Source organism: Lissotriton helveticus, assembly GCF_964261635.1.
Source record: "Lissotriton helveticus chromosome 1_1 unlocalized genomic scaffold, aLisHel1.1 SUPER_1_unloc_31, whole genome shotgun sequence".
NCBI classification, from domain to species: Eukaryota; Metazoa; Chordata; class Amphibia; order Caudata; family Salamandridae; genus Lissotriton; species Lissotriton helveticus.
The window spans coordinates 193,078-265,166 of NW_027611672.1; the positions used below are offsets into that span (position 1 = coordinate 193,078).

General features: G+C 45.6%; 2 protein-coding genes across 2 annotated transcripts in view; both read left to right on the forward strand.

Moving 5' to 3' along the window:
• LOC144805877 (uncharacterized) overlaps positions 1-5,168 on the forward strand; it is a 7,456-nt gene extending 2,288 nt beyond the window's left edge. The window contains exon 1 of the mRNA XM_078672363.1: positions 1-5,168. This exon is cut by the window's left edge and continues 2,288 nt beyond it. Within this exon, the coding sequence (XP_078528489.1) occupies positions 1-17 (17 nt within the window). The 3' untranslated portion in view covers positions 18-5,168.
• A 27,594-nt stretch (positions 5,169-32,762) lies between these two features.
• On the forward strand, positions 32,763-45,161 carry LOC144805886 (uncharacterized). Its single transcript, XM_078672369.1, has 4 exons — positions 32,763-32,854; positions 36,014-36,085; positions 36,741-36,794; positions 42,033-45,161. Exon 4 carries the CDS (start codon positions 43,696-43,698, stop codon positions 44,527-44,529), a length of 834 nt encoding a protein of 277 aa, XP_078528495.1. The 5' UTR covers positions 32,763-32,854; positions 36,014-36,085; positions 36,741-36,794; positions 42,033-43,695; the 3' UTR covers positions 44,530-45,161.
• Positions 45,162-72,089: the final 26,928 nt, after the last annotated feature.

Consider the following 72,089-nt stretch of genomic DNA (forward strand, 5'->3'; position numbering starts at 1 on the left):
AAAAAAATTATCAGTGATCTAAATGTCAGAAAAGATTCAGGGGTAGAGATGGTTACAAGCGCCAAACACACCATCAAAATAATCAGTTCTCCGAATGCCAGAAAAGCATACATTTTAAACTCAATCTCACTCTACATGAGCAGACGCACACAGGGGTAAAACATTACCAATGCTGTGAATGCCAGAAATTCCTATTTGATAGGCACAGCCTCACTAACCATAAGCGACTCCATACTGATGGAAAACCTTGAGGCCGATTCCGATCCTGGAAAAACGCTGTACAAATCGTGGTATGGAGCGTTTTCCCCATACAACTCGTACTTGTAAGGAGGCCCCTACAACCTAGGAAGTACGATCCGTACAAATAGACGCACTCCATACAAATTGTAAAAAAAACATACAACTCGTATATACAAGCGATTCCGATTCGGATTGCTCTGTACGCGGCGTTCCCATGTATTCCCGGCAGCAGTTTACAACCCGGCAAGTACGATTCGTACAAACGGCACTCCGTACGGCTAATTTTTTTACAAGAGCCAAAAAGTGCCGGAAAAACCTTGTACGCCCCGAAAACAGTACGCGACAGACCCCCTCATGTACGCGTCATACACCCCATGAATACAGGGGTACGGTGTGTATGTACGGTACGTACGGATGACACGGAAAGTGGGGTACGGTGCGTACATACGCGATGGAGGGGTACTGGTCGTGTACGCACCGTACAAGCACCGTAACCCAAAATCGCGTATGTACGCACCGTACCCCAAAATCGTGCATGTACGCACCGTACCCCAAAATCACGTATGTACCCCCAAATCGCGTATGTACCCACCGTACCCCAAAATCCCGTTAGTACGCACCGTACCCCAAAATTGCGTATGTACGTACCGTACCCCAAAATCGCGTATGTACCCCAAAATCGTATATGTTCGCACTGTACCCCAAAATCACGTATGTACGCACCGTACCCCAAAATCGCGTGTACCCCAAAATCGCATCTGTATGCACCATACCCCAAAATCGAGTATGTACGCACCGTACCCCAAAATCGTGTATGTACCCTAAAATCGTGTATGTACGCACCGTACCCCAAAATCACGTATGTACGCACCGTACCCCAAAATCGCATATGTACGCACCATACCCCAAAATCGCATACGTACGGTGCGTACATGCGCGATGTTCGGGTACGCACCATACACACGCCTCTTATGTGGGGGGACCGCTGTACGCCTCATACCCCTATACGACCCGTACCCCGGTATGAGTCATACCCCCAGATTGAGTCATACCAGGGTACGAGGCGTATATGGGTTGGCTTCGTTGCCCGGTACGAGTCATTCCCCGTATACAGGCCATTATCCATACAAATCGTATGCTGACAACCCGGTACGAATCGTACTTGACGGGTTGGACAGCCTTTTTACAAATTGTATGGTCTTTTTTACAAGTCCGTGTAGTACAACTGTTCCCTATCCGATTTGTAAGGATCGGGCCGATCTGTATGTATTTTTCCCGGACAAATGGTACTACACGGGTTGGAAGGGACTTTTACAATTTGTATGGAAAAAAATACAAATCCTATTTGTATGGAAAATAAAAATCCAGGATCAGAATCGGCCCCCTTATGAGTGCTCTGAATGCCAGAAAAGCTGCAGAGAAAAACGCTATCTCACCATGAGAAAATTGACACTGGAGAAAATCCTTATGCCATAAAAGCTTGAATCTGAAATACAGAGTTATGCTTCATGAGAGATCCCACTCTGGGGTAAAACCTTATGAGTGCTCGAAATGCAAGCAAAGTATTGGTTACAAATTACTTCTCACTTGACATGAGCGAACTCACACGGGGGAATAAAAGCCTTATGTGTTTTCTGAATGTCAGATAAGGTTTAGTCTTGAATACAATGTCACTTCACATGAGAGAATTCACACTGGACTAAAGCCTTATACAGGAGGGGAAAGCCAGAAACGTTTTACTCAGAAAGGAGATCTCACTAAACATGAGAAATACATCCACATGAGGTAAAAAGTAAGGCGTATCTTGAGTTGCAGAAAAGCTTCTAACAATCTGACTTTACATGAGAGAGCACATATTGTAGTTGCAATAGGATTCATCAAGAAACTCTTGCAGGATAATTTAGGCTGCCCGCATGCAACCTCCAAAGAAATTTCAGGCCTGGAAATATTTTTAATTGCAACAGAATTCACAATTTGAGTATCTGAAAGTTACAAAACTCTCAAGGTCTTTACTTTAGACAAAGTAGTGTTAGTGGTTGCAAAAATCAACTGATTGCCAAACAAATCACAATAATAATGTCTTAAATTTTACTCCACCCAAAAGGTTTCTACTCACCCTTGTTTCTTAACATATGACTGATATCTATATTTTCACGATAAGATTAAGCCTATGCAGAGTTCCTCAATGAGGAACTCTGCAAAGTGATAAAAAAACTCTGCCGGTGTACGCGGAGTTCAGCGAGCAGCGGAGTGGGTAAGAGTCATGCAGTTTGTGGTGATTTTGATCTCCTGGTGTTTGTCCCGCCCTGTAAAAATAATCGCGAATGGCACCATGTGCAGCGCAAGAGGTAGCAGCTGCTTCTACTCGAGCAGCAGCTTTGTCAATGTGAAGGAAGGTTTCTCAACGCGAGTGGTTGTGACCTGCCACGACCACTCGCATTGAAAAATCCAACCACCCGCTTTGAGAAATAGCCCCAGGAGGTTGATTTTGCTCGCCAACTAGACCATGGCGGGCGCGAGCAAGTTAAAATCTCATCAGGATGTGGATTTTCCCCGATCCGGCACATGACGTTGAAGAGCTCGAGCGTAGTAAAAACCTCGTTAGGCTCCATGGACCGGAGTTTTTAGGAACTATGCGAGCTCCGCGGAAAACTCCGCGAGCAGAGTTCACCACCCAGAATGAGATAATATACGACACCATGAAAACATAACAAACCATTTACTTGCCTTCGGTAACGCTCTTTCTGGTGGATACTCCTTTACCTGCAGATTCCTCACCTTGTGAATATCCCCCACACGCCAGACTGGGTCCTCCAACTTTAAAGCAAAGTAGGAGACAACATCCAACTCAGTGTCGACATCATTCTGCTCCAGAAGTGACAAGCAGAGACTCCTATAAGCACTTTCCATTCGCTCTGTGAACAACTACAGAGGTCTATGATTTCATTATCTCACAGGTCTGTATCACATATGCAGGCCCTGGGCAGATATTAATTCACCATTTTTATCATGATTAGAATTCAGATGAAGTCTTTTCATTTCCAAAATTCTAATTGTATTCTCAGCAGCAAGGGTATATATAAATCGTTGAGTGATGACTGCACAGTGCTCAAGATGAAAGTGATATGATGATAAAACAGTCCGATCCACATTTTGTACACAAAAACAGGGCTGTAAATACTTTTGTACAATACAAGTTAAGCAAAGGCGATTCTTAGAAGACATAATATATATGAAATAGTCCCTGTATAGTCAATGTTTCGACCCTTCCAGTTAATTACCGTAGTCTCATCAGGACGGTAGATCGGCGCCTCTCCAATTTGCCCATACAATGGTAGGGTAGGGGTCAGTTTGGGTGGGGGTGGCAGGATCTGTCTTTTTTCCAGATCCTTGGAAAAAGGCATCGATTTTGCCGCTTCTAAAGACTCCCCCCCCCCCCTTGATCCCTCAGATGTAAAGTACTACAGATCCAAATTGGTCTTTTCTCTTCCCGATGAAATATTAGAAAAGGCCATGAATCAGGAGATCACCGCCTTCTTCAAAAATACGGACTGTATGGATCCTGTTCAACATGGTTTTAGACCCTACTACTGTACAGAGTCAACCATATCGGCAGTGACTGAAGAGATCAGATCCATTATGGATAGAGGAGATTAAACGGCCTTGATCCTATTGGATCTTTCAGCCACATTTGATACAGTTAACCATTTCTATTTGGTAAGCCGTTTAGTAAGTATAAGCATCAAAGAAACTGCTCTCAAACTGACCAGGTTGTTTTTGTCAAACAGAGAGCAATTGGTACCTTTGGAAGATTTTACCTCTGCCCCATTTTCACTTCCTTGTGGGGTCTCGGGGATCTTCAATAAGTCTGACTTAGTCTAACGCCTACAGCACTCCATTAATTGAACTAGTTCGATCCTGTTGGTTCTCTGCATTCTTTTATGCCAATGATACCCAAATAGTGGTATTGGTTACTGCAGAACCTGAAAAAGTGGCAAAAGATTTTAGAACAAGTATGACTAGCATTGCTAATTGGATGCAGAAGACTTTCTTAAAATTGGATACAGAAAAAACAGAGTTAGTGCTATTTGGTAAGTATTCCTCCATCTGGAGCTCCTTTTGGTGGCCACACATTCTCGAGCCCCTTCCACTCCCAGTCCAGAAGGCTAGAAATTTGGGTAGTCGTCTTTGACTCAATCCTCACTTTTATTGACCACTCCAATCAGGTAACCTCTTCCTGTTTCCTTATGTTAAAACATTCAAAGAAAATCTTGCCCTTCCTTCCCATGGAGCTTAGGAAAAGTGTTATCCTGGCTGTTGTCGTATCTAAAAGGGAAAATTTTATTGAACTTTATATGGACTCCCAGTTGTCTTCTTAATAAGTTGCAAACCGTCCAAAATGTGGCAGCAAGAGTGCTAAAGAACCTCCCCAGATTCTGCTCAGCCTTTGAAGCCATTTAAGACCTCCATCGGCTGCCCATTACTAGGCAGATATGTGTACCCAGAATAAAAAGTGTCCATTGGGGAGGAAGACGTTTCTCCTACTCCACCTCCAGATGGTGGAACTCTATCCAATCACTTGAGGTCAGCCTCAACTATTGGAGTTCAGGAAGGAACTTAAGACTTTTCTTTTCAGCCCATAGGTTAATGCTCTCATCTAACTGCTAGGCAAATGTTTAGGTATTTTATATTCCGTACTGTCAGGTTTTCAAATGACAATAGAGCCAGGATGCCTTTTTGGTAATCGTGCGCTTGATTTAAAATTTATTTAAAATTGTTGATCTCCAAAAAGGCCTAAATCAATAAATTGAATTGAAATTCAAGTTTATCATTGTAATCCTATTTTTGGAAAAGATGTGATTTTTAACTCCATGAGGCGGTTCCTTTCCAGAAATCATTCAGGATGTAATCATGAGTCAAATAATGCTGAGGAGTAGGGCTCCCCCGATTGAGGTATGGAAAAGGGGCTTGGACCAATATATGGGACTGGAACGTCCAGTGTTTGAGGCCCGCGGCTGCCCCAGAAAGCACTATAAAATTTTGAAGCGGTGGGCGGAATACAGGGGGCTGTGGCTGCAGCCGCCGCCGCGGCAAGATGCAACTAAAGACCAATTGTTCTGAGAGGATGAGAGTGTAATACCGATATTGTATAGACTGATTAGCTTAGTTCCAGGTGACCATCGTGACCAGGGCTAGGGTGGGTTGGGGGGGTGGGGATAGTTCAAAGTTAATGCCTTATCCTGCTTATTGTACTGGTTGCTATATTTTGCTTTTTGATTACATGCTCACAGCTCCTCCGGTGTTCGGAGTACTGTGGATGTCTCGGAATCGTATTTCAAATGTCAATAAAAATTTGGTTCTGAAAAAAAAAATAATGCTGAGGAGGTTAAAATATTCAAATTGAATTCTAATTACACATGAAATGTTCATTGTTCAATATATTTCTCTTAGTATTTTAATGTGAGGACTTTATTGCTTAAGGAAAATAATTAGTATTTGTTTTTCTATATGTAGGAAGCATTACATTAATGAAACCACTGTATCCCACCTTCTTTCTTTCCTTTCCTGCTCTTTATGAACGTTTCTATTGTTGAGCTTTAAAGATTGCCCGAAATTAAGAATTGTGCTCTACATAACTTTGCTGTGTTACAGTATGTTTATTTTTTATGTACAACTTTTGTCTCTTATGTGTATGGCAACTGATGTTTTGTTTTGCTTTAATAATCAGCTTATGTTTATTAGGTTTTATTATTCAATAAAATGTTTCAAACACAACAAATGGTAGTTGATATGTATTTACAACTGCAGCATTTTTATTGTATGGGCAGTTTCAAAGGGGCCAAAAATATGGTCTGCGGGTTGACAGAGGACCACATTGGCATCAGCAGGGAGAGGTTTGGGCAGGTGATTGGGGGTAAATGTAAAGTTGGAATTAGGGGTAACAACGCATGTACATTGTGTGGACTCTGACTCCTGGAGCTATTGTGAGGGATATCATGCTACCCTGTAAATGATTTCCCTAGTGATTATTATCACGGTGAAGATCCCTCAGAAATAAAATGATGTTACTGTCAATGCCAATGGAGGACATCAACTGCCACAGCTTGGACCTATTGACCCAGTCGAATGCTGAGGACAGGTCCATGAAGGCGAGGTATATGGGGCTGGAACGAGCCACAGTGTATTTGTTCAGAACCATGTACAGGTTTAAACGCTGTTCCACAGTGGAACGACCTGGGCGAAAGCCGTATTGGATATCGGATAAAACGTTGTTTTCCTCAACCCATGATACAATGGGCTTATAACAATAGGTACTGTCCCGTTATCCCTTTTTTAATACCGGGACTATAATCGATAAAGCCCAAGAATCTGTGCGGCCAACCTGGACTGCAGTATTGATAACAGCTGTGAGGACAAGCACCCAGGTTTTTAAGTGGGCGATGTAGAGATCTGGTGGGATCCCATCTGGAGCGGGGGCCTTGTTTTTAGACAGACCCAGAATACCGGCACTCACCTCTTGCGTGGTGAAAATAAGTTCCGACTTGCCTTCCACCCTTTCCTGCCCCTCAGTTGGCGGGGTTTCCGACTGGAAGATACCCTTGAAATGATGTACCCAATCGTCCTCTGTGATTTGGGCATCCAGTAAATTAGCATTATTTGCAGATAGAAATGGGCTGTTAATAATGCCCCAGAACTTTGAACTATTATGCAGTTTATAAGCATTCACTAAATCGTTCTAGGCCTCCTCCTTCAGGGCTGACTTGCGAGTTTCTAGAGCAGCCTTATATGCTCTTCGTAGGCCTTTGACCGCCACCCAGTCTCAGGGCTTAACACCCAAGGCCTGTCTCAGGTTCCTGGAAGCCTGGGAGCACGCCGAATCAAACCATTGTGGACCTGGTTGCTAACAGCCACTACCCAGGTCCCGTAGTAACTTCCTTATGACAGTAGACATGGATCCAAATGCACCCATGATGTCCGGAACACTTGCCTCATTGTCGAGACAGGTGGCAAACTCGCTGCAACACTGAGTTAAAAAATGACTCGTGGAGTAGCTCTGGGACAATACACTCCCACGTTACGCTTCTTCCCGCTCCCACTGCTTTAAGGGGAACACCAGCCCCCCCACCCACCTTGGTATGTCCGAGTGTTCGGGTCCCACCTGTTAAGACACAAATGGGGTTGTGGTTACTACATTCACTCGCCTGCACAGAAAAATCAGTAACCAGAGAGTAAAAGGGGGTAAATGAAGTGTGGCTCACTGGTTAGAGGAGTCAGACCCTGATACAGAGGTCAGACCCGGTACCAGGGTTCAATTCCTGACGCGGCAGGGTCTTGAGCTCAAAATGTCCACGGACTCGATAATTCTCGCCTCGGTCCGTACTCGAATCATGGGTTCACACTCTGCAACTCTTGGCAATAGCTTGCTTAATCTCCACTACGGCCTCACCGCGATGGGATGCCTGGTCTCTCCTTGGGGATGCCCAGTAGGGGTTATCTCGCAGGGAAAACCAGGACGGGTTCCCAAAGCAAGCGCTAAGAGACCTGTCGGTGATTTGGCGCTATATAAATCAAAATTAACATAACATAACATAACATAACAGATACAAAGGTGAGATCAATAAAGGTCTCACCCTCTCCCAATAAAGGTGGGAGTAATGTCTGTTTTCACCGGAGGCAGCTTATTTATTACAGATGTTAGATCAAATTCAAGCAAGATGAAGTTAAGCTCAACACCCTTGGGAGTATGTTCCATGTGTAAGCCTGCTTGTCGTGCACAGCCCATAGCTTCCACTCCTCCTTGCATGAGGTCCCTACACATGAGTGTTAAAATCCCCTGTTAAAAAAATTTAGTGATAACTCTGACCTTTCAAGATGCTATGCTGAAGTACAGACCCCAGCAGAGTTATATAGCCCTCATCCGGGTGTGTCTCTCCAGCGTTGAAGAAGTTACCAGAGCAGCTTGCTCCATCCACTGGGCAACATCACATGTAAATTGAGAGAGACATACAATGAGGTATTGTAAGAAACTGGATCGGTATACTGCACAAAGTGAGGTACAGTGTGTAAAGAGTCCAAGGGTCTCCAGAGGTCGGCAGAGGTTAAAGTTAGATAGAACCTTACTCTCTAAAGTGGTAGCTTGGTCGAGCAGTAAGGTAGTATCAGAGGACAGTGTTAAGCATTTGATATACACACTCAGTCAGCAAATGTATTCACACACTCAAGAACTGAACTCTAGGCCAATTGTTTTTGTATAAAAACATATACTGTTGTTTTATTTCTAGAACTAAGCAAGCCTGGCACAGGTAAGCATAAAAATACTTAGCAGTAATAATTTACTTGTATGAACACAGTTCAAGTAGGCAGTAGAAATTTTACTTTGTTTGATTTACAGGGGCGCAGTGGTATGCAACACTTAGCAAATACAGTACATTGAAATTAATAGGCTTTTTCAGTAAATTGCAGGTAAGTTACTTTTTACGTTACTTTTCTAACTCAGTGCTGTATACCTTGATTCAGCACTGGTACATTTCCTAGAAACAGGTAAGTAATTACGTTTTGGTTATTCGCATGATTTCTAAAGAATATTTTCGGTTTTCAAAAGTCCACACTTGGAAACTTTTTGGAGCAGGTAAGGTAAGGTAAAGAAAAGTTTATTATTTGTACATGGTTAATTAAAACCTTTACAAAATTGTAAAAACACCAATATATACATTTTAAAAGATGTGTGTACTTAGGCATATCAAGTTAAATTAGATTAAAAAAGAAGAATTAATTGAGATCAGTTTGTGCTTATCCTCGGAGGTGTGTAATTTTGTCAAGCACTGTTTAGTCTTTTCTTTGTCGAATCAAAGAACCTCACGACCTGGCAATTCAATTTAGTGTTATTGGTGTTAAAACACAGTTTGACTGTCTGCCTGCAGGACCGAACGGCATGTAGTTTAAAGAATGGTTGTAAAAAGTTATACCTCAGGTCCTTTAGTCTAGGACAGATGCAGATTACATGGACAATGTCCTCCTTGGCGGTTTTACACAGGCGACACTGCTGTGAAGAGTTATTTCTTTCCCATGGTGGGAGGTGGGGGAGTATGGGGATCACCCCTAGGCAAAGCTTGTCTTCGATCACAGAGACAATACGCGCCGATTTTTTGGGCGATTTTCTTTAAGGACAAAAGGTCTATTGATGTTTCCCAGATGTCGGTCAGGCCAAGAACTTGAAGTGATTCAAATAGGTAGTCTCTGGGCGAGGATTTGCGGTGCCGAAGTAGCTCTTCCCATACGTTGGAGCTTAAGGAGCCCGTCTCTGCTATGCGGATCTTGTGCCAGCTGGCTATGCTCACACTCCGCCTTTCTAGGGTTTGTTTGAGGATGCCAAACTCTAGTCGAATTTGGGCTGGAGAGACGTATTTTGGAATATTGAAAAAAGCCCTGTATGTGTTGGCTATGACTGTGTCCAGTAATGCGGCATCCTTCCCGTGGAGTGATTCACTGCTGTATGTGAGAGTAGGCTGTGGTTTTGCACGCAAGATTTCAAGGAGAGGTTTAAAGGTGAGATTAGGTAGTTTGGCCTTTAATGGTTTTAATGGCAGGTAGATCGCCGTTGCCTTGCCTCGTTAGATGTCAAGTTGTGCCCTAGACGTGTTTTTGGAGTCCAGGATAACTCCCAGATATTTATAAGAGGTCACCCGATCAAGCTGCTCTCCATTCAGATGCCAACAGAGATTCTTTTTTTCCTGTAATTCACGGCCATGACCTTTGATTTACTGAAGTTAATTTGGAGGGAGTTTTTTACTGAAAAAGTGTGTGTTACGTTCAGGAGGTGCTGGAGGCCCATTGGTGTCCGACTTATCAGCACCAGGTCGTCCGCAAACAGGAGGTCAGAGAGGACGATTTTCCCCAATTTGGGTGCGTGGTTAGGGCATTTGTCGAGGACCCCAGGTAGGTCAGCTAGAAAAAGATAAAAAAGTAGTGGTGCTAATACGCACCCCTGTTTTAGCCCTTTTGTTGTCCTGATGGCGTTAGAAAGGTGCGTGCCTGCCCCAAGTTTTATTTTGATCCAGGTTTTTGAATGGAGCATTATTAGCGCATCTAGGAGGCGTTTCGGTATTCCCCAGTGGTCCGGTTTCTGCCATAGTTTGTTGCGGTCCACATGGTCGAATGCAGCGGTATAGTCGATAAACGAGAGGTATAAAGATGACTTGATCTCTTTTGCTGCTCCCATCAGCAAGGACAATGCCATGATGTTGGTTGTGATCCCTTGGCCTTTGGAGAAACCCGTTTGATTAATTGGGATAATTGAGTTTTCGGATACCCATAATGACTCCAGCGAAGTATTTAGCCTCCAAGTCTAGTAGGGCAATGAGCCGGTAGCTGCTGGGATGCTTCTTGCTACCGCGTTTGTAAATCGGGCTGATGACTGAACCCGTGCCAAGACTCTGGGAGAGTCTGAGTGTGTTCAATATTATTAAATATTGGCGCCAACGATTCACTCCAGAACTCCACGTCTGTTTTATACAATATCGGTGGTATGCCATTCGGCCCTGGTGCCCCAGAGGGTCGCCCTCTCGATATTTTTCGTTTGATGTCTACTGGCAGGATTTTGTACGATGGACCAAGCTCGATAGCCTTTGCAGGGCCTTCATCCGTATTGGATTTAGAAAATATTATTGAGCTAGTGGCTCCGTGGGCACACTTTCCCTTGATTTCTATGCCCGTGCGGTTCGAATTTCCTTTCGCTTTTGACCCTATTGCTTTTGGACAAGAATTGTATATAGCGATGTCCTCCATGGTGTCGTCATTATTAAAATGTGTCGATAGGTAATTTGTCCATACCTCCTCTGAGATATTTGAGTTTTGACCTAAGTGATCAGGGTTCTGTAGTCTTTGATCATTAGCCAAAACTTGGAGCTGTTTTTCTGTTTACCTTCATAGAGGGGTTTTACCCACAGGTCTTCATTTCTTAGTTTCTGCCTTTCCCATTTCAACCGTTTGAGTTGGCTTTTTGCTGCCCGTAGATCACTTTGTAGGCACTGTTTTGTCAGATCCTTCCGCAATTGCCTCAGTTTTTGATTTATTAGTCGTTTTTGTATTTTCATTGTTGAAGTTAGTTTATTCGAATTTCCCTTCCCTCGACGTGGGCTTTTAGGCATAATTTCTTCCATTTTCTCTCTGATGGCATGAATAAAGTTTTGCCAAACATTTGACACCTTGATTGAGGAGCTAGCAATTTCATTGAAGAGGGTTTTCGCTTTGCAGCTTACGGAGTCAATATTGCCGGCGTTGCACCGTAGCCGCTTTAAGTTGGAGCTGACTTCTGTGTCAGGGCCTATAAATGGTGCTGTTACCAGTTGACAGTTGGATCTTAATTTGGCTTCTAGAGGTAGGTGGTCACTGAGGTCGCTCGTCCCTATTCTAAAGGTTGTTACCCAGAAAAACATGTTTAAAGATATAAACATGTAATCAAAATGAGTAGATTGTTTGTTGGAGTGGAAGGTAGCTACTGGTGGATCATCCTCAGCGTATCGACCATTTAAGGCCCTTAAATTAAGTTGTTCCAAAGATTGTAGTAAGTTTTTTGAGTGCTTTGTTGATTTCTGGTTTTTTGTTGGGCCTTATGTTGGTACGCCGCATGCTGCATTCAAATCTTGGATGAGGTCATTGTCTTCGTTAATGAGGTGCATATTAAAGTCACCGGCCAAGATGAATGAGTCGAACTCCCTTGCTTCCATTATTTTTTCCAGCGTTTTTGCCAAGTCTTCCACCGCTTTTTGTTTCTGCTTGGGGTGGATGTATGTGTTAATTACGATTACTCCCTTGACCTGCTTTTTTAACCGGAACAGGATATATACCACCTTTATAGCACTTGGGGGAGTTATGTGGAAATCTATTATCTCAAATTCGCCTATTGTAGGTATTGAGGCGAAGAACAGTAAGCCTCCGGACCATCGCCCAAAGATGGCATTTTTGTTTGCCGGAATGCAGCACGAAGTAAACCCTTGGAGCTCGAATGCTTTCTCTTCCCAAGTTTCTTGGAGCAATAGAAGGTCGAATGCACTCAGGTATTGAAGAAACTCAGGGTCGTTGCTTTTACTAGCTAAGCCATTGATGTTCCAGGAGCAGATTCTGAGTTCCCTGGGCTTGCCTGGATGGGTGGTGAATTCTTACCTTTTTTATCAATTGTCGACAGTCGTTGTAATGAATGTACGTTGTATTGATTTCCAGTCATGGATGGTTTTTGGTGAAAAATAGCTACCTTGAGTTTGTTTTTGCCCAGGCCGAGGACTTTTTGTGTCTAGAGGTAGCAACTTCGGCGAACTGCTCCTTGCTCCCATGAGTATGGAGTTAGTGATTTTTTTAACCGAGGGTCTTGCCAATGGTAAGAGAGGTGTCGGATAGCGTGGTCGCTGTTCGAAGCTCAGTTCAATCCCCCATTGCTGGAATGTTGCTCCTTCTTCCATAATTTTGTGTGCTATTTCTTGTGAGTGCCATGTTGCTTTTGTTATGTCTGGGCGATAGGGCTCAGTATTTGGCTGAAACGTTATTAGCCTAAGGTCGTTTGAGCTGATGGTTGCTAGGTTGGTCACTGAACGTAGGAGTCTTAGTATATTACTCCTATTTAGTATGTCATCCCTACCTCGAGATGTATATTCAGGGATTAATAAAATTGATGTTGGGCTATTCACATGCTCTGGTGTTGGTGAGTTGGTTTGAGGTCTCTCGTAGCCCTGTTGAGTTGGTTGAGGAGAGTGACTTGGGCGTGCCATATCCAGATAATTTGGTTGTTCATTTTGATCGCGGTCAATCCTTGATCCCCAGGTTTTGGTGTTTAACTTGCGTACAGATTGCTGACTTGGCTCCGCATTGTTAGCCATGGCGTTTTCATCTCTTTCTGTTGTTGGAACACTTTCGGTTGGAGTTGGTTCAGCATTAGAATTGTTATGTACTATTTGAGTTGGTTTGAATTGTAAGAGTTTCTGTTTGAGTTTTTTTGTTTTTTTGGTACGGGTTTCTTAGTGACGCTAGCTGTCAGTTTTACGCGATGTGGTGGGACTCTGGTGAAGTATTTTCAGCGACCTTGCACGTGGGAGGCAATTGTTCTTTGTAATTTGGTGACCTGCCATAGGTGGCTGGTAAAGGAGAAGATTTTGATTGTATTTCAATTGTGTTTAATCTTGCGTCCGTTAGTAATCGATTTCTGCCTTTCCTTTTTTTCTTTCTGCGGAGCCTATTAGAGGCCTGTTTCTCTGCTGGCGATAGTTCAAGTATAGTCTCAGAAGTGGTCATTAGCTCTGTTTCCGTAGGTCTGGATGATGGTGTTTGGACTGAGGGCAGGGCAGTTGCTGAGCTCTGGTCAGCCCGCTGCTCCGTCGCTAGGCCTGCTGACGCCACTGGGAGCTCTAGAAGTAGATCCGAGGTTTGCGGGATCCTTGTTTGTTGAACTGCCGATTTTAGGTCGGATATCAAATCGCCTAACATAGATGGTAAGAATGATAGTTTATCTAAGATTGGATCACAGGGTAGTAATTGTGATGGAGCTAGTTGAGCAGCAGAAACAGCGTCTTGACCCCTCCTTATCAGACCGTTCAGTTCCGAAATTTTTCAGTCGATTCCTGAGATGGAATCGGCCATTGTCTGCAGAACTGAAAGCTGCAGATCCATTTTATGAGACTGAAATTCCAAGGCTGTGGCCGAGTGTTGCAGGGTGTTCAAGATTGTTAGCCATATAGACTTGGAGGCAGGCTTCCCTGGGTTACTACTCCTCTTTAATGATGGAGATGCGTCGATGGATGGTTTCCCTCCCGATGGTTTGAGGGTATAAGTAGAAACTAGTTCCTCCCACTCCAGTGCTGCTATGTAAGACATGTCATTATTTATGGAGTTATTGATTGATTGAGAATCATTGTATGGTATTAATTTACGGCGTTGGGATGGATTTGGCGTTGCTAACTTGTTGCTTGAGGTTTAATTGAAGTGACTTGATTTCGGACAAGTATGTGTTTAAGAATGGAAGAGATTGAGTGCCACTTCCTTGCTCTTAAATTACTGTAAATGGTTTTGGTCGTGGGTCTCTAGTTCCCTTCGTTGAATTGAATGAACTGCTAAGTAGTTGAGAAGAAGATATGTCTTCTCTTCCCTCCTCGTTGTGGATCAGTACCGTGACTTTCACTGATGCGTCCTGATTTCCTATGGGGGGCGAGCTGAACTTCCCAGGATGAGCCTCGCCCTGATCCATTGAGTGTGCATCAGTTACTGTCTCTAAAGGCTCAGCTTTCTTTGATATACTCCATTCAGTGATGGAAATTTTTCTAGTGGACGCCATTTCTGAATTATTGTAATTAGTGGGGTCTAGGTCTGCTATGTGAGTGTCCGCTGCCGTTCTTCTAAAAGCAGGAGGAACTGCTGTTGGTGCGACAGTCTCAATTCTGGGTGAGTGGGGGACATCGGTTAGTCGGGAGTCGACTATTTGATCACTAGAAGTCCGGCTACAGTCGAATTTGCTTTGTAAGAAAGATGTGTGGAGTCCACTTATGTTTCCTATCTTGGAATAAATTGCTGTCCCAGGATCTCTTAGGAACGAGAACTTAGTGTAAATCTTTGGTTGGTAGGAACATGTCCTTTTCTTAGCTGGCATTCCATCAATGATTACTGGATTATCTGAAACCGTTGGTGCTGGCTTTGATGCTGAAGGTAATGAGGTTTGTGTAGATCTCTGCGATTGCTGAAGGGCTGTAACTAGACAAGGGGATGCAGCAGAGGTCTTGGTTTGAGCGTTTTTGTTTGTTAATTGAATTGAGGTTGAATTTTGGTTTACTGTTAGTATTGGCATTTCCACTAGTGCAAAGGTTGTAGCCTCTTTTATTTTGTTGCAGGCGGAATGGCTGTCTTCCTGCGAATTGTTAGGATGTAGTGTAGATGTTGTGTCCAATTTCCCCAGTTTCCTTTTCCGTGGTTTAGATTTAGGTTTGGGGTTGGATTTTGGTTTTGGTATCTGTCTAATTCTTCCTGATCTAATTTTTCTGCTTTTTCCTGCTTTCTCCCTCCCCTCTTCCCTTCTTTTTTTGGTTTGTTGTGTCCTTGTTGTGTCTTGTTGCTGGCGCTTTGTTAGAGTTAGACAAGCAGGGCAAAGCAAGTCAAATGGGATCAGCTGCGGGGTTCCTGCTTAGGCTTCCCGGTTTTTTCCCAGATGGTGCTCTGACTATTGCGTATTAGTGCCTACTGGAGAATAGTTGGCGCTGATTGCTAGCAGGTAGCTGATGTTGAATTTGATTTGGGGGGTGAGCGCAGAGAGAGTGCAGAGAGGGTACAGTGGAGGGTTCAGTAGAGGCAAGCGGTACTCACGGGGAGGATCGCGGATCAACTCGACCTAGTCAAGCTGTCTTACTGTCCCTCCCCGGGTTCTTATCTCTATCGGCATCCGCGCTCACACTCTCCCACCCTGCATCCCTGTAGCCCTGTGGCGCAACCACCCCCAGGCCCACCTTCCTGTTCCAGCTCCTGGCGCGGTCACATTCACGCAACTCCCACGCCTCGCTAACAGTGGCTGAGAACTAAGTCCGGGAACAGAGATTCTTCTTTCTCCCTGGCACAGAGTGACAAATCACAGACCTGCAGCCCGGCAAGTGAAGGACCGGGGGTGCAGGAGGGGATACCGGGGGATAGATAGACAAGAGCTCACTGGGTGTGCAGAACCAATGGTCTCCTCCTTCTCCTTCTCCTTCTTTTCAGCGAGTAAGAGCTGGTTAAGGGGGTGTACCGGCACTGATACCAGGTAGTATCACAAATCTCACGGGTCCAGGGGCGGGTTGGTGCTCGAGCGGCATGTGGGTGGGTGTTTGAGCTTGTCTCCCAGCTGCCAGCGACCACCAGTTACCCCAGCGGCTCGGCTCCGCTCGGCTCCCCCTCACCACCCGCTCCTCACTCCTCGCTCCTTGCTCCTCGCCCCTTGCTCCGCTCTCCTTCCTGCTCTGCACTCTGCACTCTGACCTGAGAGTAGTGGATCTGCTACTGTGGGGGGGGACACGAATCTCAATGCTCCCAGCCCTCCCCAGGGCTTGAAGCTGATGGCTTAATGGCTGATGGCAACGCTTGATACCCCCTGCGTTGTTCACCGAACACAGCACAGCACAGCTCACCCAGTCCGGTGGTGGTGGTTGCCGATGCGGTGCTGGCTGGGCAGGCACCCCCAAGGACAGCAGGACCAGCCGGGCCCTGCAGGTCCTGCAGTGAGTTTGCAGCTCGCCGGCTCAGGCAGAGTGGGGCGGGGTGGGGCGGGGTGAGGCAAGGTTTGCAGCAGGCTCTCCGTCCGCTCCGCAGACCGCCTCGTAAACCGCAAACCGCAAAACCGCCAAATCAAGCTCAGGGGCCACCAAACCCCCTGTGGTACTGTAGTACACCCCCTCCTCGAGGTCTGTTTGAGGCTGCGGGGGTTTCTGCGGGGGTGCCTGTCATCTCGGTACTCCCCCGTAGTACGACGCTGCAGATGCTGCCGCTCGGATCGCTTCCGTGACACTGCTGCGGTTCTCCGTAGTTCTCTGCTGCTCTCTAGTGGTGCACTGTGATGTGAGGCAGTACATTGAAATTAATGGACTTCTACGATAAATTGCAGGTAAGTTACTTTTCACGTTACTTTTCTAACTCCGTGCTGGATACCTAGATTCAGCACTGGGACATTCCCTAGAAACAGGCAAGTAAACAAGTTTTGGCTATTTGTGCGATTTAAAAAACATATTTTTAGGTTTCAAAACTCCTCACTTAGAAACATTTTGGAGAAAAGGTGTCCATGTTATCCTAGGGAGGGAAAACAGGTTAACAATTCTCAGGTAACTAATCAACTGTGGGAGTTAAGGTTCTGGGGTTAGCCTGAGGGGTCCACCAGGGTCAGTGATGCACTGTTGTTGCACCCTCAGCGTCACTAGGACGACTGGGTGCAGAGTGTTGAGGCCCATTGTTATACTATGGAGGATAGGGGGGCTCCGGTTGGCGGCAGCTGGCAAGCAGGCCACAGGATTGTGGGAGCAAAGCTCCTATGTTTTCGCTCAGGGGAAGTTGGGGATGAAAGGTGCACCCTCAGCGGCACTAGGGCGGCCGGGCGCAGTGGGCTGTTTTGAGGTCGCGTGCCCTGTTGATTTCAATGGAGATTCACCGGGACAAAGAAAAACTGCAGGCTCGTGGACGAGGATCTTCCAGGAGCAACCACCACTTCGAGGGGTAAGTTGGGATATTGAGGGTTGGTTAGGCACCGCTGGATTGGGCACACAAGGCAGTGGTAAGACAGGCAATAATAAACAATAATGACCATCGCAACAACAGTATCAAGAGAGCTAAAGCAAGAATTTGTTCATCAGTAGCACTTTCTGTTATTTTTTTTAAAGATGCAGGTTCAGAGTTAATTCGGATTTCATAGCGAATTCCAGACTCTCTGGGCAATGCCAGAGAAGGCTCGATTGTACGTTTTCTTCTTGAATTTCTGCAGTTTCAACAGTAAAGACAACATGTGTGTGCAATGTACATCGGGTGTTTGAGTGTGTGGCTTTGTGTGTCATGCAGGCAATTGAAAATGTTTTTCTTGCCTCGTAAGGGAGCCAGTTTAGTGATTTCTAATAAGGTGTGATGTGGTTATTACATTTAAATCCAGTAATAAACCTTGCTGCTGAGTTGAGGGTGGAGCTTTGAAAGAGTTGGGATGCTAAAGACAGGGCGGAAGGTATGTAGATCAGTGTGTTCTGCTGTGGGTTTTTTAAGAATGGCGGTTATCTGTCCAGACTTGAGGCAGTCTGCTATACTGCCTTGAATTAATACATCATTTACTATTTGGTTCCAGAGTGGGAGAAGAGGGGTTTTAATCTCACTGAAGAGATTTGAAGGAAGCGAATCTCTGAAGTGGTTTGACAGGATTTTTAGTGTGGTCATTTCTTCAAAGGATTTGAATAAACTCCACACAGCAATATGTTTGGGTGTGTGTGCAGGAAGCTCAGGCCACATGGGTGGGTCGGGGCTGGTATGTGAAGGTGTCAGGGGGAGATCCAATGTAGTCATTAAGTCACTTGCAATTTTTTCGTCTGTCCCAGGAAGAAGGCGGCAGATTAGACCCGGAAAGTCGGTTGGGTTTCCAGATATATTGCAATTTAATGAATTCAAACAATTTTTATGTCGATTCCTGGCATTGTTTAGCTGTTTCCTGAAGAAGTTTGCTTTTGAGCTATGTATGTGTTTGTTGTAATTGATTCTTAGAGATCTCAGGTGCTGGAGGTGTTCGAGCGAGGAGGAGAATCTCCATGACCCTTCACTCAATCTTAGATTGCATCTTTCAGCGTTTAGTCTACCATTGTACGAATGCTCAGCGTCTTTGGTGGATACTCTTTTTAGTTGGAGGGGTGCCATAGAGTCTAGAATGTTTGTCATTGAATTAGTGTAATGATCAGTAAGGTCCTGGACATCTGACACGTCCTCGGGAGGGGATAGGATGTAATTGCTGATAGATGTCAGTTCATTCACGTTTATGTTTCGAGGGTTCCTTTTTCAGTTTCTGTTTTTTTTATTTGAACGTTTTTTGAGGACACTGATTCAGTGATTTTTTATTTTTTTTAAGCAATTTTTATTGATTTTCAACACCCCCACCCACTTTTACATAGCACATGTTCATCAATGGAAGGCCCAAATAAAAATACATTGCATGATTATTCAGTATCCACAGTGGAGACAACATCAATATCTTTAGTCTATGACACCTTATATTACATCCTGGTCACCTTATTTATCAAGGACTTCCTCAATATATGCATTTGATGTCATCCCATGGTGTAACGACTCCTCAACCTAGTTCCTCCCGCATTCTCCCGACCTGCCCTCCCCTTCCCCTTAACTCCCCCCTTTATGTTGTGCTCCAAACAACATAAACAAGAATAACCAAATGTCTTTCCGTGCTAGGGAATGTAGGTCTCTTATGTCACTTCAGCCATACTGCCAGGTCCATTAGTTCTGCCCCCGCTCCCACTCGCCTATGGACTATTCACACCTATCTACGTGTTGCGTGGCCCGACAGCGTCCTGAGAACCCTCCAGTGAGCCTGTGTCTGAATCCGCCTCCGAATGCGTCAACAGCGCCACCAATGCTTCCCATGCTTGTGCGGTTTCCATTGCTTTGTCGGTATTCACTCTCCTCGCCTGCTGGATTCTAACCACGCTCTCACTGGCTGCCCATTTTGCAAACTCCACCCTCCAACGCTCCACACTAGGGCCCTGCCTGGATTTCCACTGCCTTGTCAATTCTTGCTTAGCCAGCAACAACCCTCAGTCCATAAAATTGCTTGTGATCTTAGTGCGCTTTGTGTGTGGAAACCAGTACAATATACACGCCCCCATGTCGGACTTCACCTGTCTGTCCGGCCCCCTAAATTCCCTAACCACTGCCTGCGTAAGCCACTGCAGACGAGCCGCCAAATAATACCTTTCAAAATCCTGGACCGCCCATCCTCCTGCGCCCCTAGGCCTCATCATCGTGGCCAGAGCCACCCGCCACCTACCATTTCTCCACAGAAACCCCCTACCATGGACCGCAGTGCCCTGAACACCGAGCCCGGGATCTCAACCAGCAGCGTCCTGAAGTAATATAAAAGTCTAGGCAGCGCTACCATCTTCAGCAGCGCCACTCGACCCCCAACCAAGAGCGGAAGAGTGTCCCAGAACGCCAATCTCCCCTTGATCCCTCATAATGCTCTATTCACATTGCCCTCCAATAGATCCGCCTGTTCATGGTAGATGTTAGTTCCCAGGGATTGTAGGCAATTAGGCTCCCATCTCAGCCTCTCCAGCCCTGCGGGAGCTCCACATAATCCTGACACCTCCCCAAACTTCCCCAACTGCTCCGTTGTCCCTGTGCCTACCTCATCGGGCACGGCCAGAAACATCAATAGGTCATCCGCGTAAAGCAATATATAGTGTACTTCCCCACAGACCTCTATCCCAGCATAATACTTCCCAGACCTGGCTTGCACCGCCAGTGGCTCAATTGCCAATGCAAACAGAAGCAGAGATAGCAGGCAGCCCTGTTGCGTCCTTCGTCCCATTGAACAGGGCACTGATACCGTCCCCCCTGTCCACACCCGGGCCATCGCTGAATCATACAAGATTCGGGTCTACCTCACAAACGTTTCGCCCAATCCCACTTTGCGCATTACCTGAAAAAGTAATAGCCATTCCAGGCTATCAAATGCCTTCTCTATATCCACCGATAAAATCAAGCCCTTTACTGTCGGCTCCTGGCAGTCTTCCAGGATTCACAATAAGCACCTGACATTGATAGCCGTGCTGCGTTTAGGGATAAACCCCGATTCATCCCGGTGCACTAATTGCGTCATGTTCGGGAGTAGGCATGTCACCAGGATCCTACTCAGGATTTTGTAGTCGGTCGCCAACATTGAAAGTGGGCGGTAGGCCTTCACATCCGCTGCTTCCCTACCCGGCTTCAGGAGGGAAATGATAATCGCCTCCCTAGAGGTCCCAGGCAGCCTCCTCACTCCGAGTGCCTCCGTATAGACTACTTGCAGTCGCAGGGCCAGAGAGTCCAGGTATTTGGAATAAAATTCAATAAGCAGGCCATCCACCCCGGGTGTCTTATTGCGGGCCATGTGCCTGATCGCGCATCTGATCTCGCCCACCGTGATCTCACCACCCCGTAAATCTCACTGCTCAAACTCGGCATCGCAAGCCTTTCCAGATAATTCCCTCTGCATACTTGGCCAGCTGAGTGCGGTATAAATCGGCATGATACTCTAGGAACCACCCATTAATCCCTACCTGCATGTGCATCAACTCCCCTGAGGCCGCCCTCAAGCCTAAGATCGGTTCACCCCTTGGTAGTGGGTTGGCCATCCACGCCAGCAGAGCGCCGAATTTGTCCCCCTCCGTGTGTATCCATGTCCTAATTTCTTGTAATCGAATGAGCGAAACCTCTTCATCTGCACCGCAACACCTTCCTCGGCTTTCTCGCACCTCAGTGCCTGCCCCGGGTCTCACCGGTCTGCCCCTCTCCGCTCCCCTCAGTCTGCCGTCCGCTGATTCCAGGTCTGCCAGTAACGTTTTCCTGACCCCTGCCATCTTGTTAATGCAAACGCCCCTGACCACAACCTTAGATGCATCCCATTTTATTACCGCCGATGTCACCGTCCCCCCGTTCTCCTCAAAATATCGGGCAATGCCCACCACCAACTCTTCACTAAAGACTGGATCTTCCAGCGCCTCCGGGCGGAGCTGCCAGGTCTGTATACGTGATCTCTCTCTGCTCCATCGTATCCGCACTATAAACGGATTATGGTCAGAGATTGTTCTTTCTAAGTACTCACTATCTGTCAACTTAACATGGACGCCAGGGGTGCACAATATGGCGTCCAGTCGCACATGCATGTCATGGATGCTAGAGTAATAAGAGTATTTTAGAGAAACAGAGGTCCTTAGATAGGATGTGCAGAAGAGACAATACCATATTGACCTTAATAGGTCCTATAGATGCAATTGGTCAGTAATAGTTCACATAAGGAACAACACAACACAATGTAAAAAAGGAACGCAATCCTGCATCCAATGTAGGAGAAAGCAAAACAAAACGCATACAACACAAAGGGTTTCAGGCAACAAAAGAGCAATGGCTGCTTGGAATAATCATAGATTCAAGCAAGCTAGCCAAAACAGTGACCACATTCTTCATATAAATTGCTAAACAATGGTACTGTTTTTGAAAATGTCCACGACGTTTCGATCCCTATCTCTTAACAAACAAGGATCATCTTGTGGAGAAGTGTGGCTCACTGGTTAGAGGAGGCAGACCCTGATGCAGAGGTCAGACCCGGGACCAGGGTTCAATTCCCGACGCGGCAGGGTCTTGAGCTCAAAATGTCCACGGACTCGATAATTCTCGCCTCGGTGCCTACTCGAATCATGGGTTCACACTCTGCAACTCTGGGCAATAGCTTGCTTAATCTCCACTACGGCCCCACTGCAATGGGATGCCTGGTCTTCACCTTGGGGATGCCCAGTAGGGGTTATCTCACAGGGAAAGCCAGGACGGGTTCCCAAAGCAAGCGCTAAGAGACCTGTCGGTGATTTGGTGCTATATAAATTGAAATTAACATAACATAACATAACATCATCAGGACTAAAGAAATAATTGCCTGGTAACTATTTTTACACAATGCCTTGTAAAAGCTGTGATGCCATCCATAGGGTGAAGGATGACAATCCTGCCGTGATGGATATACTGGGGTAGTCAATAAGGCATTTAGAGTGGAGGAAAGGCTGTAACTGCTTCACTTCGGGATTCGAATCATGTATTGGGCCGTGGTATCGGCAAAGTTGGAGCGATCGCGAGGAGTTCACGCGTCAGCTGCTACGATGGGCGTGGCACATTGACGCCTCTCAGCCATTGAGCGATAAGGATTTTGCCCATCGCAGCAGCTGACGCATGAACTCCTCGCGATCGTTCCAACTATGCCGATAGTGCAGAATCAATAATGAATGTCATGGAGCTGCAGCTGTGTGATAGCCAGGTTGCGTACCTCACTTCAGAAGAGTTCAGGATCAATAATGAAGGCCACGGAGCTGCAGCCGTGTGATTGCCAGGCCGAGCACAAGGTGTCTGTTCAGCAGATACAAATTAATAATGAAAGTCTCTGACCTACATGCTGTTTGATAGCCAGGTTGAGCACGCAGCTTCTCTTCAGGAGAGTGAAGAATCATTTATAAATGTCAATGAGCCGCATGTTGTGTGATATTCAGGTTGAGCTCAACAGTACGGGCTCATTAACAAAAGTCACAGAGCCTCACACTGTTTGATAGCCAGGCAAAATCACCATTTTACATTCTTGGACAACAATTTCTAGATGGCTAATGGAGCCAAATTTTGAAATGATTGTTCCTCAAAAAAAATGAAAAACAAAAAGATTGATTGCACAAAAATAATATATAGCTAGAACCAATCACGATGCTATGAAATGTACACAATAATTACTAGCTTTTACATGTTAAAAAGAAATGCATGTTTTTTGATATGTAAAAAGAATTGAAAAAATGATTTGGATTTTGGCATTTGACTGCTGATTGTAAAGAAATGAGATTGCTCCCCTAAACTCAAGATAATTTGTGCTGTCAGCAAGGAATCTGGCAGAGGTGGCATTAGAAGGCGGACCCGTCTCAACAGTGTGACTGCTGTCAGCAGGGAGTCTGGTGGCAGTAGAAGGGGGTCCCGTCTCGACAGTGTGACTTCTGTCAGCAGGGAGTCTGGCACAATGAAGAGACAATGCTTGAAATGAATGTCTAGAGTCTTCCTCATCGGGAGTTGTGAGGGGCTCGATGTGACACTGTTAGTCAAATCTTCAAGGGGAGGTCACAGAGACTCAAAGCCAATGGATTTCAATGTCGAGCCTGTTTATCGCCACATAATCATCCACACTGATCGTAATAAATGATTGAATCAGGCCCTCTCCTACCAAATTGTGTTTAGTATGTATTAGTATTGTTTTTATCTATGATTTTCTACTGTACCATTCTGCGCAGTGATGTTAACTACGATCCCATTGCACTTGTTACTTTCTTATATGATTAGTTGATGTCTGTCCTTCCGTATATAGCCTTGTATGTATTTATATGATTTACTGTATGTAATTTTGTCTGGAAACAACGAATAAAAACTTTTTTGAAATCATAAACCACTAGGACAGCGGCTGATGTCAAACTCTTGAAGGAGGAAGCGTCCAGTTCCCTAAACCGCTGCAGTTAGAGCTGACCCTAGGAAACCACCCAAACTTCAGGCAACTTGGCCTCCACTGGTTCTTTTGGTCGGGCACCGCCAGAACCTCCTTTAGGCTTACTTCAGGAAGTAGTGGGTTTGAAACTCTGTGACTTGGATTACAGTCCGTCTTTGTGTAAGTAGCCCTAAAGTTGTAGGGTGCTTTATAGGGTTAGCATTAGAGTTGGAATAGGAATGTCCCCTGCATTTTTTTCGGAGTTTTATTAAGCTTGCACTCAAACCGAAGGTATCGGCATCATGGTGCTCTACATGAACCCCAGTTGCGTTACAGATTGACATATTCATTTGTGTTAGGCACGGGGATATTGAATGATTTGCCCAGAATCACAGGATGTCTCACGTGACGGATCTGCGTGCCATGCATGAAAGTATAGAACTGGGAATTTTCAAGATTATTACGTCACCAACAGATTAATATTATACCGTCCCCCAGGAACTAAGACCAATTTCACGGACAAACTGATAGATGTAATTGCTATACATGTGCTCTCCTCAAATACATTTCATTTGTTGGGGGATTTTAATTTTCATGGTGAAAATCATACGAACCCTGAGGTTAATAAACTCCTCTCTACTCTTGACATGATTGAACTCACACAAAGAGTTACAGGCCCAACTCATCCAGCTGGCCACTCGCTAGACCTAATCTTTTCTAATATTGATCATCTAACCTGTAACCTCCCAGACTCTCTCACTTGGACTAATCCTTCAATGTTTAAGTTCTCTATCCAACAGCCATGCCCTAAGAGCTCAGACTTAAGTGCAGGGAAAAAACAAGTGGCGCAAGACCGTGGCGAAATCTTTCTGTAGAAGCCTTTTTACCTGGAATCACCAAAGAAGGATAAGGATGCTCGTATGACGTTGGAAGAATTTAATACCGCCTTTGTGACAGTTTTGGATTCTCCCCAATGTCCACCATCAGCCCCCTGGTGCACTTCGGAGCTGAAGATTGAAAAATCCAAATGCAAGAGATAGGAGAGACTTTGGCGAGTTAGTAAAGACCCACAAAATGAACTACGGTTTAAACAATTCTTGTCTAGCTGTAATCGGAATTTAAAATCAGCCAGACGTCTATTTATTATTAACCAAATTGAACGTGCCAGTAACGTCCCAAAGGCCTTTTTTAATATAGTAAAAGACTTTGTATCTCTTCATGTCTGTAGACAATTGCCTATGGAAACACAAGATTTTTGTAATTCGTTAGCAATCTATTTTCAAGAAAAGATAATTGATATTTATGCTAACTTTTCATCGATCACCTCTCAAGACCTTGAAGCCTCTATTAGAACAGAGCAGTACAAAAGGGGGTGGTGATGGACGGAGCATCTGAACCAATCAAACAATCACACCCAGTCAAAAGATCTGGGTTTGATCCAACACCGTTCTTTAGCCCACTCTGCCACCCCAGTTCAGACATTGCTATATGCAAATCAGTCTGACCCTGTGCCTCATGGGAACAGTCCAGCCCGAACTGCCAAGCCATGCCTTCCCTGGACCGGAAACAAGCTTCCGAAGACCGGTTTCTGGCATTCCAGCCGTCTTCAGCCCGGCTTGCTTGAATCCAGTGGCAAAGTGAGCAAGGGACTCACGTCTGAGCATACCCTGCCACACTTATGGCAGCCAAAGCGGTACAAAAGGGGGTGGTGATGGACGGAGCACCTGAACCAATCAAACACTCACACCCAGTCAAAAGATCTGGGTTTGATCCATCACCGTTCTTTAGCCCACTCTGCCACCCCAGTTCAGACATGGCTATATGCAAATCAGTCTGACCCTGTGCCTCATGGAAACAGTCCAGCCCGAACTGCCAAGCCATGCCTTCCCTGGACCGGAAACAAGCTTCCGAAGACCGGTTTCTGGCATTCTAGCCGTATTCAGCCCGGCTTGCTTGAATCCAGTGGCAAAGTGAGCAAGGGACTCACGACTGAGCATACCCTGCCACACTTATGGCGGCCAAAGCGGTAAAAAGGGGGTGGTGATGGGCGGAGCATCTGAACCAATCAAACACTCACACCCAGTCAAAAGATCTGGGTTTGATCCATCACCGTTCTTTAGCCCACTCTGCCACCCCAGTTCAGACATGGCTATATGCAAATCAGTCTGACCCTGTGCCTCATGGGAACAGTCCAGCCCGAACTGCCAAGCCATGCCTTCCCTGGACCGGAAACAAGCTCCCGAAGACCGGTTTCTGGCATTCCAGCCGTCTTCAGCCCAGCTTGCTTAAATCCAGTGGCAAAGTGAGCAAGGGACTCACGTCTGAGCATACCCTGTTCTATTAGAACAGAGGGCTTAAAAAAAATGGCAGCTAGCACCTTAGATTGTTTCGAGTTAACCACGCTTGAGGAAGTTTCCAATGCTCTCTCCTTCTTAAAATCTGGCTCACCCCAAGATCTTTGTCCTCCAAAAACAATGACCCTATTAGCCACTCGCGTGCCAGCAATTCTAAATATCAATAATTATTCAATACAATCAGGTACCATTCCAATAACATGGAAGGAAGCATTCGTACGTCCAATATTGAAGAAACCAACTGCGGATCCCGAGAACTCAGCAACTACCGCCCTATTTCTTTGGTACCCTTATTGGGCAAGCTGATGGAAAGTATAATTAACAAGCAACTAAGTCTATGCCTGGAGTCCAAGGAAATTCTGTATCAATCACAATCCGGGTTTCAACCGGGCTTCAGTACCGAGACTGCCATGCTCGCTGTAACTGACTCGGTCAGACAGAAAATAGACATTGGAGGATCGGTAGTACTGATCCTTCTAAATTTCTCGGCAGCTATTGATACCATCTCACATTTAGTGCTCGCGGAGAGACTAGCCTCCTGTGGCATTTAAGGGACAGCCTTGAGGTGGTTGCAGAACTTTGTCAGACAGAACACAAACTATCATGCTAGAGCCATATCTGTTAGAAAAAGGTTTTGAGATAATTTCATATGCTGGTAATACTCAGCTTATATTTACTATTGGTCCAAAGATAGAAGCAGAGAAATTGCGGTTCTCCAGTGGAATGCTTGTAATCTCTAGCTGGATGACACAGAATTGCCTCCAGTTGAATCCTGGAAAATCCGAGGTCATGCTAACGGGGAAAGGCTCAGCTAGCTGGTCTGATGAATGGTGGCCCTCACAATTGGGACCAGCTCCTGTTCCTAAAACATGTGTTAAAAATCTAGGCCTAAAATTAGATCAGTCATTAACCATGAAAGACCACATTGCTGCCACTACTAGCTCTTGCTACTATAGTATGCGTTTTCTCTGCAAAATTCTTCCCTACTTGCCCACTAATCACCGCAGAACCTTAGTTCAAGCCATGGTCATCAGCCAATTAGACTATGGTAATGCTCTGTTGGCGGAAGTGGGAGAGACCCTGCTTACTAAATTACAAGTGATTCAGAACACGGCGGCCAGAATGTTACTGAACCGCCCTGCTGGCTCCCCTTCTGCTCTCTTATTGAGAGAGCAGACCAGACGGATACCCCTGAGCAGCATTTCGTCGATATAGTAAACGGAGTGTTTCCAATATGGGGACCTATAATAACTCGCTCAAAAACCGTATGGTTTTGGACGTTATCCTAGTGGATCGAGGAGGAGCATGCCACGTGATTGGCAGATCCTGCTGTGAATACATTCCTGACTCCGCCCCATCTGTCCATCTGTCCATATAAAAGTTGCACCGATTAGCATCCGAAATACACGCAGATACAGGGAATTGGTCACTTACTGGTTGGTTTTGGGATTTATTGTCGGCCTTGGGATGGAAGATTCTGATGATTCTGATAGGTATAGCGGGATTCCTCTTTACTTGTTGTTTATGCATACACTGTGGCCCTGCCTGCTGTTCCTATTGTGCTAGGAGAGTATCTTCTGCCCTGGTACCGTCACCGCCCATAAAGGAAAAGCCCCAAATGATACAACAAGAATTACAGGAATTGATGCAGATAGATGAAGGTATTTTTGAAGATTGATTTAGATACATCATGCTAAAAGGGTGGAACTGAGGGACAGAATGTTTTTTGCATAGTTGCTAACTTTATATTTGATTCATTCAGAAGGGATTGGATGAGTACGGTACTACATGCCAGCAGGATCCTGACTACCCTTACACAGCCATCTACTCCTTTGGAACATAGGGAGAGTGGGTTGGACAACTGTTTTCACAAATCCCTGGGGGTTTGCACACTGCAGACATGGCGGGACCCCCTGGACAGATATATTGTTGCCAAGCTTCAGATTCTCAATGAGTCTTTGTGTGTGGGCTTTATCTATGCCCCGGCGGCTGACCAAACTCCTGCTCTCCTTGGGACATACAGGGTATTCATGAGGGGGGGTGCTGGAATATGGTACCTTGACAAGTCCAGAAACCAAACGACCAGGCAGCCCCGAGACCGGTTCATCCTCTCTGACATTATTGATCATCATGCCTTGATGGATCCATGGTGGTTGACTCACCTGGGGGACGTGGACTATACTTTCACCTCCTGCGTCCATTGTAAACGTTTACGCCTTGATCCTCCCAAACAGTACCTCTGATCATGATCTTCTGCAACTCAACCATAATCTTCGACTGTTGTAAACCCTTCAGGCCAATTGGAGAATGTATACAGCATGGTATAAAGCCCCTGAAAACAAACACAGACGGTTCCAATATCTGAGCCAGTACTTGGATGAGAACGCTGGGTCCATCTCCTCTGCACAGGTGCTGTGAGCGGGCAGGAAGGCCGATGAACGATTTGGCTGCCTATAAGTGCCACTGTGAGGCATAACAGTGTTGGTTGACTGACCTTGAGTTTCACCTGGCTCAGACGTATAACGCACTGCTGACTCCTGCTCTTCTCAAGAAGCTGCTTGGGGCCAAGTATGATCTGAACTCCGATTACACAGTGGAGTGCCAGAGAGATACGCTCTGTGGACGATATAGTAGGGGACGGTGAGTTGGCCCCCTTTGCTACACTCATGCGTGATTATGGGCTGCCACAGTTGCATCACTGACAGTACCGACAGCTCATGCAGAGCCTGCGACACATGCTGGGTGCTCCCCCTTATGATCTAGAGACTGACCCAATGTTGCATTATATCCTGATGTGGAAAGGTTTCAAGGACACTATGGTGGGATTGTATGTTACCACTATGGACAGCCTTTTTTCAAGCACCACTGCCCACACTTTATGCTGTTTGTTGGAGCAGAGGCTGTGCCTCTCACTGTCTGAGCAGGACGGGCACGACCTTTGGAAAGACCATGGCAGTTTCCTCCAGGAGGTCAGGTTGAAATGCAGTTATTTCAAGTTCCTACACCACTGGCACTGGACGCCGGAGTGGATCTATAAAGCACATATGGTGGAGGATTCCAAGTGCTGGAGGTGCTGAAGGTGTGATGCACTCGCCTATGATATTTTACATTTCCTGTGGACTGTACAGTACTTTGTGCTACTTGGGCTCAGTTTGGGATAACTTGATGACCAACCTAGGGGTGGCACCGCAATTGATGGCCCGTCTGACCTTGCTTCACAAAATGTCAGTATTCCAGGATTTACCCACCACTGTAAGAGTTAGCTGGCTATGGCCTTCATAGTGGGAGTTGTCTTTTTTGGTGGCAACCTTTGTGCCTGTCACCCTAACATATTTTGTTCCTGTTCCCATGTCCCTTTCCCTCGTGTTCTCCCTCATCCTCCTTCCCTGATCATCTGCGGGATCTTCTGAGCCACATCACCTCTATCTAGAGGGTTTATTTCATTTACTGTTTTTCCTGTTTTCAATGTCTTCTCATAAGTTCTAGTTTACACAGTATCTTGCTGAATCGATAAACTTCCATCCCTGTAATATGCTCATTGTATATTAATAATCAATAGAGAATTGAGGTATAAAAAAAAGACACAGGGAGTGGTGTCACTTAACATTTGACTTTGACAATTCTAAAGGAAGAGACATTACTGAATTTATAGACATGATCAGAACACATGCAAAGTGATAAAATTACAACCAAGTCTCACTGAAATAGACATTCAATGTAACATTCTACTGAACTGTGTGCAGTACTCATGGTGAAAATGAGAAAGGTTTATCCACCAAAATGTGGGACAGAGGGTCTGCTCTGTGCCGAGTAGTCACTTGTGAAGTTCTAGTTAATCTCCATAGTTTTGAAGAATGGGCCAGGTTTGAGTGAGACTTCAGTCCGACCTCCAAATGTGTTAGTGTCACTCGTGATGAGTGAGGCTTGAGGGCTCTGATGTATGCACCTCCGAGCTAATGTCACTGTTGAGGCACTCAAGGCTGCTTGTATGACAATGCTACAAAGAGTTGACACCCTCGCTAATCAATGGTGTATTGATGGCGAGTGTACTGTGATATAGGGTCCTATGTGAAGGAGTAGAATATTTTCGATTAATGAAATGCCCCTCCCCTGTTCGTCAGACCAGTAATACCCACTCATTTTTATGATACAATGTAAACCGTGTGAAAAATTTCTGGTTCATACTCGGTTGCCCTATCTTAGGAATTAATTGCTTCAAAGATATATTGCTTTATTTTTGTCAGTGAATCTTTGTTGAGAGAGGATGGTGGTTACTGGAAACAAAACAAGAAAGCCTGCAAGAGACCGCTATCTTAATATTTTAGGAGACAGTGTGCTCTTAAACCAGAAACTCAAAACCTAATTAGAACCTACATTTCAGTCTTGTTCAAGGATATAAAACCGTATGAAATATAAGGAATAAGCCTTAGACATAGGAAAATTAGAAATAAGCTGTTCCTTCAATTGTCGCTTTGACACAAGACCTATGCCTCATTGTCACTGATCTGGTGTCTTAAACTCCATGGTATTTACCTCTGTTTACGTTGCTATCTAGGACGTTGTGGATTTGAACAACTGCAAATAAATTATTTAAAAGAATAAATAAGCTGCCCAGTTTAATTGCAAAACTAACCCATTTACCCATATATTAATTGAAATACAGATATATTCATTGAAATACAGATATATTATTATTTGAAATACAGACTGCCACTTCCAGTTGTCACCTTTCTGTAAATACTCTTAAGTCCTTTACATCAGTGTTTGGAAGATGCTCATCTGAAGTGAAGCTATAAATTCTTTTTGACAGCAGCAAAGTGTGAGGCCCTTTACTTGAACTGTCTGACCCTTAAAAACATTCCCATCTGTGACATCTGAAATCCCAGGTCTTTACAGGCGCCAATGCTTGTTTGTGTGAAATGTCTTCACTCCTGGAGCCTGGAGGCGGCGGTTCTGTCAGCGGCCACCAGAGGGCGCTCCTCGCCTGCTGATGGAAACCCACTGAGCTGCACATTGGATGAAAGAGAGAAGGGTTTCCTCTTCTGGGTCAGCGGCGGCAGAAACAGCACCAGCAGCAGTGGTGACATCACTTCCTGCCTCTCCTGGTGTGTCCGGCCTGCTGCAGAGGAGGAAGGAGCCCTGTCTGGTGGGCAGTTACCTCCATCTACAGCCCCTCACAGACCCCAGATCTGCCCCCCCAGGAGAAGGCAAGCCCTGTCCAGGGGTGCAGAGGAAGTGAGGCCTTTCCAGGAGTGAAGAGGAGGAGAGGCCTGTCCAGGAGTGCAGAGGAGGGGAGGCCTGTCCAGGGGTGCAGAGGAGGAGAGGCCGTGAGCCTGTCCAGGGGTGCAGAGGAGGGGAGGCCTGTCCAGGGGTGCAGAGGAGGCGAGGCCTGTCCAAGGGGTGCAGAGGAGGAGAGGCCTGTCCAGGAGTGAAGAGGAGGAGAGGCCTGTCCAGGGGTGCAGAGGAGGAGAGGCCTGTCCAGAGGTGCAGAGGAGGCGAGGCCTGTCCAGGGGTCAGAGGAGGAGAGGTTGTCCAGAGGCGGGGCAGAGGAGGAGAGGCCTGTCCAGGGGTGCAGAGGAGGAGAGGCCTGTCCAGGGGTGTAGAGGAGGAGAGGACTGTCCAGGGGAGTAGAGGAGGTGAGGCCTGTCCAGGGGTGCAGAGGAGGAGAGGCCTGTCCAGGGGTGCAGAGGAGGAGAGGCCTGTCCATGGGATGTAGAGGGGGTGAGGTGTGTTTGGAGGTAGGTGCAGAGGAGGCGAGACCTGTCGGGGGGATGCAGAGGAGCAAGGCCTGCCCAGGGGTCTCAGAGGAGGTGAGTGAGGCCTGTCAAGGTGGTGCAGAGAAGGTGAGGCCTGTCCAGGGGTGCAGAGGAAGAGAGGCCTGTCCAGGGGTGCAGAGGAGGAGAGGCCTTTTACAGGGGTGCAGAAGAGGTGAGGCCTGTGCAGGGATGCAGAGGAGTTGAGGCCTGTCCAGGGGTGCAGAGGAGGAGAGGCCTGTCCAGCGGAGCAGAGGAAGAGAGGCCTGTCCAGGGGTATAGACTAGGTGCCCAGGGGTGCAGAGGAGGAGAGACCGGTCCGGGGGGTGGTGCAGAGGAGGTAAGGCCTGTTCTGTCCAGGGGGGTGCAGCCGAGGTGAGACCTCTCCGGGTGGTACAGAGAAGGTGAGACCTGTGGAGAGGGAGTGAGGGGCAAAGGAGGTGAGACCCGTGAAGAGGGGGGAGGGGCAGAGGAGGTGAGACCTGTCCTGTCGGGGGGAGGTTAGAAGAGGTGAAGCCTGTCCAGGGGAGGCACAAAGAAGATGAGGCCTGTCCAGCAGGTGCAGAGGAGGGGAGGACTGTCCATGGGATGTAGAGGGGGGTGAGGCATGTTTGGAGGTAGGTGCAGAGGAGGCGAGACCTGTCGGGGGGGATGCAGAGGAAGCAAGGCCTGTCCAGGGGGTGCAGAGGAGTTGAGGCCTGTCTAGGGGTGCAGAGGAGGTGATGTCTGTCCAGGGGATGCAGAGGAGGTGAGGTCTGTCCAGGGGCTCAGAGGAGGTGAGTGAGGCCTGTCAAGGGGGGTGTAGAGGAGGTGAGGCCTGTCCAAGGGTGCAGTGGGCGAGAGGCCTGTACAGGATGGTGTAGATGAGGTGAGGCCTGTCTTGTGTTTGGGTGGTTCAAAGGAGGTGGGGCCTCTCCAGGAGGGATGCAGTGGAGATGAGGCCTGTTCGTCTAGGCGGGGTGGTTGAGAGCTGAGTTTAAGTTTGTTAATTGTTGTCCCAAGAGATTTGTGGAATGAGTCGAAGTTGCTTGTAAACTGGCCAATTGAAGAGCCACAGAGTGAAGCGCCTCAAAATATTTTATTATATAGTACAAGAGATAATGCAGAGTTACAGACAATATTGCAAAGTCAAAGACCAGGGAAAAGAGGGCGCATCTTTTAGCGTTGCATCCAGAGGTTAGTCAACATATCCAGCAAAATGTGAGGGGCTAACATTCCGGATGAGATTTTGTTTTACGCAAAGTTCTGTAGTGAGAATGTTGTTCCTAAGCAGAAAATTATCCCCAAAAAAATAATGAGCGCTCAGACAAAAATGTTCCAAACGGGTGACGATAGTGGTTCTCACGGATTGTATTCTTGTTTTGATTCTGGGTTTGTTGCTGGTGTGAATTTGGATATGCACGGTGTTGGTGTGCAGAGTAATGATGTTCAGTATGTGCAAGGAGGAAATGTTGTTCCTCTGGGTCAGGGCCGGACTGGGAACCCAAACCAGGCTTGACAATTTTGACGGACCAGCTCCCTGCCTCTTTTGTAGCTGGGGGGGGTGATATAGCAACACCACAGCAAAACCAGCCCCCAGTAACAAATACGTTTCCCAGCACTGAAGAATCGGCCCCCCTCTTCCAGCCTCCCGGGGAAACACCCGAAGCCCGTTCCGGACAGTCCGACCCTGCTCAGGGTGTTTGTTTTACTGACAGTGGCAATTTAAATACCTCAAACACTAATAATGTGCAGAATAAGACACGCTCCTTGCGATGTTTGCAGGGACCTGGGAAAATGGAAAAGAGTCAGATGGCCAGAATGGGATGTCACAGTCAATGGTCCCAGCCCAACTGGCCTCTGTGCCGAGCATGCAGAATCAAGGCAGATATATTGGAACATGCCTTCAGTCCCGATGGTCCCACAGCCCAGTGCAGAATAGAATGCCAAATTCTCAACAAATTCAGCATTTCAACAAAATCCTTCAGTGATTAATAAGGATTTCCACAACTTGCATCTACACTAGGAGTTTCTACTGGACTGAATCAGACACAATGACTGTGCCTGAGACGGGAGAAGGATTGCACGCTTGGTGCAGTCCTAGAGATCACCCAGAGTGGCCCTTTTGTAGAAGAAGTAAATGGGAATCCACCATCTCTTTTAATCAATAAATGTGCCTCCCGTTGCACAGTCAGACTGACGGGAGCTCACAACCCACCCCTCTTGGGAAAGGAGTCCAAGTTGTAGGCATTTCTAATAAACAACTAATAAGCTGTCAGCAAATGTTTCCGTACAAATTGGGTCAATGATGAATGGCCAGAAACGTATACTGTGATTAAGATCCAGTTAATATGTTAGGGAATAACCTTGTAAAATTACTTGTGGCTTTTTGGGGAAGAGTCACAATTAATTATTCATTTTGTTACTTGTGGTTTATTAAATTACATTTTGTTGTGCCATGTTGTCATGAACATTTATTGATTGCTATCATTTTTACCTCATCGTGAACCATGTCAATAATGTGTTTCCTTGATTCCTAACTGAGCAGGTTCTATGTCAGTTTGCTATTTGATATTATAGAAAAAGTTTTCTTATTTCTTAGCACACATTTGTTGCGGTGGTCTGTCTATTGACTTTACAGCTAGAGTTATTTCTGAGTCTGGCTTTTGATATACTTTAGAGGTTACCTTTATGTGATTCTCCTGCAAATATTATGATAATTATTTCTCTGACTGAGCAACCATGTTTATGCCTTCAGTAATTATTTGAAACCTTTAATATGACTTTGAAGCTTGTTGTAGCTCCAAATGCAAGGGCCTTTACCAAGGGAGCGGTCCTTTAAGGGGCTGTACTGCCTTGTATGGCTGACTATAAGGTCATTACACTGTTTGCCCCATGAGGGCAGAATGTGTTAATTAATAAAACAACGGTGTCCCAGAGACCAAGGGGGTTGAAACACCGCCGGTACTCCAACCTGCTGTAAGTGTGAATGTTGAGCAGTTAACACCCGCATGTAGGACCACAGGGGTTAATTGTTGAACATTCACAGCAATAGCTGTGAAAGGAGGCTGAAGTCAGCCCCTGGTTCTCCCTGGGCTCGGCTAAACTGCTTTTCATCATTCAGGTGAGCCGAGGAGATGCAGGATATGAGCAGAACCCCCCTCCTTCCGAGACGCCAGTGACACTGCGAGCCACGGGAGGAGGAAGGGGGGAGGCTCCTGTGTGCCCTGCTGCAGGCTCTATCTTCTGCCTTCTCCTGCCCAATCCATATATTTCAGAGCGGCAGAGGCTGTGTATATGGACATTGTAATGTTGCGAGCAGCAGGCCTATATCAGGTTGTATAGGCTGCTGCTGCCCCGTTGTCTTCAATGGAGGTCTAAACATTTCAATGTTTCAAGCTTTGTCTCGTGAAGGATTTATTTAAACTGATCCTCCGCATCATCCCTTCAGATAAGTTATAGATGAAAAGCATCAACACGTTGATGCTTTGTTGCTTCCATTGCTCAGCATTCGAACTCTGCACCAGCTTGAACGTGAATTGCTGTTGCTCAGAGAGCATGGTTTGTATAAATCTAAGAGTCTGGTTGACTGATTTATGAACGGGGCAGAATTATGTTCAAGGACTTTAACATACCTTTGCAAACCAGATTGTTTTGATTTGCAAGTTTCATGGGCTGTAAATGGAAAGATGGGGGTTATGAAGACGTGGACTGGGTTGTTAGGGTTTGTTCTCTGAGTCTGTGTGTGCACTCTATATTCACAGAGACCTTTTCCAGCAAGGCATCATGGTTCTTGGTGAACCAAAAAAGTATTTATTCATACCCATATATGCTTCACAATGGCCTCCAGAGAACAAGAGATTATTTTGTTTTGGAAGTTCAGGACGGTTATTTGTAAAATGGGATGAAGTTTGATTGTCGTCTGACGCAAAACAATTTCTTTACTTCCTTTCAAGGTATTCTGGGATGACCAGGCAGTGCAGCGTGGCTGCCACCCTTGGAGGAACAAAATATAATATAACTGTCAGGTAAGGATTCCTATAACTCATAAGTTTCCTTTTCCCCTGTTTCTTCTTTCTCTATTCCCTTTCTTGATCTCGGTTTTGTTTTTGTCTCTTCAGCTTCAACATTTGACTCCCTCTGTGCACTATTCTTGTTGTTATCAAACTTCTGATAATAATATGATGGAGCCACATTCCTCCTGGAAATGTTGGGGGTGTAGTGCAGGTCCAGTTCCTTCTTAGGTCAGTTTTGCCCAGCAGTTCCTTAACTATTGGCACATTTGTCTCCTCCTCTACACCACGTGCTACTCTCCCCCCTCTGACTGTTCTTTTGGCGTCTTTTCTCTCTTGGTCTGACTTCCATCTCTTTATGTCCTCCTAAACTATCTTTTTCTGTCTTATCTACTACAAGCAAAAGACACAGTATGTGTGTGGACACACATGCACACAAGGCTTGCTTTAGGGTGATGCAACCAGTGGAGCCGCACCTGGTGCTGACCTTGGGGGCACTGTGTTTAGAAGTAACCTATGGGTTCACAAGCATCTGCTGCACAGTTTCCTATGCTGGAACATGTGGTGAGAGAGGAAGATAGCCTTTTTTCTCTTTCTTCTGTTTTGTGTTCTTCTTTTCTAGACCCTTTTTTGTTTCCTTTACTGTTGTGCTTTTTTTTCTCTTTTTCAGGTGTTGCAGTGCCTGCGTCCTGTCAGAGGAGTGTGATGAGTTCTGGGCCACCAAGTACGTCCTTATCATCCGCACAATTTGAAATAGTGAAGGTCTTAGCCACTCCAAAATAAATGAGATCATTATGGTTTGTAGAGTGGTTTGGGTGGGTGAACAGAGGAAAGATATTGAGGGCGATTGTATTGTTGTCAATTTCAAAAAAGCCAAACACTGTACGTCACCTCCTGAGTGTATGTGATGGAACCCAGAAGGCTCATACCAACATACACGCCCTCTCTCTGGGTTACTTTTATCGCCCTTCAACTCAAGTGTTGGGCTTTAGGGCGGACTCTTCATAGCCCATCATTACCTCGAATAGATTTCAGGATATCTCCTCCTTAGGAGATGGTTGATTGACTAACTAAACCTATGCCCCTGGTCCTTGATATTAAGGATAATTGTGATCCAGGCAAGGGGAACATTGCTAGTGGTTATAAACCTAAAGTAACCATACAACAGTTGCTGCTGGAGATATCAGGAGTAGGTTTAGAGTCAAGTTTGGGATCTGTTATTACCACCGGGATTTTGGGAGAATCACCAGCCGTAACGCCTGTTTTGAAGCCATATACCCAAGAACTGACTTTAGTTGGGTCGAACCCAGAGAGACCAGATACTCATGCAAGAAGTGCTCGGATCCCAAGTTTGGGGGATGTCGTTTATTGTACATCAGTCATATCCCCAGTCGTAAGGGCATGTAGCCGAGATGTATCAATTGAGGGGACAAAAGTAGTAAAACCGGCAAATACCCCTCCAAATTTAACATTGATATCCTGGAATATCGCGGGTCTGCCAAAAAATCATTGTGATCCCGACTGGTCCAACTACATAGATTCCAGTGATATCTGTTTTCTCCAGGAAACATGGGCCCTGGAAATACCGTATAGAGTGTGATTCAGGACTTTTAATATAGAGGCAGTACCATCGGCCAGAGATAGGCCATCAGGGGGGCTTACAGTATGGGTAAAAGTGTCTTTGGAAATAAGCATCACGCTATTAAACATTGACTCAGCTGACATATTGGGGCTAGTAGTTAAACTAAAGGATGGTAGGCATATCTCTTTATTTAATGTATACAACTGACCATGCGGGTTATCAAAGGAGTCTGCAATTTTGGAAAAATTAGATAACTTCTTAACCAATTGTGTAGACACACCAAGTATTATAATTGGCGGAGACTTGAATTGTAACTTCGAGTCAATCTTAAGGTTTGGTGACGTTTTTGGAGATGAGGATAGGGCTAATAACATCCCACCCCTATCTTACATGGAGGGAGTGCGTTGCACGACCTTAGCAGTCCAAATAATGAGATTATTAACAGTGCATGGACTGAGGGCCTGTAATGGCCGTCTCCCATCTGATTCCCCAAAGGCTCCAACCTTTGTCAAAAACAATTCCAAAAGCCGTATTGACTATATTCTGGTATCCTTTGACGTTTGGCCCTACCTAACAGATCTTGAAATTATGCCTAGGTTTGAAAGTGACCACCGGCCACTACATTTATCAATAGGCTATCGACTGGTTCTTAGCATTAGTTCAGTGAAGGAGCACTATATCTTGGACAACAATATATCTTGCATGCAGGGAGTGTGTTGCACGACCTTAGCAGTCCAAATAATGAGAATATTAACAGTGCATGGACTGAGGGCCTGTAATGGCCGTCTCCCATCTGATTCCCCAAAGGCTCCAACCTTTGTCAAAAACAATTCCCAAAGACGTATTGACTATATTCTGGTATCCTTTGACGTTTGGCCCTACCTAACAGATCTTGAAATTATGCCTAGGTTTGAAAGTGACCACCGGCTAATACATTTATCAATAGACTATCGACTGGTTCCTAGCATTAGTTCAGTGAAGGAGCACTATATCTTGGACAACAATATTAATGATGCCCCATTAATGAGTAACAATAGGCGCTCACTTAAATGGGCTAGCCTATTGGGTAATGGATAAGCATTATCAAGTATTTATCTGCTCTTTGCTGATACATTAGCAAGCCATCTGATCCAACCGGTAGGGGGTAATGACTTTGTTGATCTGCATACTGGGTTTTTTTCATCTCTTGTACCATATGTGTCAAAAATGCCCCCAAAAAAGCGGCTAACTAAAATTACCTCTGTTGGTACTAAACCTTGGTATAATAAAGACTGTCGTTTAAGTAAGGCCTCACTTTTAGAGGCAATTAAAAACAAAACATCAGATATGATTAGGGCATTAAGGAGGGAATATAGGAGGATTCAGGCAATTGCTAGAACAAATTGGGATGAGGATTGTTGGGAGAACATGCTATTGGCTGCAAAGTCTAAGGATAATGTGGGCTTTTGGAAACTAGTTGCAAATGAGAAACTTGGAGGTAAAACATCTGATGACGTGTTTATTGACGAACAGACATGGGTTAACCATTTTACCCACCTATATGAAGCCCCAGAAAATATGGAGATAGCTACTGAGGATTGCCCATGGCTAGTAACCTGTACAAGTACCATAGTCTTTAGCCTAGAAGAAACTGAGCAAGCTATTAGCTCAGTTAAAAATGGTAAAGCACCAGGGCTAGACAAAATACCCGGGGATCTGTACAAGCATGAGACTAGAGTCTGGGCACCATATATTAATCAGCTTTTTAACATTCTAGTTACTGATGTAAACTTACCTGATAGCTGGAGGGGTGCAGAAATCCTTTTAATTTTTAAAAAGGGAGATAGAAACGATCCGTCCAACTATCGTCCCATTTGCCTTTTAGATATTTTACAAAAGATATTTTCGAGGCACCTCTTAACTCATATGAACCTGTGGATTGATGAGAATGAGATCTTCACTAAGTTCCAAGCAGGTTTTAGAAGCAACACAAGTACAATTGACTAAGTTTTTAGATTCTGTTGTCTTTTTTGGAAGTATGTTTTTTTATTGAAGGGGCACATTTATGTAGCTTTTGTTGACCTTAGGGCAGCTTTTGATTTAGTTTTGCGTGATCGTTTATGGGATTGTTTGGTTGCGTTGGGATTACCGACTTGTTTACTCCAGCAGATTAAAAGATTGCATGATAATAACTATGCTAGAGTGCGCTGGGGTCCAAATGGGGAATTAACCAAACCTGTCCCAATAAAGCGGGGAGTCCGCCAAGGGTGTGTGTTGGCTCCCACGCTTTTTTCATTATTTGTTAATGACATTCCAGCTTATTTAGAAGAGAGTAATAACGATTCACCTAAGCTGAATGGAGTGAGGGTACCAGCACTCTTATTTGCGGACGATACAATCCTGGTCTCGCAAACGCCCATTGGTCTGCAAACCCTTTTAAATTCCTTCCAACTGTATTGCAACAAGAAAGGTTTAGAAATAAATACAAATAAGACCAAATGCATGGCCCTCAATCCCCATAAATCTTTCAAGGGACATTTTTTCTTAAATAGTCAAAAACTGGAACTTTTGTCAAGTTTTTCCTATTTGGATGTTTCTCTAGATTCGAAAAGATCATGGAAAACCCAAATTGAAAAAAATAAAACTATTTTTACTCAGAACACCCTACCTATTATAAAGAGACATGGGGCGAGCCTTAATAAATCAATATCACCAGCACTTGAAGTGTTTACATTTAAGGTTCAGTCTGGTGCTCTTTATGGAGCAGAAATCTGGGGTATGAATGCTGGGAATCTCTTTTCGAAAAATGAAAATAATTTTTATAGAAGCATTCTGAGATTGCCCAAACGCACCCCACTTTTACCTCTATTTTTAGATTTATGCATGAAACGCACGGACCATCTTGCAATATTACGTCCACTCTCATACTGGGTGAGACTTTGGGGCACACCCAAACTTGCAGATTATAGAGATGGTCTTTTGGAAGTGAAGAGCCTGGGCGTTTATAATTCTAATCCTTGGTTGAAACATTTTCAAACTTGGCTTTGCAGAATAGGGCTGTCTCATTTTTGGGAAGACCCTTCGGGTCTGACACAAAGCTGTAAGAAACAAGTAAAGGTAAAATTGTGGGCCTACATAACTCACAATCTCCTAAATGACTACCCATGTGGATCCATCACGAGTAGTTTTCTTGCATTTAAGGACTCCCCACACTTTGAGGAATTTTTAGATGAGATACGATCACCACTGGCTAAAAGTCTATACCTAAAATTTAGGTATGGAATACTCAAAACAAATGTAATGCTAGCAAGATGGGAAATGTCAACGGGGCAACCAAAGAGTGCAAAATGTATGAGTTGCCAGTCAAATTCTAGAGAGGATGATAATCATATTCAGTTTTTTTGTACTGCATATGATCTGGCAAGGAAAGGATGGATCAAGCCCTTGTGTAATGCTTTAGGTATAAGATCGTATGTTGAAGCATATAGGATTGTCAAAACGGACACTAGTGAACTTGTTGGGTTCTGTGTCAGCAGATTTCTATTGTCAGCAAGCTTTTCCCGTAAGAAATTGGGTTTAGACCTATAAATGTCCAGGCTCTGTGTATTCTTCGTGTATATGTTTGGTCTGTTCTGATTATTTGTTGTACATTGATGAGTTTCACTACTGGAATATTATCTTTCGGAACTGTACATAAAAAAGTTCCTTTTAAACTAGTATTTAAATTAATATTTTATGTGCCTTTTTAATTGATGAATTTTACTGTATTTTCTGCCATCCCGATTGGTTATCTTGTATACATTTTATTTTCCCCATCGTAATATGTACTTTGTTGTTTTGCATGTATCTTTATGGCCATAATGTGCCAAAATAAAGATCAAATGAATGAATGAAATAGTGAATTCCACTGAGCTAAATGGGCACAGCGTCAGTCTACAGTGGAATTTAAAGTGGTGATTACAACTAGGCGAATTCCTTTGTTCAATAAAATGTCCCTTCCTAGATCACTGGAAAAAGGAATAGATTAACAGTCTAGGTGGGCAGGGGAGTAAATAACATCTGATAATTCATTAAAAGTATTACAAATATCTCATTGTGATGCCAGCCTTTGCCACAGAAATTGTAAATTGATAGTGTTGGCTGCTTCTGAGAATCTGTGTCACAATATATGTGCAACATGTGTTTCTTTCTTAAATATTAATTACGTTTACTCTCACATCCATGAGCTTCAGTAATCCGAAGCTCCCGATCTACAGTGTCCCGAGCTGTTTCACCACTATCAGAAATGATACTCAACTGATTTCCTGGCTTGTTTTTGTTAATACTTTCTTTGTGCAAAGTATAAGGTCACAAATATTTTTTCTTTGTTTTCATTTACAATTTTTGACTCCATTTCTACAGGTGACAGAAGCATGAACAGAAAAAAGAAGGTTTCAATAAAGTGAAACACAACGAAAAGGATTATTTCAAGGAAAGTTAAAACATTCTCGATCTCTTGAGAAGAAACACATTCTATGTGCCAGGAATGGTGAGGATGTTGGTGCAGAAGAAACTGGTGAATGTGAAAGTTGTCAAATCCCTATAGTAAAATGGTCATAAATGTTTACCAATGTCAGTAACTGAGATTGAGGAGAACATTGGCCACAACTGATACCTACACAGTGCACTTGAGAAAACTCAGTGCTGTAAATTCTGTTTGATGGTTTATGAGAAATGCTTTGGAGATGCAAACCCTCCCCAACAGATCAGTATCCGTAGACGTGTCGTGATGTGACAGAACCGTCAAAAAGACTAATATCCTTGGTTTACAAACGCAAGCTTTTATCTCCGTCTTCTGGGGACAAAAGGAAAGAAAATATTATTTAAAAGAAAGTCATTGTAAATACGCTTTCTCAGATGTCGTTACTGCAAAGATGCTGGATTATAATTTCCTTTCCCCCACCAACTCTGGCTCTTGAGTTTGATCTGAGTGGTTTCAAAGGGTCCTGTAACTCCAAAGTGAAATGTACCTGTCTTAGCCACTTAGCAAAAAAGCATATACTGGCACAGAAAGTATAAAAGGGGTCAGTGTTACGCTATTGATAATTCATAAACCACCCTGTCATGCCCTAATCATCTGTCATTACTTGTATGAACAAACATACCTTACAGGCAAACACTAAAGCCCAAAGACCTTATCAGTGCTTTTAAAACTCCTAATTCAAATGTTATAAACTGGAGTCACTAAATGAGACTTATTAAACATGAGAGAATTCACCCGGAATTAACTTGGAGAAAATGAATCCATGAGAGGCCTCTTAATCAATAAAAGGGCTTCCTCAGTGAAAGTTAAAAAGACAAGAGAGATAGGTGCCTTTAAAGGTAGGGAAATGATCTCCAGGTAAAAACTACCATTAGTTAAATACATATGTTAAGTAGAGCATCTGAAATGTATTTTAAAATTTAATGCTGAGTTGTAACATAAACAAGTACACAATCAGAAATCAGATTCAGTCTTAAGATGACATGTATCCAGGAACAAACCCAACTTGGAAAAACAAACAACTCGAATAAGAGCAATGACTGTGAGAACAGCTTAAGTTATCAATCCCACCTCACTAAACATGAGAAAACTAGCTCTGGACGAAAACCCTATCAGTGTCCTGAATGCCAGAAAGGCTTCACTCACAAATCCAGCCTTACGGTACATGAAGGAACCCACACTGGGCTTAAACCGTATCAGTGCCCTGAATGCCAGAAAAGCTTCAGTCAGAAATCCAGTCTCACTTTACATGAAAGAACCCACACTGGGCTCAAATCGTATCAGTGCCCTGAATGCTGTAAAAGCTTCAGTAGCAAATTCAATCTCACTTTACATGAAAGAACTCACACTGGACAAAAACCTTATCAGTGCTCTGAATGCTAGAAAAGCTTCAGTCAGAAACCCCATCTCATTTTACATGAGAGAACTCACACTGGACAAAAACCTTATCAGTGCTCTGAATGCTGGAAAAGCTTCAGTCAGAAATCCAGCCTTACTGTACATAAAAGAACCCACACTGGGTATAAACCGTATCAGTGCTCCATGTGCCAAGAAAGCTTCAGTTTTAGTGGCAGTCTGATTCGACATCAGGTAACTCACGCTGGACAAAAACCTTATCAGTGCTCTGAATGCTGTAAAAGCTTCAGTAGGAAATCAGCTCTCTCTCAACACGAGAGAGTTCATACTGGACAAAAACCGTATCAGTGCTCTGAATGCTGGAAAAGTTTCAGTCATAAAGGCAGCCTTACTGTACATGAAAGAACCCACACTGGGCAGAAACTGTATCAGTGTTCTGAATGCCAAAAAAGTTTCTATCAGAAATCCGGTTTAACTCTACATCAGAGAATCCATACTGGGCTCAAACCGTATCAGTGTTCTGAATGTCAAAAAAGTTTTGCTCAGAAATTCAATTTAACACTACATCAGAGAATCCATACTGGGCTCAAACCGTATCAGTGTTCTGAATGTCAAAAAAGTTTCAGTCTGAAAAAGACTCTCACTCTCCATGAGAGAACTCACACTGGGGAAAGACCTTATCAGTGCTCGGAATGCTCAAAAAGCTTCAGTTGGAAATCCAGCCTTACTGTACATGAAATAACCCACACTGGGCAGAAACTGTATCAGTGTTCTGAATGCCAAAAAAGTTTCTATCAGAAATCCGGTTTAACTCTACATCAGAGAATCCATACTGGGCTCAAACCGTATCAGTGTTCTGAATGTCAAAAAAGTTTCTATCAGAAATTCAATTTAACTCTACATCAGAAAATCCATACTGGGCTCAAACCGTATCAGTGTTCTGAATGTCAGAAAAGCTTCAGTCATAAAACAACTGTCACTACACATGAGAGAACTCACACTAGCGAAAAACCTTATTAGCTCTCTGAATGCTGAAAAAGTTTCAGCCGGAAATCTGGTCTCTCTCAACCTGCGAGAACTTACCTGGAAAAAACGTTGTCATTGTTCTAAATGCCAGGGAAGGGACTGCTGGAGATTCCGTTTCATTTAACAAGAGAGAACCCACAACGTGAAAGAAAATGAGCAGTGCTCTCAATGTGACAAAAACGTCCATTGTAAATGTAAGCTTTCTACATAAGAGAGACAATGTGGGAGAATAAAAGGTGCTCACTGTCAACCCTGAGGAGGAGCTTTCAGCATCACAAAACCTTTACATGAAGCAGCCACAAAAACACAGCTCCATTGATTGTCCTACAAACTGTCCACTCAGAAAAGCACACAGCGAGGGATGGAAATGCTTGAATTAACCTCATTGTTTTGTAACTATTTGTGGCCTCATCCAATTCAGCGTGTTTTGTTCCCTGAGTGTTTATAAGCAATGACTGACCCACAAAGTCCATTCGATCCTGAACTTTGAGGCCACGCCCCCAAGGGTCTGGAATGCATGTAACCTCGAACTGTTTTCAGCTTTAATGAGCCTCACCAGGGGGCTGCAGCAGGAGTCCCTTTGTCAAAGGTCTCTATGGAACCAACCATCTGTTCATGTCTGTACCACGTAGGGCTGATCATTGAGAAAAACTAAAGGTAATGGATGGACTGGTAGTTAATCTCGGCACCATCCCGCCACATTCTCTAGTCTTTGTGTAACTACAGACAAGGTCAGCCATATGCAAACCATTCTTGGCTCCATTCTAAATAGTCCTAATGACTTCTGTTCCAAAAGGACACAGCCTCGTATTACAAAGATCCACACGAGTGGCCTCTTTCCATCTTCTTTTGTTTCAAATGGAACCTGCTATCCCCTTAACCATGCCTCAGGCCTGCCAGGTTCCATGCTTTCGCTCTTATCATCAACCTTGAACCATCTCCATAACTTGGAAGCTCCGAAGACTTCGCAGCTGTTGTAACTGCTTGAAGTTTCCCACATTTTGATGGCCGTGGATTCAGGTTCAACTTGATAGCCCAACTCTACTCTGTGGGAACTTTGCACTTCAAGCCACTTCTGTGCAGCTCGTCACCTTCTGAGAATGATTCAGCCAAAAACCTTGCTTCAAATTCCAGTGTTAATCATCACCAGAGACTAAACGTACCTTTGTCCTCTCGAGTATAGCTTCCGAAGTCAGCTACAATTTTATAGGTGACTTCCTGATTGATTCAGTGGATCTGCTTTTTTTTAAATTAATTTACTTTTTTATTTTGGTTTTGACAGTGGTTTTGATCATTAGTAATGATTAAATCACAGCCCTCCTTTAGATTTTGCTTCTGAATAATTATTAAATATTCTTTTTGATCTAAACTTGGTTTGAATCTTAAAATTCCTTGTCTATTTTTAATAAACTGTATTGAAATGTGTGACTTCCACTGTTTTTCTTTACCTTCGAGCGCCCCTTAGGCCATACTGCTCGAGCCACGTTACCAAAAGCGAACTAAGAACACTTGGGTAGAAGACACATTTACCTTTGCGGACCAAAGTTTGGGAAAAGCAAAGCAGGCTGACTCCAGAAAGCACACTAAGGTTACTCTCTTAGGTGGCATCTGCACCAACTGGAGATGCAAAAAGCAAAGATTACGAGGGGCGCTGTTGGTATCTGTGCCCCCAGAATTTGAGACTGCCACCCTCTCAGTCTCAAACAGTTGAAAGAGCTAAAGATGCACCCGTCAGAGATTCATGTCTCAGCAACTAAGACTGCTCGCTCCTGTCATACAACACTCACACTGTTACCTGAATCACAATCCCTGTGCAATGTACAAACTTTTACATAAACAAGTTGTGTTGTGCGTTGTGAACAGGCTTTCACCCCTCTTTGTATGTAAATGAGCTTCTGTGATCAGACACCCCAGGCTCCCATTTCTTCTAGTGCGGATGATAATGTGAGAACTGTAACGAGGTAACAAACAAGGGCTGCATTGAGAAATAATCGTCTTCCAAATCACACAGTAGTTTGTAGTTCTTTATTAGTCTTTTATATGTACATCCCCCATCCCATTCTGCAAACATTGGACATCACCTAAGTTGCTGTGTGTTAGACCTGTCAGCCCTAGGGTGGTCTTTCCCAGTGTTTTTTTGCCCTTGCCTCATTTTTCTCGCTATCTTTTTGTTGGCCCTTAGGTCTTCTGGCATCTTTTTCATGGCTAATCCATGTTAGGGTGCAGGTGCTCTCTACTTCAAACATGGCTGCCACTGGCCCCTGCTACTGCAGCGTGGTCTTTTTAGTGTAGCACCCTAGCTGCCAGGAGCTGGCTGGATCCCCATACAATGTTGCAATACCAGCCACCCATCCCCTGTCCATAGGTAGAGTGGGGAAGCTCCTGGAACCTTCCAGAAGAAAGGCCGAGCTGATTTTTGCCGCCTTAGAGAGTGGTCACCTGACCTGGGCATACTTAAGCAAGGGAGGGAACTTTTTCTAGTCAGTTGGGGCATCACTGACCTGGGGAACCCACGCAGGAGTTTTAGGCGGGAGGGCCTAGTTAGGAACTTATGCTACTGGGAGTGACAGGATTTAGGTGCTGCCTCTTAAGCTCGGTGAGGTGTCCTAGACTAGCCCCCTGATCTGGCCCAGCGGTAGGGAACCCCAGGGTCCATCTGCAGTGACTGAGGAAAACTCATCAAGCCTTCAACTCAACCCCCCCCCCTCTCTTCAAGAAAACCAACATCTAAGGGCGCAGAACCATCCAAGCGCCAATAAGACTACTTTACTTTGACCAGAGACTGCTGGGGGATCGACCAGGTACTGGACTGTGCTGCCCTGTGCACCCCCTGCCTGCAGTGGGCCCTCCTTGCCCCACTTGTCTCCCCTTGACTGAGCTGCTTTGCTAACCATCCTGCCTGCAGTCCTTGCCAAGCTGTGTGGAAAGTGCTATATTCTGCCCCCTCTGTGCCCCAGCGCTGTTCTGACTGGGCTAGCTGCATTCCTGACTGGAATTCTCCACCAGCGCTGTGGCCTGACTACCCCCTCTGTCGAGCGTGGGTTCATCACTGCCTAGAATACTGATTGCTCCCCTGAGCTAGCTAAACTGACCCCCACGAGTAGCGCTAAAGCGCCAGGACGCCCTCTTCACGAGGTGCCATTGAACCCCCTCTCACCGCTGCAGCCCGGAGCTGGTCGTGCATCTATGGCGCCTGAGGAGATCTCCTCATCATCGTGGCTCCGGCGCCATTCTGGTAGCTCCCCCGAGGCGCTACCGGCCTGCCCGCGCGGCTGCCTGCCGTCGCGCTGTGACCCGCGCCAGCTGTGATCTCCCCCTCGGCGGCCCCCATATGTGAGGAGAGGGCCGCCGCATCAAGTGAATCAGGCCGCGGTAGGCCTGAAGCCAGAGTGCGCCTCACGTGACCGGAGAGCTCCTTCGCCCGCCCCTGGGCGCCGCGCTGCCATTGGTTCAGGCTGACGCGCCCTCGAGGCGGGCGACGCGGTTGGCGAGAACAGCCCCGGCCCCGATTGGTCCCCGGGCCGGAGCTTTGCCTGTGGGCCCGCAGAAGGCCCGGACTCATCCGTTCAGCCCCACATGCTGGTCTCGCCTCGTCCCCGGCGCAGGTGCCCAGAAGCTACACCTGCACCGCGCCGGGACGAGTGAGGCCCCGGGAGGGTCGAAACCCCCTCCCCTCCATCAGTGCCTGCGCAAGGGCCCCGGAGGGCCGAAAACACAAGGTAACCCCCGGGGAGGAGGGCGGAAGGCCAAGTAAGGCCCAGAGGTCGCCCCTCCCCTGGGGAGAACTGAGACTGGGCCCCGTTGGCCCCCTAATGTGCCTCTAGAGTCTGGGAGGCCTTAATTGAGTGTCTAGGTGACTCGGGCCAAATAACTGTGCGTGCCTGGAGTGCAGGCTACTCTGAATTAACTGTTTCAGGCCTACTGGGTGATAAGATCGTCCAGTCATTGACTGTTGGTGTTTAGTGGCCGTCTTAGGTGGCCTGCATTGTTCATGCCTGCTGATAAAGTGGTTATCTTTTCCCTGTACTGAATTTCTTGCAGGGGTGGGCCTCTACAGTTCCTGATGGGGTCGAATTCTGATCCTTAGTGATTTATGCCAGTACTATTTTGATGATCTGACCTTGGCTACTAAACTGTTGATATTTACAAGAGAAAATGTTTATATTTGCTTCCTGAATGCTAGTCAATGGTTTATGAAAGTACCATTTTAGCCTGCTGAATAGTATAACGTGACAGGCTGCGTTACTTCAAGTTTTCTGCTTTACTGAAAGTATTTAATGAAATGTTTCATCATTTTACAGGAAATGCATTTTGAAAGGCGTCCATGAAATGCTTTAATGTGGTACTTTAATGTAATGCTGATGATTTACTAATGCATTGATTGCCTTGATCTCAAGCTTATATAAAAGATCTTGATTTTTAAACACAACTACTGGTGTGGTCTCCATTATTGCGCCCACGTCTTGTCTCAGTGGATGCGTGTGTTGCCCACCACTGTCCAAGTCTGCAAAGTGTGTAGGAACCTGTGTTGACCCAGCATTCTTGCCTACATCCTAGAATCTTTCTTTCAGTTTATCTGGGTCCCCACCTGACAAAATGGAGTTCCAGCTGGCTGACCTTGATAAGTACACGGTAGTGCAGTTAAGGGAATTTTGTCAGGGGATGGGGGTGCCGGTGGGAGCGAGAGCTGTAAAAGAAGAGCTCCGCACCGCCCTGAGGGCATGGGTAAGGGCCCACCCAGAGGAGGAAGAGGATGGGGAACAGGTCACACAAGGGGAGGCGGACACTCAAGAAGACCCAGGCCTACTCAACATTGACGTGTCCGACAATGTGTTGCCAGGAAGACGTTCCGGGGCAGGGAGTAGTGTATCAAAGGGGAGTGCATCGTCGCAGGAGTACGAGGACAGGAGGGAGGAGAGGCGATTGAAGTGGGAGCTTGCCAAGTTAGAGCACGAAAAGGAGAGAGAAAGGGAAGATAAGCAGTTTGCTATGGAGGAAAGGAAGCTGACGCACGAGCTTCAGCTCAAGGAAATGGAGCTGAAAGCATTACAGTTGGGTGCGCCAGGGAGTCCTAATCGTGGCAGCGTACCAGAGGCTCATCAGGAGCCCAGATTCTGGTTACCTAAGGAGGTGATAGCGAGCTACACCAAGGGGGATGACATTGCCAGGTGGTTGGAGGCGTATGAAGTGGCCCTGACTGCCCATGGGGTGCCCGAGAAACATTGGGGAGGTGGTTTGTACCGGTATATACCTCCTGATGTCAGGGACACCCTCCTGTATCTGGATAAGGCAGACCAGTTTAGGTATTCCCCCATGAAGGAGGCGCTCATTAAACATTTTGGCCTCAACCCTAAAAGGTATCGCCAGAGGTTCCGTGGCAGCCATAAGCTGTCCACGCAGAATTGGGTGGATTTTTTTGAGTATGCCCGTAAGGCTCTGGATGGTTGGGTGCGTAGCAGTGAGGTGCGTGATTTTGAGGGTCTGTATAACCTTTTTTTGAGAGAGCACCTCCTGGATAAGAGTTTTCCGGAGCTGCGCCAACATCTGGTGGACCGCAAGCTTACTGATCCCCGTGAGCTTGCGGAGGAGGCGGATACTTGGGTCAGCACCCGGGTGTCACACAAGGGCCCCGGGGGAGATGGCCCGAAAGGCGGACAGGGCACCCCTCAGAAGAAAGAGGGTGGAGATAAAAGAACGGAGTTCTCACGATGCCCACAAACTAGACAGTTTGGGAGAGAAGTAGGTACCCCACCTCAGAACCGTTCCCCAAAACCTACTTACCCTGACAAGAGTCAGCAGCCAAAAGTGGTCCGGTGCTATGAGTGCGGAGAGGTCGGACACTACAAGGGAGATGCCCAGTGTCGCAAACGACCCCCAGCCTCCACTGGTGGCAAGGGGTGGCTAGCGTAGTGCTTGGGTTGGAGCTGCCCCTAGATAGGGAAGGGGAGTGGACAGGCCTGACCCTGGTTTCACTTGGGGAGAGAGAGATGGTCCCAGTGACGCCCTTACCATCGAATACTGCTAAGTACCAGCAGAGGGTGAAGGTCAATGGGGAGGAGGTGGATGCCCTGAGGGACACAGGAGCCAGCATGACCACCGTTGTGAGGCGGCTGGTGTCCCCTGAGCAAGTAGTACCTGATGTGTTCCATCCGGCCGTGTTGGCTGATGGCAGTATGAGCTACTATCCCGTGGCTCAAGTTCCCTTTGAGTGGGGAGGAGTGTCAGGCCCGTTGAGAGTTGCGATCAGCCCTGCCTTGCCTGTGGACTGTCTGCTCGGTAATGACCTCGAACATACCGCCTGGAAGGAAGTGGAGTTTAAGGCCCACACTGAGATGCTGGGGTTACCAGGGTGGACTTGCGTAGTCACGTGGTCCATGGCTGCCCGGCAAGAAGCTCAACCCGGGTTGGAGCCTGAGACAACGGCCCAACCCAGTGCCGGTCCAGAGGAGAGTGTTGTGGAGGACACACCCCATGTGATGGATGGGGAGCCCGCTGAGGTATCCCCGGAGTCCGTGGAGGTGGATGTCGTTCCCGTAGGGGACTTGCCGACCCTTGCCGAGTGGCATGTGGAAGGAGGACCTAACCGGGAGGAATTCTGTCAGGCGCAGAAGGAGTGCCCCACGCTTGAAGGCATGCGGCGACAGGCCAAAGCCCAAGCGGTCAACCAAGAGACCGGCAGTTATCACGTGTATTGGGAGGATGGCCTCCTGTACAGTGAGCCAAGGGTTCCGATGCATGGATCCTCGAGGGCCTTAGTGGTCCCCCAGTGTTACCGGGCCTTTTTGATGGAACTGGCGCATGAGATACCCTTAGCCGGACACCTGGGCCAGGACAAGACCTTTGCAAGGCTAGTCCCACATTTTTATTGGCCCAGGATGAGAGTTGCCTCTGACACCTATTGCAAGACCTGCAAGACTTGCCAGGCCAGTGGCAAGACGGGGACCAAAGTGAAGGCCCCATTGGAACCACTCCCGGTGGTCGGGACCCCTTTCGAGCGGGTCGGAATCGACATCGTTGGGCCATTGGACCCTCCGACCTCTGCGGGACATCGGTTCATCTTGGTGTTGGTGGACCACGCCACTCGGCACCCGGAAGCCATCCCTCTGAGGACCGTTACTGCACCTGTGGTGGCACGGGCCCTGATGGGGATATTTACCCGAGTGGGATTCCCCAAGGTCGTGGTGTCAGACAGAGGCACAAATTTCATGTCGGCCTACATGCAGGCCATGTGGAAGGAGTGCGGATTGACCTATCGGTTCTCCACCCCTTACCACCCCCAGACTAACGGGCTCGTAGAGCGCTTCACTAAGACCTTGAAGGGGATGATCCGGAGCCTGCCAGAAGACTTGAGGCGGAAATGGGACTTCCTCCTCCCTTGTTTGCTGTTCTCGTACCGCAAGGTACCCCAGAAGGGAGTCGGGTTCAGCCCCTTCAAACTACTTTATGGCCATCCCGTTAGGGGACCCCTCAGACTGGTCAAAGAGGGGTGGGAAAAGACTTCGAAGAAGCTTCCCTGTGATGTTGTCAGCTACATGCTGGCGTTCCGCAGCCAGATGGCCAAGCTGTGGAAAGAAGCCTCAGACAACTTAGAGGCTATCCAAGCCGCCATGAAGGAGTGGTATGACCGCAACGCTCGAACGGTGGAGTTGGACGCTGGACAGAAGGTGTGGGTCATGGAGCCTGGGAGCTTAGTGCTCTCCAGGACCGGTGGACTGGTCCGTACGAGATTGTGGAGCGTCAAGGCCAGACCACCTACATAGTTGACTTGAAGACCCCCCGTCAGCCCCATCGGGTGCTCCACGTCAACCGCCAAAAGCCTCACCATAAGCGATCGAAACGTGCTCTCCTCATGGTGACGGATGGGAGCGAGGAGGAGGAGAGTGAGCCTCTTCCTGACCTTCTAGCGGCTCGGGAAAAGGATGGTTCAGTGGAGGGAGTTGTCTTCTCCCCATCCTTGACCCAGGAGCAACAGAGGGACTGCCGCCAGGTATTGGCACAGCACGCCTCGTTGTTCTCCCTCACGCCTGGATTTACCCATCTGTGTACCCATGATGTGGACGCAGGGGACAGTCCGCCAGTAAAACCCAAGTCTTACCGGCTGTCCAATATAGTGAAGAACAGCATCCTGGGTGAGATGACCAAGATGCTGGAGCTGGGAGTGATCGAACCCTCCAGCAGCCCGTGGGCTAGTCCGGTCGTGCTGGTGCCGAAAGCAGCTCCACCGGGCAGCACACCAGAACTTCGGTTCTGTGTGGACTATCGGGGATTGAACTCTGTCACCAAGACAGATGCTCACCCGATACCACGGGCAGACGAGCTGATTGACCAGCTGGGAGCAGCCAAGTACCTCAGCACCATCGACTTGACATCAGGGTACTGGCAGATTGCCATGGCCGATGGAGCAAAGGAGAAAACAGCGTTCTCCACCCCCGAGGGCCACTACCAATTTCGAGTGATGCCCTTCGGGCTCAAAAATGCTCCGGCCACCTTCCAGCGGTTGGTGAACCAGGTGCTATCTGGCCTGGAGTCCTTCTCAGCGGCGTACCTGGATGACATAGCTGTCTTCAGTAGCACCTGGGAGGACCATCTGCAGCATCTCCAGGAGGTGCTGCGGGCGTGGCAATGCGCTGGCCTCACCATCAAGGCAAGCAAGTGCCAGATTGGACAGGGATCTGTCGTGTACCTGGGACACCTGGTGGGCGGGGGTAAGGTGCAACCCCTCCAGGCCAAAATTGGCTGCTGGAATTATTCCACTCTATAATCCCAGCAGGCTCAGGGAACACGGTAGAAAGTCAAATTTAGTATGCCTGAACTCAGAATAATAAAATACTTCTTTTAGTAACGTTTATTTTAATATCCTGTGTTTGCAAATGCTACTTTTAGAAAGTTAGCATTTGCTTGCCTAACCATTTCAGCCCACCTCTGCCAGGATGTGTATCTGCTGTCTGGGTTGTGTGAGTGACAGGGCTGGGGAATTCCAGGGGACAGTCTGGGCTGCCAGGTGGTGAATGGTGGGATTACCCCCAGGCTAGGTGGGAGGAGTGCCCCTTGACTCTGAATAGGGCTGTGCTCTGCCACCACAATGCTGGCTCCGCCCCCTGGAGAGCGACTGATGACTCTGCCCGGCACCTGGCCCAGGAAGAGGGAGGACTGTCAACAGAGTGCTCCTGACTGTACTTGTCATCACAATGCTGGCTCCACCTCCTGCGGAGCATCTGCTGTCCCTGCCCCACAAACTGAAAGAAGAAACCAGAGTCTGCACAACAAAGTGCTCCAAAGCTCAATTGGACTATGCAAAGGCCCCCCTGGCCTGAAAAGACAAAAGAAACTGAGTATATATGTAGGTGCTTGGTCCTAACATATCAGATCCTGTTTTACCACGACGAACCTCTGCCCAACTAGTAGGACCAAGAAGAAACTGAAGGACTGGCCTTCAGTGGTGACTTGCTGAGGAAGAAGAGGAAAAAAGACCAAAGAGGACTTTGTTTTATTGTGCTTAAACTTATCTCCGAGGGCTTGGTCTGAGCTTGCCCCCTGAACTGAACCCCAGGACCAGTGGGTTCATTGTGCCTTGGCTCGTCTCTTACCGAGCCGTGTGTTTCCTTCCCGCCGGAGCTGAGTTATGTGCCCCCTCGCCCCCTCCTAGGACTGTGGTACTCGAAAGTTTGGCCGCCTTTCGTTCACTGAGATCCCCACTCTTCCAGAGTCGCTCTCTCCTCATTGGGCCGGGCCGCCTGCTCCACTAACACCCCGCCTGCTCCTGGAGCACGTGGAGTGCTCCCTCGCCCCTTCCGCCGGAATTCGGGTTAAATCGCAATCTACGCCTCGGACAGCTGCCCGTACGTGCATCGTACCCGGCCGCCCCGCTTTGCCATCCAGCCCCCTGAAAGAGGCCGCGCCGCACTCACAGAAGACCCCCAGTACGGTCCGTACTGGAGGCCCGGTGCCACGCCTGCCTACTGGAAACCGCCAGCAGTCCCAGACCCCAAGGTACACTTTCCCGCTTGCGCGTACTCGCTGAGTACGACTCGTCCCCCTGACGAACATCGCGTGGACCAAAGCGCCCAAGAGACATCAAGCAAATCCAGGTACAGTGCTCGTCACGGTCTGGCCTATGAGAACAGGTAGCCTTACAACAGTGAAAAAAGAAAATGACTGTAATTCACTATTAGGACATGCCACACACATCAGGGCTTGTCCTACCTTATGCCTACAATGTACCCTGCCCTAGGGCCTACTATAGGGGTGACTCACATTAAGTAAAGGGAAGGTTTAGAGGCTGGCAAGTGGATGTACGTTGTTACAACGCATGCTTTTACCACGCATGCTTTTACAACGCAGGTTTTTCAATGCAAGTCATTACAACGACTTGCGTTGGGGGGTGCTGGATAGTTCAAGTTCAAAGATCTTTATTTGGTTATTCAAACAAACAACCATAAAAGCACAATTCAATAGACAGATTTAAATAAAAATAAAACATTTTTAAAAAAAAGGTAAAACGATCTAGAACTCTCTTCCGGAGTTAAAAAACCACAATTCATCATGTACAATACAGTATTAAAAACAATTTAAAACATTTTTGTGCTAGTTTTAGGAAACCAGTTATATATAAAGTGCAGTCGTGGGTTAGCAGCTGTAAGTAACAGAGTGCAGGTCTGACCTGTATAAAGTTCATGTTTTTGAGCAGGGGCTTTAAGTAGAGCCTCCGAGGTATGTCATAGTAAGGACAAATAAATAAAAAGTGCACCAAGTCCTGCGGAGACACGTTGTCGCAGCCGCAGGACGGTAGCACTTGTCCTCGGTGGCTCCCCTTGGGAACGGCAAGCAGTAAGTGAAAAAAGTCCAGACGGAACCTTGTTAGCAGAAATCTGTCAAAGCCCGACATTGGCCAAGACAGGTACGGTTCCATACTGGGTGTAGATTTTGTTACAACATATTTACGGACACTGCTTTTGTTCATTTTCACCTCCTCTCGATGCAGACACAGAGAAAGAGAAAAGGTTTTCCTCACATATGTAACATCAGATCTGCTAATAGAGTCAGGTCTTGCAAAAAGCTCAGGACGCCCCAATTCTGAGAAGCGGTCTTTCAGGTATTTGAGCCACGGGGTTTTGTGCATATTGTCCCAAGATAAGGCTTCTCTCAGAAGTTGGTGATTAAGTGGCAGGTCTTTGTTTAGCCAACAATTTAGCCAGCAGATTAGAGGTCGTAGAGCTATACTATCGCTTAAAAAGAGGACGCCCAGTTCTTCGTGCACTATAAAACTGGCCGTTCCCCTTTGGACCCCCATCATCTGTTTAAAAAAATTGTTTTCTGCTACCGCCAATTCATTAATTGCCATATGCCCCCAGAGCTCACTCCCATAACAAGCTAACGCCACACTCTTTGCCTGGTAAATTTTTAGCAATACAGCAATTGGGCAATTGCCCATTTTCCTAGCAAAGCCAAGGATGGCCGCGTTAGCCCGAGTTAACTCCCCCCTTTTCCTTTTTACTGCAGGGCCCCAATTCAACTGGTTATCGAACAAGACACCCAGATATGAAAACGTTTTTGTAGTTGGGATCTTCTCCCCATTAACACGAAATGAAAACGTCTTTTTGTTGCCCTTCCCTACGTTCATTACAAAGGATTTTGTGTTGTTAATGGCGAGATCTCGGGATTTCATAAAGCTGTAGAAGGAGTTGAGTAACAATTGAAGCCCTTTTGCAGTCCTTGCCAACAAAACAGCATCGTCCGCATAGAGCAAAACGGGTAGGCCTTTACGCCCAACATAGGGGTAGTCTGCTACGGTGTTTAAAAGGTTCTCCTCCAAGTTATTAATATATAAATTGAAAAGAAACGGTGCTAAAATACAGCCCTGTCGGACTCCCCGATGCACCCCGAAATCCCTTGTTACCTTTAGCTCTTGGGAGTAGCGTACATTGGCTCTCGTGTCCTGGTGCAAATCTGCCAACAAGTTAACTAGATTTTGCTCCACGCCCATCTGGCCCATGGCCTCCCAGAGCTTAGCCCGATTGACACAGTCGAAGGCTGATGAGAGGTCCATAAAAGCCATGTGTATTGTGCCCTGACGTACCACAGTGTATTTTCCCAGGACCATATACAAGTTGAGAAACAGTGAGATCGTGGAGTGGCCTGGCCTAAAACCGTATTGGATCGGGGAAATTATGTTGTGCTCTTCCGCCCATGTTGTTAATCTGTTCAAGATTACCCCCCCCCGGTACTTTGACCACAGAATCGATTAAAGATATTGGTCTGTAGCAGGTGGTACTATTACGGTCCCCTTTCTTGAACAAGGGAACTATCGTGGAGACCCCCTATGACCTGGGGCATCCAGATACAGCGGCTGCATTAAGCACAGCAGTAAGAACAGGCGCCCACAGTGATATACATGACTTAAAAAGGTCCGGGCCCAAGCCGTCGGGCCCTGGAGCTTTATTACTTGTTAAACCCTTGATTCCCTTTTCAACCTCGCTAATGGAAAAGCATGGGGGGTTATCTTCTAAAACACCATTTTTGAATTCTGCTTGTGGTAAGTTACTATTAAAAATAGAGCTAAAATGAGATACCCACTCTTCTTCTGGTATGTTAGAGCCTACAGCGGAGTTACCTGTTAGTTCAAAAAGAGGTTCATTTATGATTTCCCAAAACTTTGCACTATTTTCAAGGATTTTGGGATCTAGCAGATTTTCCCAGATGGAGGCCTTCACTTCTGATTTGCGTTTCGCTAGGGCCTTATTATAATGGGTGCGTGATGCCCTGATTCGTGCCAGGTCTCTAGGCCTGGCCTTTAGGGCCGCCTTTAAGTCACGACTTGCCTTAGAGCAAGAATGATCAAACCATTTCGGGCCACTGCGAGCCGGCCCCTTGGAGGGCACGGTTAACATTGCCCCAACTTTAGAGACGATACCGTCGAAAGCGGACAGGGTCTCCTGGGGTGGAGATGCCAAAGACACACAGAAAGACAACTCAGGGCCACATGTGTTGTTAATCAATTCGTATAAGTGGATCGAGTTTACCATTGCCCACTTTAAACGACGTTTGCCATCAGTACATTTTAAGACACCACCATCTAACCTATTCTTACGCGATACAAACATCACAACACCCAGTTGGATACAACTCGATTGTGGTCGCTATGTTGGTTCTCCTGAATTTTAAAGTCCAAGATAGAGGTACCAAGGTCACCAGAGAGAAGTATATGGTCAATGTAGGAACCCCCTGAGTTGCCTTTATAGGTGGGTACATCATGGAGGGTATGGTCAGCCACCACAGACATGGCCGGGGTTAGATTGAATTCATTCAGGAGGTCATTCAACAAGTTACCCCGCCTTGTATGATCAAAATGAAAACCTCTCTGTCTGTGGCAACCCAGTGAACCTGTTACAGTATCCCCTGGGTTCCCACAGGGGTGTGCGTTGAAATCCCCCACTATTAATATTTGGTGTGGGAGGCTCTCCATATTACTCCTAAGGAAATTACCCAAATCCACAAGTCTACACTCGCCATTGTGATTTACAGCATTATAAAAGTTAATCAGGGTTAGTGAATCTTTCCCTTTCTTGACCAACAGCACTTGGATATCAGTGTTACAAAAGGAGCACCTTTTGACTGTGCATATTAATGCTAGATCGATAAACACAGCTAAGCCCCCTTTGGCTCTACCGCTACGTGACGGCTCCGCGGATACAAAGAAGCTTTTATACCCTTCTATAGATACATTGTTCCCGACCAGCCATGTCTCTTGGAGACATACCACTGCAAAAGATCTTATGAAGGCTACCCAGGTCGGATCACAAATTTTGCCTGCCAGCCCAGCGATGTTCCAGGAGATTATATTAAATCTAGAGATCGGCGGTTCAGTAGGGGCCATCACACATGCAGCTAAAGCTTTTTCTGGGGAAACCACAGGACTGACTTCAGTGCTAACCCCTGCGATTATATTTGCTTTAATGTCATCTCTCTGGATAATTTTTGACACTTGAGTGGGATCGCAGGTTGTTACGAGATATACTTTATCTAGGCCTCTATGATTCAGGGGGACATTATCTGCCACTAGTTGCCCTAGATGCGCTTGGCTACGTCAGTTGGCCTAGCTGTATCATCTATGAATGGAATAGACGTGTCCCGTGCAGCAGTTAGAAAAACCGGATCTACCTTCATCTGTTCCCCGTTTACTATCCCACTTCGTAATTTAGAAGAATTGTAACTAACGGAAGGCGGAGTCTTTGTGCGGAGTCAATCCACTGCTTCAAGGTCTCCCTGAGAGTGGAAGGCGTTAAATCGATTAAAAATGGGAACCCTATATTGATTATCATGGAAGTCGTGGTACCTATTTCCATGGGTATAGTTTGGATGCGGATTACCATTAATCATGTGTTGGTAATCATAATGATCGTGAAACCTGCCTCCCTTTGTGTAATGTTGAGACGTATTTCTTTGGGTCGTGGGGGTTGGTGGGTAAAAGTAACTGAGTTCAACAGTTTGAATCCTACTTTCTAAGTCGCCTTCCCTCCAACCACTGATATAGCTTGCCACGCGCCTATCTTTAAAATTTATGATAATGCAGTCGCCTTCTGAGACCTTGTTTCTCTGGCCCACCCAATCCACCCTTCTAATGTTAAGTATTTGGCAGTTTAGGTATGAGGGAATTGGCCTGTATCTGGTTAACCAATGGCTAACTTTATTTTTTAGTTCACTATGATTTTCCGATTTCCCCTCTCCTAGTGATGATACACCTATCATGACCACGGTAAATGGGTGGGATTCAGGGGGTAGATCTATGCGCACATTCTTGTTAACAGGTCTTGATATTTTGGGTTGCTCAGGCTGGCTATTGCTAACAGTAGTGGTCAGGCCCTCTGCCGCCCACTCACTCCCATCCCCCCCATTTGCATTTTCTGCTGCTGCTTCCCTTGGCTGTACATCTGAAGGGGGCAACACGACTCTGCTTTCGCCTCGCTTGTTTTGAGGCTCCTTATGACTTCTATCTGGAGATATCAGTGTCTGTATCTGTTTAGCTAACTTACGTTTACCCAATACAGCTTCTTGGGTATTTTTATTGTTTAGTGGGTTTGATCGTTTATCATTATGTTTATGTTGGGGCTGTGGTTTGTGGGATTTGATAAATTTTGTCAAGATTTCATTATTTTGCTGTTGTACTACTTCTAGTTTCTCCAGTTTCTCCCCTATCATTTTTACCCTTTCATGAATGGGGAGCATAGGAGACCTCATTAGGTGTTCCATTTTTTCCATAAGAGTCTTCACACAAGTAGAATTATCACAGACCTGATTTGCTAATTCAATGGTGTCTTGCCCTGTGACTCCCTGGGTGTCTGTTATCTGGTTTTGGGGTGTTAATTTGATAGGTTGTGGCACCCTGTGGGTAATCCTCTGTGTGTGGCTCGTGCTTCTCCTCTGACCGGGTCTAGGTTTGTGCCATGGAATCTTCGGTTTTGCCCTCAGTTTACTGGCAGCCCTCTTGATTCTTCTGGATGACATATTGTCTAAGTACTCTTTCCCTCTCGAGCACTCATTTAGGGGGCTCCCTTTGTCAGATGAAGTACAAACTTCATTAGAGATGCAAACGACAGTCCCTTCTTCTCCACCTAGCTCGTGAATGAGGTTGGAGGGTTCTACATTTATCTGCAGGCTAGGAGTCAGTGACAACCTGCTTTCCCTGTTGTCAAAGTCGGGTGGTAGGGTTTGGTCTAATGGGATTATCGGGTTGCTATCTATATTTGGGAGGCCTGCGAATGATTGCATGAGGCTAGAATCCTGTGAGTACACGGTAGCATTAGAGGTGTTAACGTTCGTAGTAATTTGAGTTGACTGGTTGGCTAAACACATGCTTGGGGGTAAGGAGAGTCGCCTCTCCGTGTTCTCAATCGCATTGACCACTACACCTATTGTCTTTTGGAGCATTCTATCGATTGCGGTGAGAGTTGGGAGTAGGGTGGCAACTTGCGCCTTTTTCCTTGAGGTGGATCTGGTCGACATTGGCGTATTTTTAGACTTATCCATGTTATAATTCCTTGGCATGCCTACAGATATAGTGTACAGTACCCCCCTTAAATACAGTTGTAATACAAACACAGGGTGTAGACGTGCGCAAAGATGGAAAAACAAATGTCAAATAAAGGCAAAAAAAAATATCACCTTGATCGCAGTTACAGGGGGCACAACAAAGGGGGGGATGGCCCAGCCCAGCCTCCTCGAGCCTCTGAGGGACACGGAAGGCCCGCCCTTAGCCCGGCGTCCCGCGCAGCGGTAGACTGGTTCAATAATAAAGGGTGCGTGACTGCCGGGGGGCGTGGCATACAGGGGGCGCGGACCAGATGACACCGGTCAGGCAGGGACTCCTGGGAGAGTGACTCCCTGCAACGCGGCTCCACCCCTGTCTTCAAGATGTTTCCTTTTTACACTCCCGCAGCGGCTGCAGCAAACACACAGCGGCTCCCCAATCAGCTCGGCAAGATGGCAGTGCGCAGCGGCACCCGCGAAGCAGGTGCGGCGAGGGGCAGGTCCAGAACAAGGCAAGAGTCAGCCAGTGTGGTATTTAATGTAAAATGCACAACAGAGGGCATCTTAAGATCCCCCATGAAACTCGACCAACTCCTAGTGACCTGACTGAGTGGCTGCTTAGGCTGCCACCACCAGACATGTTTCTGGCCGCCTGGGTCGAGAGCTTGCTGCTCTCGGGGGCCTGAAACAATGCACATCCTGGGAAGTGGTGGGAAGTGGTGCCAAGCCTCCTCCCCCAGGGAAGGCAGGGCTCACGAAGGGGAAGCTTCAAAGGCATGCCACCTTTGTGAGACTCTCCAGACCATTTGCTGCTTTCAGCAAAGGGTCCCCATTGGTTCTACCCCCCACTTTGGGTGGGAGAACCGGCGGGAAAAACAAGTGAGGAAGAGGGGTGTGCCCACCTCTGCCAACTCCACCCCTAAGGTGGGGGAGGCGAGGTGAAGCACAACCTTGAGTCCCCACCATCTTGAGGATAGGCGGACCCAGCCAACCAGGGACAGGCTCCTGCGCCCTCCCACTGGAGAGTGACAGAATAGGGGGTGTAACCATCCCAGGGAAGGGACCCATTGGTCCCTGCCCTTTACCTACCTGTAACGCCCCTAAATTTAGTATTTAGTGGCAGTCTGAACCTTTCTTTCTCAGATCCAGAAACAACAAGAAAAGAAGAGAAGAAGGATGAGAAGCCATGCAGAGCTAACAAGAGGACGACACCCACTGACTTGGCCCCAGCCCTACAGGCCTGTCTCCCCTTGAACCTGCTCCTGCGAAACCCCGGCCTTTCCAGCAGCCAGCACCCTCACAAACCCCAGAGGACCTGCCTGCCTTCACTTTCAAGACTGTTTCTCCTGTGAACACCGGACATGTTTAAACTGCAGCTTCTGGTGCCAGCCAGAAACCGAGAATCCAGCCCACTTCACGCCCGCCGAACCCGACCCGAGCTCGAGTGGAAAAACACCCCAAGGAGGTCCCCCCGGCGATCCTGACCCGAGATCCGGTGACCCATGTCTTGCCTCAAGAAGAGGTCTTTAGCCTCAATCCAGAGGACCCTCCCTACCGTGACCGGAGCGGGTAAGAAAATCCGACGTCCAAAGGCACCCCTACATCCGACGCCCCACGGCCTTGTGTGCCCAACCCAGCGGTGCCTAACCAACCTACAGGATCCCAACTTACCACTCGAAGTGGTGGTCACTCCTGGAAGATCCTCGACCACAAGCCTGCAGTGTTTCTTTGTCCCGGAGAATCTCCATTAAAATCAACAGGGCATCCGACCTCAAAACAGCCCCTGCGCCCGGCCGCCCTAGTGCCGGCGAGGGTGCACCTTTGGTCCACAACTTGCCCTGAGCTAAACCCTAGGAGCTTTGCTCCCACAATCCTGTGGCCTGCTTGCCAGCCGCCACCAAACAAAGCCCCCCTATCCCCCATAGGATAACATTTTGCCTCAACACTCTGCACCCGGCCGTCCTAGTGCCGCTGAGGGTGCAACAACAGTGAATCACTGACCCTGGGAGACCCCCTGAGGCTAACCCCAGAACCGTAACTCCCACAGTCAATTACTTACCTGAGAACCGTTAACCTGTTTTCCCTCCATAGGATAACATGGACACTTTTTCTCCAAAATGTTTCGAAGTGTGGAGTTTTGAAATCTAAAAATATTTTTTTTAATTGCACAAATAACCAAAACGTGTTTACTTACCTGTTTCAAGGGAATGTCCCAGTGCTGAATCTAGGTATCCAAAGCGATACAAAAAGGGATGATGGACGGAGCGTTTGAGCAAATCAAACACTCACCCCCAGTCAACTGAGCTGGGTTTAATCCATCACCGTCTTTAGCTCACTCCGCCACCCCGTTCAGACATGGCCATATGCAAATCAATATGACCCTGTGCCTCATGGGAACAGTCTTGATCTGTGTTCATACAAGTAAATGATTACCGCAAAGTATTTTTATGCTTACCTGTACCAGGCTTGCTTGGTTCTAGAAATAAAATAACAGTATATTTTTTTTGTACAAAAACAATTGGCTTAGAGTTCAGTTCTTGAGTTTGTGAATTAATTTGCTGACTGAGTGTGTACATCAAATGCTTAACACTGTCCTCTTATACTGCCTTACTGCTCGACGAAGCTACCACTTTAGAGAGTAAGGTTCTATCTAACTTTAACCTCTGCCTACCTCTGGAGACCCTTGGACTCAATACACACTATACCTCACTTTGGTGCAGTATACAGATCCAGTTTCTTACAATACCTCACTGTATGTCTCTCTCAATTTACATGTGATGTTGTTGCCCAGTGGACGGAGCAAGCTGCTCTGGTAACTTTTTCAACGCTGGAGTTACACAGGGAAATATGACTCTGCTGGGGTCTGTACTTCAGCATAGCATCTTGAAAGGTCAGAGTTATCACTACATTTTTTTAACAGGGGATTTTAACACTCATGTGTAGGGACATCATGCAAGGAGGAGTGCAAGATATGGGCTGTGCGCGACAAGCAGGCTTACACATGGAACATACTTCCAAGGGTGTTGAGCTTAACTCCATCTTGCTTGAATTTTATCTAACATCTGTAATAAATAAGCTGCCTCCGGGGAAAAACAGATATTACTCCCACCTTTATTGGGAGAGGGTGTGTGACAGTTATTGATTTCACCTTTGTATATACCCCCTTTTACTCTCTGGTTACCGATTTGTCTGTGCAGGCGAGTGAATGCAGTGACCACAACCCCATTTGTGTCTTAACTGGCTGGACCCGAACACTCGGACACACCAAGGTGGGCGGGGGGCTGGTGTCCCCCTTAAAGAGGTGGAAGCGGGAAGGAGCGTAAAGTGGGGGTGTATTGTCCCAGAGTTACTCCACGAGTCACTTTTAACTCGGTGTTGAAGCGAGTTTGCCACCTGTCTCGACGATGAGGCAAGTGCTCCGGACATCATGGGTGCATTTGGATCCATGTCTACTGTCATAAGGAACTTTCTACGGGGTCTGGTAGCAACCAGTTTCACAATGGTTTTACTCGGCGTGCTCCCAGGCTTCCAGGTGTCGGTCAAAGGACTACGAAGAGCATATAAGCCTGCTCTAGCAACTTGCGAGTCTGTCCTGAAGGAGGAGGCCTGGATTGATTTAGTGGAGGCTAGTACACTGCGTAATAGCTCAAAGTTCTGGTGCATTATTAACAGCCCATTTCTATCTGGAAATAATGCTAATTTACTGGATGCCCAAATCACAGAGGACGACTGGATACATAATTTCGAGGGTATCTTCCAGTCGGATACCCCTCCAATTGAGCGGCAGGAAAGGGTGGAAGGCAAGTCGGAACTTATTTTCACCACGCAAGAGGTGAGTGCCGGTATTCTGGGTCTATCTAAAAACAAGGCTCCCGCACCAGATGGGATCCCACCAGATCTCTATATCGCCCACTTAAAAACCTGGGTGCCTGTCCTCACAGCTGTCATCAATACTGCTGTCCAGATTGGCCGCACAAATTCTTGGGCTTTATCGATTATATTCCCGGCATTAAAAAAGGGATAACGGGACAGCACCTATTGATATAGGCCCATTTCTCTGCTGGACTCTGTGGTGAAGGTGGTGGTCCGCATGGTACTTGATACACTTGTATCATGGGATGATGAAAACAACTTTTTATCCGATATCCAAAATGGCTTTCGTCCAGGTCGTTCCACTGTGGAACAGTGTCTAAACCTGTACATGGTTCTGAACAAATACACTGTGGCTCGTTCCAGCCCCATAAACCTAGCCTTCATGGACCTGTCCTCAGCATTCGACTGGGTCAATAGGACCAAGCTATGGCAGTTGATGTCCTCCATTGGCATTGACAGTAACATCATTTCATTCACTGTGATTAAACTGCAGTTGTCCGCTATTCAAATGACCTGAAAGTGTCCTGTCAGCTTGCCATCAAGAGAGGGGTGCATGAGTGGTGCATTTTAACACCCTTTCTTTTTAACCTATATATTAATTCCTTAGAGAAGGCCCTTTTGGCCACAAATGCGGATTGTCGCCAGGTAGGCAAGCCTAGCCTGCCAGTCTTTCTATACGCTGACGACGCAGTCCTCTTGGCGAGGACAGCTAGGGGCCTACAATTTCTTCTGAATTTTTTTGCCCTTTTAATGGAGGACTTGGACCTGTTGTTTCATCATGCCAAGTCGTTCATTATGCAGGTGGGACCTCGTAAAGCTAAGCAGTTCACTTTTAAACTCTGACTTTCATCAATACCGAAGACCAATGTTTTCTCCTATTTGGGAGTTGTGTTTGACGATTTCTTGAGTTGGTGCCCTTTGCTTACTTGGAAGAAAGGGGATCTAGTGAAAGCTTTTGCAGCTGTTTTTAACTTTGCAGAGGGGGAGGGAAGACAATAGGGGATCTTTTGAAGACATATGAAGACAAATATATCTCAAAGGTTAGTTATGGGAGTGAGATGTTGGGCCACATTGGGGTAGGAGCAGTGCAAAGTATTGAAAACTCTTTCCTGCGAAGGGCCCTTTCTGTCCCACAAAGCACTTCGTTTTATGTCGTGCACAAAGAGTTGGGAATGCCTTTCCTCTCAAATGTACTGTCTTTCCGTCCCCTGGCTTTGTGGCTTAATATTTGGGCTAAGCAAGAAAATACACTTAGCAAAGACATCCTAAGGGAATGCCTTTCACTTGACAGTGTCTCACGCATCCGATGGCTCCAGTATATAAAAGTTGGCCTCTCCAGGGTAGGTAGGAACTATTCGCTAACCCTGAGCCCAGATATAAGAGTGACTTTTCTGGTATAAGTGTTTTTTAGGAATGAGCCACTGTGATAGAGAGGGAAATGAGCTGTGTAAGCCTAGTGTGTGTATGTACATCGTGTTAAAAACCGTACCAACCAGCGAACCTTATCTTCTAGGGCTTAAAAGCATCCATAATCATTTTCAATGTCCCGGTTTCGGCTCAACCTTTACCATTACCTCATGGCACACCCTTGCGGCTTCCACAGAGGCCAGTGCCTCATGCCTGTAGCTGCAACAGTGAGTCTTGTCAGGACATGATGCACTTTATAATGTTTTGTAGTTTTTGTGCTGTCCCTAGAAAGTTATTTATTATTCCCATTCTCAAAAAAACAGGTTTTAGGAGGGTGATACCAGCTCTTATCTTTTTACAACTCCTCTCTAAAGACACTGTTTTGCATACGCTTTACTTTTTACGGTTCGCTGTTAGACTCAGGTCAAACTGCGATTAACTTCTGTACTGTAATTCATGAATTTTTATCTTGTGTTTTGATTAACTTGTACATATTATATTTGTCAATCTGTAACTTGGAAAATGTTATCATTTTATGTATGATTTTTATGGTTTTCTTTTATAAAACCGAATAAAGTTTGTTGATAATAATCACTAGGGGATTAATTTACAGGGTAGCATAGTATCCCTCACAATAACTTCAGGAGTCTCAGTCCACTCAATGTACATGCGTTGTTCCCCCTACTTCCAACTTTACATGTATCCCCAATCACCTGCCCAAACCTCTCCCTCCTGATGCCAATGTGGTACTCCGTCAACCCGCAGACAATATTTTTGGCCCCTTTGAAAGTGCCCATACAATAAAAATGCTGCAGTTGTAAACACATATCAACTACCATTTGTTGTGTTTGAAACATTTTATTGAATAATAAAACCTAATAAACATAAGCTGATTATTAAAGCAAAACAGAACATCAGTTGCCATACACATAAGAGACGAAAGTTGTACATAAAAATCAACAAACTGTAACTTAGCAAAGTTAGGGAGAGCACAATTCTTAATTTCGGGCAGTCTTTAAAGTTCAACAATAGAAACGTTCATAAAGAGCAGGAAAGGAAAGAAAGAAGGTGGGATACAGTGGTTTCATTAATGTATTTTTTTTTTAAATTCTTTATTGACAAGCAGAGCAAGGAGATCAACGAATACATTTTTAACAAAACATATAATATAAAATCAAATAACGGTACAGATCAAAATACAAATAAAGTATTGCCAGACTCTTTGCATTACACATCCTTCAAATATAGCCATAAGACAGAACAAAAAGCAAATTGAGAAATGATGTATATTCCTGTATCGGTTTCATTAATGTAATGCTTGCTACATATAGAAAAACAAATACTAATTATTTTCCTTAAGCAATAAAGTCCTCACATTAAAATACTAAGAGAAATATATTGAACAATGAACATTTCATGTGTAATTAGAATTCAATTTGAATATTTTAACCTTCTCAACATTATTTGACTCATGATTACAACCTGAATGCTTTCTGGAAAGGAACCACCTCATGGCGTTCAAAATTACATCTTTTCTAACAATAGGATTAAAATGATAAACTTGAATTTCAATTTGATTTATTGATTTAAGCCTTTTTGGAGATCAACAATTTTAAATATATAAAAAAATCCATACACTCTTGTAAAATTGTAACCTAAACTTGAATTCAATCCACCTTTTGATTAAACACTTCCTATTCCAGCAAGCATCACAGGACCACTTGTTGTTATCTTCCCAATTAGTGATCATGTTTCAGATGGCAACAACAATAAATATGTTTAGAATTTTACCTCCGAAAGCAAAAACATGCTATTTCTGAATCATTGTGCACAATAAAATGTAGGAACAGAAGGGCATCTTTAGGTATAGCATTCATTAAGGTTTGACCAGGCTTGAAACTAGAATTCCTGAACTTATGGACATTTAAATGTCATATTTTAAAAGAATTCACACAGACACAGCATGAGCTCCGTGAAAAATTGAAGATGAGTGAATTGTACTTAGACAACATGTGCTGATTAGTAATCATTTGATGTAAAATACAGTGGTCAGGCAATGCTTGTAGATCTAATCTAATCAGATTTTAATACTTAAAGGTCCATCTCTCAGATCAGTTCTATTACAGTTTTATTTGCGATAACACTAAAAGAGATCAATGATAAATTGGTTTTAAAAGCCATGGGTGGAATTGATCCTTGGTTTAAATCTAGATCATTGTCTGCAATAGAAACCAGTACAAACAGATCAAATCTAAAAGCATTGAATATGTTTATTATAGTGGTTTAGAGTAAACACAGATGACACACATTGTTCCTGAAACTCAGAAAATGTATCGAAAGATTATGATTACAACCTATTGTATGTCCAGAGACCGGTTTAGATTCTCTCCTGTTTAAGTAACAACATTTGCAAATATATTTAACAAAATATTAAAGCTGGATGTCAGAAATTCTGTCTTTAAGCATTGTGTAAGAGTTATGTGTGATGGTTTTTATTTGATCTGAAGCAACACTAACACTAAATAGGTACGTGCACCGGTTATCATTCAACTAACATTATTAGCAAACTTAATTTGGAGGGAATTGAGAAAAATTGACTCATGTACCAAGGGTTTTAATATTCAAAAATCCACTGGTTCGGTAATTCACAGAGTTTGCAAATTCTAAACCCCTTTTTGAAATGTACTTAGCCCATTTAACAATTAAGAATTTGGAAGGGGAATGTTAATAGTGTCCCTTCTAAATACGTAATACATCCTTAAGGTATGTATTAAGCTTTGAAACCATACGTGGGCTGAAAAACAGTAACAGGAGGTAGTAACCAAAGGGGACATTTGTGAATCTGAAAGTAAAATGGGGTGCATTAAAATGCCTTTATTTAAAAGCAATCACAGACACAGTAGTGTGCTGACTCCACAAGCAACCACTTTTACCAAATGGATTATTAATACATGAACCACAGTATTTCCTACATATTGCTGAAATGTAGTCTCTAATATTTTTGTCATGTGGTGTAAATATTTGTTTCCATTATTTTATTTTCCATTTCAATATTGTCATGAAATGTACCTATTCTTTTTGTCAAACATATAGAAATATCTATGTCACAATTTATGGGGCATTCTAAAAAGTGTTTTCACTCTCTACCTTAAAGCTTCCTAAGAAAAATACTGACGCGCAGTCCTGGTTTCTCCTAGATCATTTAGCTTTCTCACTAAACCAAGTACAATATTGATTTGAGAGAGGTGGTTGTTGTAGTCATACGCACTGGGGTTAGTTTAGAAAAAACAAATATAAAACTTACTTTATCTTTAGAAATAATACTTGCAAAAGTTTATGTCCAATAATTTCAGATAATTTACTGATAAAGATATCAGATAAAGATCCCCTAATTTCTTATACCTTTTGGTATCAAAAATCTGCTAGAATTAACAGACTACTCTTCTAGCTAAATCCAGGTATGAGAAGGTATTAAATGCAATTATCAACTTTCCGTTAGTTTAACACATTTTCTCAGTGCACAGAGTATTTTTCCTACATTGATCACAACATTTCAAGCAATGGTCTGTGCTTAAACGTACAATGAAGGGGTAAATATGTATTTCTACCACAATCAAGAAACCCTTGTGTCTATGAGGATTACTGCTGCAAATGAAGACCTAGCTAAGATGAAATATCCCTTTAAAGGGAAGATTTCCCTCACCCACCATAGTTGCATGCTTCCTCATTCGGAATCTCCTCTCACCATTATACCTAATTACAGTACAGGGTACAGCCCCCTCACTGAGAGGGAGGAGTTCAGGCATGTTTTGTTATAGAGAATGGTATACGAAATACCACAAAAATGAGCTCAGGGTAGTGGGGGCAGCAGAGTGAAAGGTAATAAGAGGTCAATATGTTTCAGCTTATGAACCCTCCAAAGAGGTGTTTGCGGCTTTCTTCAGGACCTAATCAAAAGTGTTGCTGCTCATTGTACTCACTCAATAACTAGCATTGGCATAGTCAATAGGTCTCGCCTTTGGGACCTTATAAGTGTTTACCCATGCAGGTCCAGTAACAATGTGAAATAATTTCTCTTAAAAAAGTTGACTATAAACTAACTAAGGTAGACGTGACTTTATTACTGGTTAATCAAATGTTTCTGGAGGTTTAGTATATATAAAGAAATCCTTTTTTCCATGGCGTGTCATAAAATTGATGGTCTAAATTTTGGTAAGAGTACACAATGTCAAAAAATTCAATACTGCTTTTATATCAATTTACTTTTGAAAGCTTGAAGTGAAAGAGAATTCTAAATGTCATTTGCTTATGAGTAGGCGCTAATGACTATTTCCGGATGACAATGTAGGTAGCATTTCTTTGTATAAGATGTGTTAGAAGTATGGGTTGGGGAAATGGCTATTTTGGCCAAAGGCTCCTCTTTCTTTATGCATGCTAGTTTTAATTTGTACACAGAATCACAATTTATTTTATGTGGTACACTGTAATGTTAGATGAATCTGTTTTACCCTTTTGATAAGCAAGAGATGACGATGAACCGTTTTTTCGTCCCTGGTTTTAAATGGATTAAGGTTGGAACAGACAAGGTGTTGGTTGACTGCCTCAGAAAATAGTTGTTTCCCGCATGCTGCTTTCATGCGACTTAAATCCCTTCAGTCGAAGAGGTGGCTGCATGCCTGCAGATATGGCCAGATCAGTACTTGGCTGGTTCAGTTCACCAGTGGGGCTAGAATAGAAGCTGTTAAGGGCAGGGGTTTAGCTTCCTATTGGTGCAGCAGGTGCTGTGGCACCAGGTCCCAGACGCCTTAAAGGCCCACTGAACCCTGATGACTGCAGTTTGTGACAGTTCAAACAAAGGCATGAGGGGCCCACAGAACAATTATTGATGTTTTCCACAGTCCAAACGGAGGGCAGGTGTCACATTTCCTTTCTTGCCCTAGGGCCCAGGGCACACTGGCTAGGCCACTGGTTAAGGATGCATTGGGGAAGAGGTGGGGAGACAGGGACATTTAAACAGCTCGACAATGACTTCATGCCTGGGTATTAAAGTATTCATTGCAATTAAGGACTGAAGCAGGAATAGATCTCATAATATCGGGAGGCCTACTTACAAATGCAACTCGATAAGCGGCTGCCTTTTAACATCTCACTTATCACCTCTCCTAATTTTCAGTTTTATTTTAGATGCAGACTTAAATCGTGACCTATGAATATGTTTATCTATCTTTAGGTTCCAAATGGCCCATCTTTTCCATATGCAAGTATCAGACAGGTCGGGAACACCCAATGGCGTTGAACTTCATAAAGCCACATTAATCACTGGTCTTGAAATGCAACTGGCAGCATTAGGCACACAAAGGTGTAATCTACGTAATCTCATTATGGTGGTTGGGGTCTGTCACCATCCTGTCAGGTGGTGATATACAATCAGTGCGTCTCCTCACTGCTTGTTTGCCCTTTCGCCCGTTTCAATAATACAGTGCAGTCGGAAGACAAAAGGTTTTCCCACATTTGAATGTGGCCATGCCCAATACAAAGGTAAGCATGCCCGCTGAGAATCTCTCCAATGTGATCCACACTACATAAAGGGCTATGTAAGTGTCTGCAGCCTCTTCTGTAGAACAAAAGCCAAAATGCCCATGGGACGCAGAAAGAGGGTGCACTCTGATGCTTCATCATGTACGAAGCCTTTGGCGTTCGTCTGTACTTAGCTAGTGACAGAGTAAGTGGAGTGTTTATTGCCCTCTATGTCACTCTACTTCTAAGCACCTACTACAGCTTGTACAGTGGTTACTGTGATCTGTTCACCTACATTATGCTTAATATAAATAGTGCACTATTTCGGCGTTTGTGTCTGCCTACAATATGGACATGATACAAACAACAGTACCTACTGTAGTGTAGTTCCTATATTCCCAATAGGCTCTGCGTATTGGAATAACATAAACAATAGTTTAGACGTAGGACTGAAGTCGACTAGGTCTCTATTGAATATGTTAGACTTAATTGTGAATACCAGCTAGCTCAGAGGTCACTAGAAACTTTCTCGAATTCACAAGAAGGGATTCGTTTCTGACAACCGCATAAACATGACAACTTTGTTCCCCAAGAATAAGAAATATATCTCTAGAGTTGCGGAAACCATAGATTGCTATTTCACTCAGTCAATTGTGCATGCTTCGTTTCACCAGGATTTGCAGAGAAATAGAGAGATGGGTGTTTTCAATAAAAAAAGGTTATTTATTGAGCAG

Bases quoted from the DNA above. Each gene is read 5' to 3' on its own strand.
- LOC144805886 (XM_078672369.1), top strand. From the start codon at position 43,696: ATGTGCCAAGAAAGCTTCAGTTTTAGTGGCAGTCTGATTCGACATCAG.